Source organism: Rhinatrema bivittatum, chromosome 5, assembly GCF_901001135.1.
Source record: "Rhinatrema bivittatum chromosome 5, aRhiBiv1.1, whole genome shotgun sequence".
Classification (NCBI taxonomy): domain Eukaryota; kingdom Metazoa; phylum Chordata; class Amphibia; order Gymnophiona; family Rhinatrematidae; genus Rhinatrema; species Rhinatrema bivittatum.
The window spans coordinates 146290830-146362918 of NC_042619.1; positions in this window are offsets into that span (position 1 = coordinate 146290830).

Below are 72089 nucleotides of genomic sequence, written 5' to 3' on the forward strand. Positions count from 1 at the left end.
GACCCCGAACATGGAGGAGGCGGTCGGAACCGCAACACTTCCTTTGTTCTACTAGTTACATCTGTCCTTATGCACCATAGCATTCATCCATTTCTCACCATTAACTTATTGCCTTGTTTCACTACTTTGAGATCATCATATATAATCACCCTGAGGTCTCTTTCCTGCTCCATGTACATCAGTTTCTCACCCCTTATTGTGTACTACTCCCTTGGATATCTGCATTAATTTGTATTGGAAACTTAGCTGCAAAGGAATAGACCACTTTTCAAAGTTTCTTAAATCATTTCTTATGCTATCTATCATCCCTCAGGCAAGTCTACTATGTTGCAGTTCTTCGCATTACCCGCAAAAAAACAAATGTTTCCTCCCTTCCCTCTGCAATATCCCTCACAAAGATATTGAACAGTGCTGGCCCCAGAACTGATCCCTGAGGCACTCAGCTCATCTCTTTCCTTTCCTCAGTGTAAACTCCATTTACTGCCATGCTACATTTACTACACATAAAACAAGTATAGAAGTACATGGCAAGTGCATTTAGTCCCTTAGAAATAACTGCTGGAGGTGAAGAATACCTTTAGAAATGTGTTTTCCATGGTATTGCCATGTATTCTTGCACTTATTTTCTTTACTGATCTCTTTGCATGTATATGGAATTGAGATTTAATGGTAATTTCTTGGTGTTATAACTTGGATATCTGTTTTTATTGTGGACATTAAAGGGGTGTTTAGGGATGTGCAGAAGGAAAAGATACGTTGCTATTTGGTATTCGTTGTGCCGGGACCCAAATCCATTGCATCCGTTTTCATAGGGGGAAACCCAATACGTCCATTAGTTACATTCAGTATTCGTTTTCCATTAAAGTTGGAAAAACAAAAAAAAAAAACCAGCCAAAACCTTTAAATTTAATTAACTACAACCCCCACCCTTCTGACCCCCCCCCCCCCCCAATACTTGCCAAAAGTCCCTGGTGGTCCAGCAGGGGTCCGGGAGTGATCTCCTGCACTCGGGCCGTCGGCTGCCAGTATTCAAAATGGCGCCAATAGCCTTTGCCCTTACTATATCACAGGGGCTACCAGTGCCATTGGTCGGCCCCTATCACATGGTAGGAGTACAAGATGGGGGGGTCGGGAGGGTGGGGGATTATAATTAATGAAATCTGAAGGGTTGAAGTGGGGGGTTTTTTTCAGTTCAGTACAGCCGAAAAAAAATCGGCCTGAATCATGGGAAACGAAATTTCCCGCGGCGGGCCAATAATGAAGGTCAAATCGAAAGGTTCGGCCGAATCACATCTCTAGTGATCATGAAATCAGTATCTACTGCACATACAAAAAATGAATAAATACATATTTAGACATATCATTCATAGCCTATTCCTACGCAATAGCACAGTGGTTCCCAACCCTGTCTTGGGGACCCCCCAGCCAGTCGGGTTTTCAGGATATCCACAATGAATATGCATGAGAGAAAATTTGCAAGCATACAAATTCTTGCACATTTATTGTAGATATCCTGAAAACCCGACTGGCTGGGGGGTCCCCAGGATAGGGTTGGGAACCACTGCAATCGTAAATTCTCATCCTTATGGAACAGGGAATACATATTTCTGTAAAGTAAGAATGGGCACCTATGGATCAATAAAAATCTGCAGAGCATATTTAAATCACTTTGAATTTTAATTTATAACAGCATGGGGTAAATCCATGGGGTTTTAAATCTGGTCCATCTGCCTGACTAAAGGGGGTCATTTATCAAAATGTGCTAAGACATTTTCGCATGTGAAAATGCTTTTAATGCATGCGATAGCACCATATCGTATGGTGTGATGCAAATCTGTAAAAGAGGAGGAGTGGCCTGGGTTTACCAGAGAGCAAAGTCCTATTGCACGGACCTAATGCTGAGTTTAGCTATGCCTTTTTCAGTAGTGTTACCTCATTTTGCAATGTCTCCTAAAAGGCCTGTTTTAGTAGGTCTGAAGCTTGAGAGAGAGAGAGAGAGAGAGAGAGAGAAAGAGAGAACCTAGCCATAATGCCCTCTTCCTAGATAGGGATTTGTATCTCTATGGGAGGCCCACCTAGTAACTCAAGGTGAGGTTTAGGTATTAGTGTAGGGGGTTAGGGGCCACTTTGACATTCAACGATTCAACGTGAGACGTACGAACAAAACAGTGGTCTCTTGTTAAGATTTGATGACCTACGGAGAGAGGAAACTCACCCAAAGATGAGATTGGTGCAATGTTCTCTCCAACTAGCTTGATGGAATCTCTACCTGGGTAACATCAAGCTAGGTGGAGAGAACATTGCACCAATCTCATCTTTGGGTGAGTTTCCTCATTACGTAGGTCATCAAATCTTCACAAGAGACCTCTGTTCTGTTTGTACATCTCACGTTGAATGTCAAAGTGGCCCCTAAACCCCTACACTAATATCCAAACCTCATCTCGAGTTACTAGGTGGGCCTCCCATAGGGATACAAATACCTATCTAGAGAGAGGACATTATGGCTAGGTTCTCTCTCTCTCTCTCTCTCTCTCTCAAACATGGTCCCCCAATGGTTGCATGTAGGAAATACAACAGGTCTGGCATGTATCACAAACTGTGAAAACATTATCACAATTTGCACCAACTTAGCTCTTTGCATAGGTATTATTGCAATAAACTGTCTATTTGCATAAAACATACCCCTTTTGCTATCATATGTGATACGTATGCGCATTTTGATAAATCCAGGCCTAAATTTGTGGAGCCAAATTTACTGGCTGGAAAAATTTAATCAGGGAAAGAGGGGATGACCAGATGCCATCCTGGGGCAGGTTTTTAGTTAGTGTAAGATTCAGCATCAACCTACTAAATTTAGCCTGACAATCTGGCTGCCCAATTAGTGGGTCTAAATTTAGCTGGACAAAATTAGTTTGGTTAGATTTAACTGCATATTCAGTGGCACTTTTAATGGGAAAAGTGCCACTGAATATGCCACTGAATCCGGCTAAAGATAACAAACAACATTTATCTGATTAGCTTTTGCTGGGCTGCCACATCTAAAATACAGCCTTCCTTGTGTCGAAACGTCTATACATCTCCAAACAAATGCTTCTTATTATAATAAAGTTCATCATATGATGCAGGCTACTATATAATTGAAATGGGAATGTATTGGAAGTGTTCTGACTTCCAATGTATTAAACGTTTTTTGATTGTCACTGTTTTACACAATTGTTTTAGTTAATTCACATTTTTGTACAAATAAAAATTTTATATGGGTCAGAAATTATATAACTTCTTTTAAGCAATTTTTCTTGCAAATTTGTTAAGCTTTTTTTATGTAATGACTCATGTTTTTCTAAATATCTCTGTCTTACAAACCATAAATATAAAATGAAGAATATGGATTAAAATTGATTTAAAATGATTCCATTATATCGAAAACACTTTTATTTATCTTTCAAACCTTTTTTTTTTTACTACTTCTGGCTAGTGATTTAAATATGTTTTGTAGTTTGTGTGTATGTGTGTGTATAAATGTTATGGTACCTCTGTCTCAGACACCTATAGCTGAATCAGTCTCTTCTTCTTTCAATATCGCCCAGAAAATAAACATAGCAGTCAAAGCTTCACTCTGCTGTCTCTCCACAGTGCAACTATTATACATTCTCTTAAATGCAATTAAACATGCACAGCAGCAGAGGGTCTGCTCTTCAGCCTTTCCTCAGTGTAGCTGCTACATAGTCATTTACCCTGACAGAATTCTGTCTGGTTCTGCCAGACTGTCACAACAATCTATGGCTTGGGTTTTTCTATATAAAAACTCTACTCAAGTTTTCTAGACCCTGCAAACCACCTGCATTGGCAAGTTGTTTTTACCTTCCAAGCTTGGTTTCAGTTAACGCTCTAGGTGTTGTTCTGCTCCTACTTTCTCCTGCACACTTCCTGGGTGTAATCTTCCTCCTTTTCTTTCACCTGGTGCTGGATACTGGATTATTAAGAGACTGGTCACCAGGATCTGATTGGGAAATCTTCACCCTGCTTATTCTCAGAGAATCCTCCTCAGGACCCTTTGCATTTTGGAATTTGTCATTTTCCTTCTCTTTTGCTGATGGTTGATAGATTCCATCACTATATGGATAGATAGATATACTTGTGTGTGTGAGCTAACTAGTAGGCATGATGTAACATCTGCTTATATTTGTGTTACTTCCATAGAAATCCACAAATTTTGCTGAAGCACAACAGAAATCTATTAGTGGTTTTCCTGCACAATGCAACCAATCAGTAGAAATCGACAGGAGGAAATAATACTAATAAGCCATGCCACTATCACCTTCCTAGCCTCTACTCCTTTATTAATACTTTCCTGTTTTCAGACATTAAGTCTCCAGACCCCTGCTCCAATAAAGAGCTGATACCTTTCTTTTTATTTTGACATTCCAAATTATTATGATTAAAGCACCAAAACATATCAAATTAATAATCAATTTATTCAGCAAATAATTGAAACCTCATCAACTTAATATCCATTATTTTGTATTTATTTATATATACTGACATTCAATCTGAAATATCACATTGGTTTATTAAAGTGTCACACATTAAAGTGTCACACAAAACAATCATTGGTCAATATTTTAACAAATGGAAAATTGATAACTTAATTATCTAAAGTTAGCTGTATAAGTTATCAGGGATATTCAACAGGATAAAATTCCTGCTGAATATCCTTGAAAAAAGTTATCTAGGAATATGTAGCCGGATAACTGTGACATCTAATTAGCTATGTTTGAATATGGCTGGTTTAGTTTCAAAGTTAACTGGCTACATGCACCTGGATAACTTTAACCTTAACCAGCCATATTCAAAAGAATAGAGCTGTTTAAATAGAAACACCATTTTTTTTTTAAAGCAAAGCAGTACTCTGACAGCAATGCTGTACATACTAGGACCTGAATGTTTGTATTGAGCTTCCAGCGGCAATAAGGAGTTTGATGGGTTGAAGGTGAAGCGGGAGAGTTGAGTGGGGAGGGTGGCCATTACTAAAATTTTATTTTGCGAATTTGGGGAAAGGAAGACTTTTCTGGCCCACAGGCCGCTATGATTATGGTTTTCTTTTTCAGGAGCTTGGGGGGGGGGGGGGGGGTAGAAGCATGTCCATTTCATTCACTGGGATGGGGGAGTACGGCAGCAGGATGGTGGGCTCACTGTGTTGTTGTTTTTTTTTTTAATTATTTTGGCAATGCTACTTAACCTGCTACATTCTTTTAAATATAGTCGGTTAAGGTTAAGGATATCCAGGAACATGTTCCTGGATAGCTTTAACCCTGCTATTGGCCATATCTCTACTTTGCCAAATAATTTATTCAGCTAACTGTAAATATCACAGTTAACCAGATAATTATTCGGTTGAGTAAATGCCTACAAGTTATCTGATACATTTTATTTGAATAATGATTTGTCTAGATAAGTGTTGAAGACATATGTCTGAATAACTCAAAAGTTATCTGGATGAATGCCTTTGAATGTTGACCTCACAACAAATCCATAGTCATTCCATGCATGAAATGGAGTATGACATGGCCGATTGCTGTTCCATGCTTGTTGGCCTGACACTGGATTTGGTGCTTCATGAATTATTCAGGCCCATCCTCACCTTGACAGACTAAGTGAACCTTGAAATTACACTGTTTTGCTAGACATTCCCTGCTTACAGGAGTCAGAATTGATTTTCAAAATTTTCATTCCAACTTGCCCAGATACCCCTATCTAATAAAGCCTAAGTACCTACATACTAATGTTGTCCTTTGCCTTACTACTATTTATCATTTCTACAGTGCTACTAGATGTGAGGCACCAATGTGGCATTCTTACCTATTCCTCATTTAAAGACTGATTTACTAAGGCTTTTTTCTCATTCTATCTGTGGGGGAAAAATGTAGCAAATTGGGTCCTTATTCTGATGTTCCTTTCCTTTGATTTTATCTATAAATTTATGAAAACTCAAGTTTTGTTTTAAAGAGCACTTGAACTTCTGTCTGTCTTTTTTTTTTTTTTTTTTTTTAAATCTTTAGTGCTGTCGGTCAGAGTCCAAGGCCAAACTCATTGCACTTTTTTCACTGTGCTAGGCCTCTCCCCAACAATTGTTCTCCTAATTATCAGACTTAGTTGAAGTTTTAAAATCTTTTTCCCCTCTGTCAATACATTAAACTTAACCCTTCTTCTTCATTTAGCACTGCCTGTACTGACAACTATTGGAATCTAAAAAAAATTTCAGTGAAGCAAGGGTTAACAGTGATGTTAGGAAGCCATTTTAGTTGCTTGCTAAGTGAAGCCCACAAAATCTGTGGCTAAGTTTATGAGTTTTTGTTGTTGATTTTGTCACAGCAAGACACATTTTTAAAACAAATTTGCAATGAATCTAAGATTTTCAGTTTTGATGGAAAAATCTAGAAATGTGATCAGGAACTTCTTTACTAAGGTTTGTATGGCCTGGCCCATGAATATCTGGTTCAATTCCATTTTACATTAAAGCAGGTACCTTTCAAGAGGTCTCCAATCATTCACAGAAATGTGTAAATTTGATATTGAATATTTTTTTTTATTTTTTATTTTATACACTGTTTTTAATGTTGCACTGTTTTAGTATTCATTTTGACCCATTTTTATTTGTTATATTCATGAGGTATATTTGCATGTTATGCCTCAATTGTATGCAAATATATTTCATGCATATTTATTGTGGATGTCTTGAACTCAGACTTGTTTGTGATAGTGCAGGACTGGAGCTGCCTACTTTTATTAAGATGTATGTAATGAAAATTGTTGTCTTCAAAGGTTATAATGAATGTTTATGCAAACCTAGGTCTTTGGTGAATCCTTTTTTTGTCATTTCTAAAGAGTCTCAGTAAAGACCAAGGTTTTCTATCATATTATGAGCCATAAAATTATACTGCCCATCATCTTCTGATTATGCATCAAACCCCCTCTCTCTCACCCCTTCCCCCAGCCCTCCTTCTTCTCCCTATCATTAGAATTGCTTTTATGATTCACTTATGACATTCTTAGAAAAACAAGAACCCAGTAATGGCGGTAATAACTTATAAACCCAAAAGATAACCACCAATAGCTAATAAACAGGGTCAGTCAACAATTTGTGATAGGCTGTTATCGCACGCATATGCAAATTTAACATAAATGTAAAAGTGGGTGGAGTGTGAGTGGGATAAATGAAAACTAGGGGGTGGCAGCACCACGTGTGATATCTATCGCACGTTATCATGTTATCATGGGAAATAACTGCACCCTTTTTTTTGGCATTATGGCCCGAAAAAAAATTATCGCACCTGGTGTCACACAGTGCGGTATTCTCACGGCATATATCGTGCACAAAAAACTGCAAACATAACACACACGACTACCACGTCTTCCTGGACCAATAAAAATGCTTGTTTTTACCAGGTCAACTCTATTAAAACCATTTTGTTTGTGTCAAGTGTACTTGTAGAGGCATACATGATGTCTCACCAGGCTCTTCACAGACGAGAAAATGTGGAAGAAGAACAATGTGAACAAAAGCCAAAGCCACTTCCAAGACATTTTATGGAAGTACCAGCACCGGAGGCAGAGGCTGAGATACCGCCAGCTCAGGGCCTGCTCGATCATCTGGCATGCAGGCAGCCACAGCGCTGGAGAGACAGGGAGCAAATATATTTCCACCATGCACCTCCTTGCTGGGCATACCAGAGGACTTTGTGGTTAACAGGTATTACCTCAGCTCTCAAGCAAACCAGGAATTATATGAAGACCTCTGAGGGGATCTGGATCCAGTCACCCAAAGGTCCCATGCTGTCTCGGGCCTCACCAAACTCTTGGCCGCCCTTCATTACATGGCAAGCAGCTCCTTCTAAACAACAGTAGGGGTCATGGGGGGGGATGTCCTAAACCACTTTCTCACACTGTATCGACCAGGTCATAGAAGCAGTCACTGACCACATAAATCGCTACATCAAACTTCTTTGTGACCTTCAGGAGTTGATGCACTTGAAGAGAGGTTTCTATGCCTTCGTACACTTTTCAAATGTTGTTGGAGCTATCGACTGCACTCACGTGACCATCATTCCACACCATCAGAGGGAGGAGTTCTTCCACTTCATCAATGACCAAGTGGTCTGTGATGGTCTGTGATGCTGGAATGCACATCCTGGACATGGTGGCCAGGTACCCGGGAGCCGCACACGATTCCTTTATACTTAGGCATTCAAGCCTGTTTGATAATTTTGAGGCTGGCCTGATGTAATGGTTGGCTTGGAGGTAAGACACACTTTTTTTTGTAGATTGCCTGTCTTCATATAATGGCACCAAAATGGGGGGTACATGTGGGGAAGGACACAATCGGTGGCTTGTCAAGTGCCTTGTATTCACGTATGGTGGCCTTTTACCCAAGCCATGCCTTTTTGTCCCCATGTTTCACAGGCTGACAAAATGAGACAGGACAAACAATGCATGTGATGTAAAGGTGGCTGAGTGAGGAAGCAGTATACACTTAGCATGTCTACATTATCCAAAAGGACTCATTCTTATCCTACCCTTGGAAGGTTTTACAATGCCACTGGTTAATCTCTAGCTTCACCCATCCACACTGCTGCCACAGCACCATCACATCTGGGCCCTTACAGATGCATCTGGGAGATTGTTGCACATTGTTTCTGTAAAGCCTGAGACACCGATTCCACACCCATTATCTTGCGCATGTTGGTGGGTTGCCATATTACCTGTGTGTGGGCTTACTAATGGGTTTCCATATAGGACAGAATGCACAGCTGCCACATTCACAAGCACAAAAAAATCAAAATCCACCTTTGAAGGTCCCTTTAAAAAGAGGACACCGTGAATGGGAACTTAGGTTCACCAATTTGGAAGAAGACAAAGGCAGCACTTTGAGAGTGAGCTACTAAAGAATGAAAATACTATAGAGAAAGGAATTATGACACAGATAAAATTGAGACATAAGATTGGGAGCTGAGATGGGTCGTGCGTGAGTGGTAACCCCTGAAGAAGAATTTGTTTTCGAAATTTGGCCACTTCGGGTTAAAGTGCTACCGTGGAGTTCCTGTTTAGCGTTGAATTCCTTGGTGTTCATACAGCTAAAAACTCTTTTCATATTGGGATATGTTCAAGTAACATTCAAACAAGCAACTTTTAAATATAAAAGAATAAAATAAAAAAATATTTTTCTCAGGTATCACAGTGGCGAACTGTTCCCATTTTACAATTGATAATAAGTGAATTTTTTCAATTTTTGAAAAAGTGTATGAATGGTGGTTTGTTCATGATTAAAATAAAGAACAGGAGTAACCTGGATGGTACCTTTGATTCATGTTTATGAAACGACCACTATACACTTTAATATATATGTATATATATTTTTTTAATTTGTGAAAAAAAATTGTGAAGAAAAGCTAAATAAAAAGAAACATATTGGTTGAGGTTTGTTTAAGGTGGATGTGGGTTCTTGATTACATGACATTCACATGCACAGCATGAGATATGACTTTTGCTGCTAACACAGCAAAATATCTTATATATCTGTGCGATGTTAGCAGCCAGCTACACACCAGTAGTCTTTGCTGGGTGAGGCACATCAGATTTACTACTCATGAACAGATGAACTCCTTTAGCCTACTGCAAGCAAGCACATAGAGTGGGCAACAACATTATGAATGGCATTTAGGCCATGCCAAACATCCTTTAAGGCTCAGCAAAGGTATAGGCTACCTTATACAGTCTTACTGAATGCTGTGGTTTGGCAGTCACATCTGCAAGAGACAATGCTATGATTAATGTGTTTGTTCTGACATTGGTGCAGGAGATTCAGGGTATGGTTGCAGGCTCTGGCTTCTCACCCCCATTGCCATTCCCAACACGCCAGCAGAGACAAGGTACAATGAAGCCTTATGTGCTAACTGCTGTGTCATAGAATGCAACTTTGGACTTCTGAAAAGTTGGTTTTGCTGTTTGGACAAGACGGGTGGAGATTTTATGTATGCCCCACCCAAAGTTGCAAGGATTGTGTTGCTCTGCTGTGTATTTCATAATGTGGCTATACACCATGGAATACCAATGGTCATAAGTCCCAATCTCCCTCCGGATCCCCCATGTCTCCCTGCAGGAGCCCACTGAGTGATAGCCAGATTTGGCAAAAACTTATACAAAGACACTTAACCTGATAGGCCTCACCTACCACTTCCCCTTCCAGGGAAGGTGCACCACAGTCTGGCATCAATTCCATTATCTGGGATAGGTTGAGGGACATGTTTAGTTGGCTTGGAGAACCCAGGGGTTCAAGCATAACAAAGACCCCAGCTGCCTGTGGCTGCTCCTCCTCCTCCTTCTCCTCAATGCTGACCTGCATCTGAGCATCCATGAGAAAAGCGTTTTGAAAAGCAGGTGGGGGCTGGCTGGTCCATGACCCTTGCTGGCTGGTCCCTGGGGCATCCTGGCTGGCTCCTGGAGCCTCCTGGACTTTGTTGAACAAGAACTGTGAAACAAAACACAAAAAAACCCCAAAAAGTAGCCAGAAGCTAGAAATAAGCTAGGAGCAGTGTATACCTAAGAGAAAAAGATGAATAGTTCAGCTCAGTTACTCACCTTGGAAAGGTGTTGAGGTAGTGTGATTGGGTTTGAATAGGGACCAACATTTGTTAATCAAGAGAGCAGTGGGTCACTCTGGCTGACTAACAGAAGTTAGACTGTTTGTATTCCCCAACCCTCCCACCCCTCACACACCCACCCCTAGCTCATCCCTTAATTTATAGGCAGGTGCCACTTTCACAAAAAAAAAAAATCAACAAAAACTTTATTGAGAATTCAATCAGACCCCGGTAGGCCACTACCAGACACATAGTGAACTCACTAATACATTTAAAGGACGTTAGACACATTCCTACTCCCATAGCAACCTAAAACTTAACTAGGAACTGAACAACATTGAGATGAAGGCAGCAGTCCAGCAGCAAGAGGGGGGCTTCCCAGTCTTCTGCATAGAGTGTCACATGTATGATTGTTTACCCACCGGTGAGAAGTTGTACATGTGCATGAGATGCAAAGAGCTCCTGGCTCTCAGAGAATGAGTTCGATCTCTGGAGACTAGAGTGGCAGACCTGGAGGAGCTGAGGCAGACAGAGAGGTATATAGATAAGACCTTCAGGGACATAGTAGTCAAGTCCCAACTTCAGACTGGTAGCCCTGGTGCTGGCTTGGAGGAAGAAGGTCTCATGATGGGAGAGAGCACCAACCAGGTGCAGCAGGAAAGGATCCTGTAGCAAGGACCTGCTATCCAGGTGATGCATTGTCCTTTCGCACTGAGGATAACTCCCCAAGTCCTACTGCCCAGGAGGGAAGGATTAGGTCGGCCGTCATAGTTGGTGATTGGATTATTAGGAATGTAGATAGCTGGGTGGCTGGTGGGCAAGAAGATCGCCTGGTAACATGAGAAGAATCACTATAAGAAAATGCCATACTGGGTCAGACCAAGGGTCCATCAAGCCCAGCATCCTGTTTCCAACAGTGGAAAATCCAGGCCATAAGAACCTGGCAAGTACCCAAAAACTAAGTCTATTCCATGTTACCATTGTTAATGGCAGTGGCTATTCTCTAAGTGAATTTAATAGCAGGTAATGGACTTCTCCTCCAAGAACGTATCCAATCCTTTTTTAAACACAGCTATACTAACTGCACTAACCACATCCTCTGGCAACAAATTCCAGAGTTTAATTGTGTGTTGAGTAAAAAAGAACTTTCTCCGATTAGTTTTAAATGTGCCCCATGCTAACTTCATGGAGTGCCCCCTAGTCTTTCTACTATCCGAAAGAGTAAATAACCGATTCACATCTACCCGTTCTAGACCTCTCATGATCTTAAACATCTCTATCATATCCCCCCTCTGCCATCTCTTCTCCAAGCTGAAAAGTCCTAACCTCTTTAGTCTTTCCTCATAGGGGAGCTGTTCCATTCCCCTTCATTTTGGTAGCCCTTCTCTGTACCTTCTCCATCGCAATTATATCTTTTTTGAGATGCGGTGACCAGAATTGTACACAGTATTCAAGGTGCGGTCTCACCATGAAGCAAGACAGAGGCATTATGACATTTTCACTTTTATTCACCATTCCCTTTCTAATAATTCCCAACATTCTGTTTGCTTTTTTGACTGCAGCAGCACACTGAACCGACGATTTCAATGTGTTATCCACTATGACACCTAGATCTCTTTCTTGGGTTGTAGCACCTAATATGGAACCCAACATTGTGTAATTATAGCATGGGTTATTTTTACCTATATGCATCACCTTGCACTTATCCACATTAAATTTCATCTGCCATTTGGATGCCCAATTTTCCAGTCTCACAAGGTCTTCCTGCAATTTATCACAATCTGCTTGTGATTTAACTACTCTGAACAATTTTGTGTCATCTGCAAATTTGATTATCTCACTCGTCGTATTTCTCTCCAGATCATTTATAAATATATTGAAAAGTAAGGGTCCCAATACAGATCCCTGAGGCACTCCACTGTCCACTCCCTGTCCCTTCCACTGAGAAAATTGTCCATTTAATCCTACTGTCTGTTTCCTGTCTTTTAGCCAGTTTGCAATCCACGAAAGGACATCGCCACCTATCCCATGACTTTTTACTTTTCATAGAAGCCTCTGATGAGGAACTTTGTCAAACGCCTTCTGAAAATCCAAGTATACTATATCTACCGGTTCACCTTTATCCACATGTTTATTAACTCCTTCAAAAAAGTGAAGCAGATTTCTGAGGCAAGACTTGCCCTGGGTAAAGCCATGCTGACTTTGTTCCATTAAACCATGTCTTTCTATATGTTCTGTGATTTTGATGATTAGAACACTTTCCACTATTTTTCCTGGCACTGAAGTCAGGCTAACTGGTCTGTAGTTTCCCGGATCACCCCTGGAGCCCTTTTTAAATATTGGGGTTACATTTGCTATCCTCCAGTCTTCAGGTACAATGGATGATTTTAATGATAGGTTACAGATTTTTACTAATAGGTCTGAAATTTCATTTTTTAGTTCCTTCAGAACTCTGGGGTGTATACCATCCTGTCCTGGTGATTTACTACTCTTCAGTTTGTCAATCAGGCCTACCACATCTTCTAGGTTCACCGTGATTTGATTCAGTCCTTCTGAATCATTACCCATGAAAACCTTCTCCATTACAGGTACCTCCCCAACATCCTCTTCAGTAAACACAGAAGCAAAGAAATCATTTAATCTGTCTGCGATGGCCTTATCTTCTCTAAGTGCCCCTTTAACCCCTCGATCATCTAACGGTCCAACTGACTCCCTCACAGGCTTTCTGCTTTGGATATATTTTAAAAAGTTTTTACTGTGAGTTTTTGCCTCTACAGCCAACTTCTTTTCAAATTCTCTCTTAGCCGGTCTTATCAATGTCTTACATTTAACTTGCCAACGTTTATGCTTTATCCTATTTTCTTCTGTTGGATCCTTCTTCCAATTTTTGAATGAAGATCTTTTGGCTAAAATAGCTTCTTTCACCTCCCCTTTTAACCATGCCGGTAATCGTTTTGCCTTCTTTCCACTTTTCTTAATATGTGGAATACATCTGGACAGTGCTTCTATAATGGTATTTTTTAACAATGACCACGCCTCTTGGACATTTTTTACTTTTGTAGCTGCTCCTTTCAGTTTTTTTCTAACAAGTTTTCTCATTTTATCAAAGTTTCCCTTTTGAAAGTTTAGCACGAGAGCCTTGGATTTGCACACTGTTCCTCTTCCAGACATTAAATCAAATTTGATCATATTATGATCACTATTGCCAAGCGGCCCCACTACCGTTACCTCTCTCACCAAGTCCTGTGCTCCACTGAGAATTAGATCTAAAATTGCTCCCTCTCTCGTCGGTTCCCTAACCAATTGCTCCATAAAGCTATCATTTATTCCATCCAGGAACGTTGTCTCTCTAGCGTGTCCCGATGATACATTTACCCAGTCAATATTGGGGTAATTGAAGTCTCCCATTATTACCACACTACCAATTTGGTTAGCTTCCCTAATTTCTCTTAGCATTTCACTGTCCATCTCAACATCTTGACCAGGTGGACGGTAGTATACCCCTATCACTATAGTCTTCCCCGACACACAAGGGATTTCTACCCATAAAGATTTAATTTTGTGTTTAGTCTCATGCAGGATGTTTATCCTGTTGGACTCTATGCCATCCTGGACATAAAGCACCACACCTCCTCCCGAGTATTCCTCTCTGTCATTGCGATATAATTTGTACCCCGGTATAGCACTGTCCCTTTGTATTTCCAACATTCAAAACTAGGAAAAGATGGGAAAAATCCCCCAAATCCAATAGCTAGTCTCTCAGAAATCAAGAGCACTCCAGCCACTCTTTCTGTAATATTCAAAATCTCAGCTCTCTTCACTCTTGCTCTACTTCTTCACCAGATGCAAGAGAAAATACCCATCCAGTCCATCCAGATACCAAGGGGTATCCCTTCTGTAGGACCTGATGCCCTTAGAAATCTCTGAATAGTACAAATCCTGCAAAAAATCCAAAGCTTCTCCTTTAATTTTCACTAGTACCAAGCAGAGAAACCTTCTCTCCACCTGGTCAGTCATCTTGGGGTATGGCAAAGACCCAAATCACATGCTTGGAAAAAAATTATAGTCCTCTTAAACCTTCCCACAAAAAGATGGAGATAAATGCAAAGGAAGCTCCCCAAAATGTGCCCACCACCTCCTATACTAAAAGAAAAGAGCAATAGCTTAGAGGCAGGCAAGGTTGGTTCCCACTAGCCCTATGACTATACCAGCATTTCTGAAATGCAGTTGAGGAAGTAAAAAGCTTCATTGCATCTCTCTGTTCAATGTAATACAATGTAGTGCAATACAGTTCAATTTAACTAATACATTTCTTTCCTGATTTTTATTATGCGTGCTATGAACAAAAGATATAAGCTGCTATTTGGATTATAATAATAATGAAACATATGTAAATAAAACATAGTAACATAGTAATGACGGCATGAAAGAACCAAATGGTCTATCCAGTCTTCCCAACAAGCTTCTCATGGTAATATCTACGACACCAAATAGGTCACCCCAAGTTTCTCTTAAGGGTAGTTCATGCAGTTACCCCCAGTCCTTATGATAAGGGTAGAAATATTTACAATCAAAAAACAAACAACTGTCAAACCCTTTAAAAAATTACTGCTAGCAACATTTTTACTGGGTGAGGAGCCTTCCAGAAATTTCTGGAAATACTGACTTGCTTTGCTTTTAGAATTGGCCATAGAAGCAGTCCTATGCTTTTTCCATTATGTCTACATATTAGTATCCCCAGTGGTTGCCGTCTGAATCCAATTCCCCTTCCCCCCGCCATCAAAGTGGAGAGTGATGTTGCAGTTGCGTCAAAAGTGTCAAGGCTTATTGTTTGAAGGCAGTAACCCCATGCTTCTGATAAGGATAGTAATTGTCACACCGAGCAGATTACCACCACGCACTCTACTTCTTTCTGTCCTCTAGCCTTTAAGGATCCACAGTGTTTATCCCATGCCTCTTTGAATTCTTTGTTTTTGTTTTCACCACCTCTTCCAGAAGAGCATTGTAGGCATTTACCAACTTCTCCATGAAGAAATATTTCCTGACATTGGTTCTGAAACATCTCCCCTGAAGTTTCAATTCATGACCCTTTAGTTCTACTGTTTCCTTTCCAAAGGAAAAAGTTTGAACTTTGTGCATCATTAAATCTTTTCAGGGATCTGAAGATCTGTATCAGAACCAATGTCAGGAAATATTTCTTCACGGAGAGGATGGTGAATGCTTGGAATGCCCTTCCAGAACAGGTAGTAAAGGCAAAATCAGTAAAGGAATTCAAAGGGGCATGGGATAAACACTGTGAATCCCCAAAGGCTAGAGGTTGGAAATAAGGAATGGAGGGTATGGGGGCAACTGGTGTGGCAGTTGCTTCCCTTAACAAATAAGCCTTGATACTGTTAAGGCAACTCCATCATTGCTCTCTGCTTCAATGGCAGTTGGAAAAGAGGAATTGAATTCAGACAGCAACCAATAAGGGCCACAAATTTTACAGTTTGGGAAACAAATAAACATGGGGGTAACTTGCTGATGTGGCACTTGCTACCCTTAATCACTAAGCCTGATACTTTTGATGCAACTCCAACATTGCTCTCTGCTTCCATGGCACTGGTTAAGGGAAATTGGATTCAAACAGCATCTGAGGGCCCTCACTTTTACGGTATGGGAAACTGATAAGCATGGGGGTAACCTGCACAGTACAGTAGATACTGGCATAGGTTTGCTGGGCAGACTGAGTGGATCATTTGATTTTTTTATGCCATCATTTATATGTTTCCATCTCCCCTGTACCTCCTCTCTTCCAGAGTAAACATATTTAGATCCTTCAGCCTCTCCTCATAAGCCATTTGATGGAGACCCGACACTATTTTGGTCGCCCTTCTTTTAATCAACTCCATCCTGTCTCTATACTTTTTGAGATATGGTCTCCAAAACTGAACACAGTACTCCAGGTGAGGCCTCACCAAGGACCTATACAAGGGGATTATCTCCTCCTTTTTCTTACTGGTTATTCCTCTCTCTATGCAGCCCATCATTCTTCTGGCTTTAGCTATTACCTTGTCACATTGTTTTACCATCTTCAGATTGCCATACACTGTCACCCCAAGGTCCCTCTCTTGGTCCTTGCCCAACAGTCTTTCACCCACCATCACATATAGCTCTTTTGGATTGCCGCACCCTAGATGCATGACTCTGCACTTCTTGTCATTGAATCCCAGCTGCCATATTTTTGACCACTGTTCAAGTTTTCTTAAATCACATTTCATTCTCTCTAATCCTTACAGCATGTCCACTCTGTTGCAGATCTTAATATCATCCACAAATAGGCAAAATTTATCTTGTATTCCTTCCACAATGTTTCTCATAAAGCTATTGAACAGAAACAGTGCCATCACCTATCCTTGTGGCATTCCAGTTAACACGATTCTCTCTTCACTGAAGGTTCCATTTACCATTTGTTATGGTTTGTGGGTATGTGGACCCTTGGCCCAAGATGAGAGTTGTTACCACCTGTGGGGAGGAGTCCCACAGGTCCACACCATCAGGAGGCGAGGTCAGGCACAGCAGGGAGCTCTGGGTGAGACTGTGGAGAGGTCCCGAGGAGCCAGGAGAGATTCCCACAGTAGGTAGTATTAAGCACCAAGCTATGCTTTATGACGCTTACCCAAAGATACAAGAACACTTAGATTTTGTAGAAAGTATAATTTTTTATTGATCAATATAAATATTCTTGGAAGATGCTGATGCAACTTCTCTGACAAACTGACCACCAGCATCTCATTGTATACATGAACTGATCCTTCTTTTATAGGTAAAATACAATTAGAAATTCTAAAAGTGTGTGATTATCCAGAGAATCATTTACATAGATTGTTATGTCACAGCATGATAGATTATCCCAAACTACTCTGATTATTTCTCCAAGCTGGAGCCCATTTACCATCACTCTTTAGATAGTCCTTTGTTATTTTAGAATCTTGCTGCTCAGGGCAATTATCACATCTTAGGCTGTGTTTGCAGATGCCCCTGTTAATGGTGCCCCTGTAGTGACAGTCTAGCCTGAAGTTCCAACCATTGCCTTCTGCTTTTATGACCATATAATTAGGCATCACAAAGTGTTGCCAGCTTCAACTGTTGTCCAGGTGTCCTTGGAATTCCTCCAGGTCAGGCTCAGTAAGGCATATAAAGTTCACATATCCAGGAAGGCTAAGATAGCAGAGGATTCTGGGTCAGTAGCTGTCTCCATGTTGGTCTTAAGCTCAGGCACACATATCATTTCCCTCTTGTGCCACTCACAAATGGCAAGAGTGGCACACCCAAGTACCAGAGTGGAGGACAGAACCGTAAGAAGTGATTATAGCAAATGAGCTAAAATGTTTGATAACAACTAACCTTTGGTGTGCATTGTGATCTCTCTAGATCCCTGCTAAAGTAAATGAGACTCATAGATAGACACACATTCTCTAGTTAACAAATGATAGCATTGTGACTAAGTTTCATTAGATGTCCATTAGCTCTATAGTTGAGCTGCAAGGATAGCAACATTATAAAGAAGAAAAAACTTATAATATCAAGACCACATATGTTATCTTTCAGAGTCAAGTAATTACATAATAATGTTGTAACAAGTATAAAGATAAGAAAAACAAAGAGAGACCAGTGTGAAAGTAGTACTTTTCTCATATAATATAATTTATACTGGGCAAATCTCTGCAAGGAATGCAGTCTCATAATGAGAGGCAGAGACAGGAGTGGAAAGGTATAATACAGAAAAGAAAGAAGAGCGAATATATGATAAGAGAAAAAGAGCATTGAAAACAACAACTCAGGATAATATTCACTAAAATGGCAAACAGGGATATAAGCAATGTACATAACCAGGAGAGTGAAGGAAGCCAGGAAAATAAAGAGAAAAACCAAGAATCAGCAGAAGGACTCACACTGTATTGTGCATACATAATGAAGGACAAGTTACAAAAGTGTTGCAAAGCATAAGACATGTTCTGGTCATTAGGGATATGAATCGTTTTTTGACGATTTAAAATACCATCCGTTATATTTTAAATTGTCAAAAATCGTTAGAGGCGCGATACAATAGGAATTCCCCCAATTTATCGTCAAAAATCGTAAATCGGGGGAGGGGGGAGGGGAAGGGGGAGGGCGGGAAAACCGGCACACTAAAACAACCCTAAAACAAACCCCAACCCTTTAAAATAAATCCCCCACCCTCCCGAACCCCCCCAAAATGTTTTAAATTACCTGGGGTCCAGTGGGGGGGTCCCGGTGTGATCTTCCACTCTCATATGACAGGGCAAAGGTAGCGCCGGCGCCATTTCTATTAACGCAGCCGTGGCCCGAGAGTAAACCCTACATATACTATTACTAATCTGCATAATGTTCCCACTTTATTATTAGGTAACATGCAATAGTCAGAACCACAAATAACTTAGGTGCTCAGACATTACATAGAAACATATATTTCACTGAACTGACACATAAATTCATTCATTGCTTTCTTCAGGTGTCAAGAAACAAATAACACATAAAGACAAACAACAATTAACATATGTTTGAGCTAAAAAATTAGACAAAAAAGTGTTTGGATCGATCCAAAATAAAACAAAAGTCAAAATTAAAATAGATCTGTTTAAAAATGAAAAAATAAAACTGGGAGAAAATGTAATCTTCAAGTGTTACAGCTCACATGGCAGAGAAGGCTTTATGCTGTCAACCTGGAAAAATATAAAATCTGGCATACAACAAAATTAAAGTAATGGTTAAAGTGAAATTACAGCTTCATTGAAACTAAACATTCTGATATGCCTTAATTCATCAAATAGCAGTCATGAAGCTACTTTCTTGTCTCTATTGTTATGCCTCTAGGAGGCACTACCACAAGTTGTGGTGTGAGAGCTGTTCTCCATCTGCAGATCTAAAACCCCTTTTGTTCAATTTCCTAAGGTGATAATGTATAAGAGAGAAAACATAATCTAAATCAGCATATTTGGTTGAATTATGCTGCAAGTTACTGCTATACAGTAAACCATAGCATGGAATCCTGTATTTCTGAATTTGAGACATTTCTGTTATCATTAGAATATGACAAAATGTTTCAATTAACAAACACTTTAGCATTGATTATATGTATATAATTCATTTCTATGTTTTCTCAGGTATCTGTTTAATTAAATAACTCATATTCTTAGTCTATTTTCTTCTCTTACATATTACCATACCATAACTCACTCCATCCACTCTTCCAAAAGGAGAGCTCCTTCAGCTCATTTTTAAAATCCTTAAACCTTGTATGAGTCTATTAAGATGTCTGAGGACTGGTTTATATTAGTGATTTGTAAGATGAAATTGATCAAATCAAATTGGTGCTGGATAGGGTAACAATTAAAGGCTCTACTCCCTTCTTCAGAATGATTTTTGAGTAGCTCTTCATACTTAAAAGAACCAAATAGAATCATTTTAACTCTCACCAAAATTAAGCAACTTTCTTACTCTGGTTTTGTTTTCTGCTACAAAAAGAGGAGTGAATTCCTGAGGGTGGGGCTACTGCTACCACTTATGGTAAACCAACCAGTCTTACTACAGAAGCAATATTAAAGCTGATCAAATATTTTACTTTATGCTTCAATTAATAGTTTATTTATTGACAAAACACTTTACACACCCAATTCTAGCAGAACAGATATCTTGTTAACCTGTAGAAATAAAATTGTACATACAAAGAAAAATGCGATTCATCTTTTAAATCTAATCACATGGGAAGACAAAGACAGCTACCGGATACCTTTTCATTTCTAACTAAAGTAGGAAACTACTGTGAATATTTTACCTAACAAAAAAAAAGAAATCCTATTCTGTTCTAACCCCATGATTTTTTAATCCATTAAACAAAGAAAGCAAAAAGCAGAAAAGTAAAAAAGTAAAAAAGGAAGCTTCTCTCTCTATCAGATCTCTGTTTAAACAATTACAAGTATCTGCTTTGTTCAAAGAGCAAGGCACTCAGAAACTAACTACATGGGTCAGCTCATTCCGCCATATAGGTTCTTTCCCTAAATAACCAGTATCTATAGTATTTCATTACATACAGATATCTAACAGGCATTCCAGTCTGATTCAGGACTCAAACATGTATTATATGCTGAGAAAAGGGACAAGAGAGCCTCAAAGCTGTTTACCTTCCTTATTTATCTCAAATACAAGTATTTATCATTAAAATCGTTTAAAGAAACCATATCTTATTAGTTTCTGCCCAAATTCAATGCTAGCCATCCTGAGAAAGATGATGAAACCAAACTTTCTTAAAGAATCTACTAAATTAAATTCACTTTCTGTAACATTTCTCCACAACTTTAATTCCTCATCAGTCTGTTTATAACTTTCAATCAAAAAAGCAATTCATTTAAACCAGTTCTCCCCACTGTTTCCACCTGCACATAAGAATCACCTTGAGCTTTACATATCTCCCACTTTCTCTTACCTTCCAACACAATTAACTCTCCAGCTCCCAGCACCCTTTCAAGTTCTGAAACTTCCGTGACAATTGAAATTTAGACCCCATTCATTGCAATGCGTTACAACATGGCAGCAATCAGATATAAACAGAAAACCAGATTTCAAACTATACTTTTCCAAATTGCATGGGGGAGGGGCACATTTTATTTTTTTAAATAAAAAACACCCCAAGCATTAAAATTTACTAACATCCCTGGTGGTCCAGCGGGGTCCTGCGAGTGATTTCTCTCTCCATGCCGTTGGGCTGTCGGGCCTGCCTTGCATCAAAATGGCGCCAATAGCCTTTGACCTACTATGTCACAGGGGCTACCAGTGCCATTGGTCAGCCCCTGTCACATGGTAGGAGCACAAGATGGCGCCGGCCATCCATTGCTCCTTTTTTATGTCCCTCTAATAATCCCACAGCCCTGCAAGCATGGCAAGGACTTAAAACAAAGGACTGTTGCTGTTCTTTGTGACCAGTCTCAGTACAGCATGGGAGCACTGCCCCGAGGAGCAGGGAAGTGCTGACAGTCTCTTGTATAGCATGTAGGCGCAGCCACTAGGAGCGGGAAAGCACTGACAGTCTTTGTTCAGCACCTAGGCACAACCCCGAGGAGCAGGGAAGCTCTGAGGTAGAACTCCTGAGTGGTAAAGATGTTCCAAGGGGCAGATCCGAGGAGCGAGGAGCCTTGTAGAGTAGGAGTCAGTAGGCACAGGGCAGCCCAAGGAGCAGGGGAGGCAAGGAGATCAAGTCCCCGTGGAGTGTGCACACTGGCCCCGAGGAGCAGGTACCAGACAGAGTCCAAAGTCCAAGGAGTCCAATAGTGTAGCCACAGGAACACGGAGACAGGAGCTTGTAGAGATGTATGGAGCTCATTGCCAAGTCAGCTAGCTGGGGGCAAAGGTGGAGCTTAAGTACCTATATCCGATGACATCATTAATCAGGGACGCCCCTGAGATTTCCGCCAAAGAGCCTTCAAAGGAGGGCCCGGTGGCGTGCACGCCCCTAGGAAGGCCCAGAGTCAATGTGGGTGGCAATGGCATCTCGGCCGCCAATCAAAAAATGCAAACAGATTTGTCTGATAGGACCTTCCCCTGGTGAATACATGCTTCTTTAGGTCCAGCAATCCTCATGATTGTAAATAGTTCCTTATCCTTTCCTTCAGCAGTGTCTCCATTAACTTTCCACCATCGATGTGAGGCTAACCAGCCTGTAGTTTCCAGCCTCCTCTCTGCTACCACTCTTGTGAAGCAAGACCACCACCACTCTTCTTTAATCATGTGGCATCACTCCCATTTCCAGGGATCTATTGAACAAATTGTTCAGTGGACCTGTCAGCAGATCTCTGCACTCCCTCAGTATCCTGGGATAAACCTCATCTGGCACCATGGCCTTGTCCACTTTCAGTTTTCCTTGCTCTTCCCATGCATTCCCTTCTATAAACGGAGTTTCATCTTCCCCATCCCCCTCTATGGTTTTCATTAGTGAACACCAAACTGAAATATTTGTTTAATATTTCTGCCATTTCTTCATCTCTCTCAATTCCACTATACTACTTTGGGCCTCCCTTCTTTCTCTGATTTATTTTATTTATTTATTTAACGAGTTTTATATATAAAATATATCTGAAAAGTGTTTTGCACCTCTCTTTACCTCTATGGCAATCCTTTCTTCTACTTGACCTTTTGCTTTCCTGATTTCTTTCTTCGTCTCCCTCAGTTTTAACAGATATTCTTCCTTGTGTTCCTTTTTTTGGGATCCTTTATACTTCTTGAACGCTGTTCTTTTGCCTTAATTTTTTCAGCCACCTCTTTTTAGAACCAGATCAGTTTCTTTTTCCTCTTACTCTTGCTTACTTTCCTAGATTTGTTGCCTTTGTAATAGCTCCTTTTAATTTGGCCCACTTTTATTCCACCTCTCCCAGTTCATCCTCCAGGTACATCCCTATTTTGACAAAGTCCATATTTGTGAAATTCAAAACTTGGGTCTTCGTGTGACTTCTATGTATCCTATTTGCGATATCAACCATACCATCTGATGATCATTGGTGCTCAAGTGAACTCTAACCCAAACATCAGAGACATTATTCCCATTAGTGAGCACAAGATCAAGGATAACACTCTGCATCATGCGTTCCATTACCATTTGTTAGAACAGAGCCCCTTGCAGTGCATTCACTTTCTCTCTGCTTCTGTTAGATTCTGCAGAAGGGATTCTCCAGTCTGCCTGGCAGATTAAAATCTCCAACGAGCAACACTTCTCCCTTCCTTCCCATCTTTTGGATATCCTCGATCAGATGTCTGTCCTGTTCTTCCATTTGAGTTGGGGGCCTGTAAATCACACAAGTAAAAACAGAAGCACCATCTTTTTTTTTTAGGATGCTCCATAATGCCGCTTCTTTACCCCACGTCCCTTACAATTCAGTTGCTTTGATATTGTTTTTGATATAAAAGCTATTCCTATTCCTCCCACTTTTCTGTCCTCTTTGTCCTTCCTTAGCAAGTTGTAGCCTGGGATGGCATTATTCCAACTATGAAACTCATTGAACCATGTCTCCATAATAGCAGCAATGTCCATTCCGCTTCTACCATTAGGGCCTGCAGGTCTGGGATTTTATTGCTCAGACTACTAGCATTTGTGGTCATAGCTTTTGCAGCTGCTCTTCCTAGTCGCCTTTTATGTTTTTTTTAACTGATTGAGTTTATTACTTCCTCTTTCCACTTCCTGTATTGTTTGGGGGTCACATGCCAATTTCACTGGCCACCTCCTACCACCACCACTTCCTAGTTTAAATGTCTGATAATGAATTATTCACATTTTTCATTTATCATCCTCTTCCTGCCATAGATAAATGTTAGGGATGTGCAGACAAAAAGTTTATGTTCATAAGTCCATAAGTCGAAAGGGGGGGTCAATTTCGGTCAATATGGACATATGTAGAATTCCATAAGTTGAGTCTATGTCCATACGTGCACCGATTCCCTAAATAAAAATTTAAACCCCTCACCCTCCTTAATCCCCCCCAAGACTTACCAAAACTCCCTGGTGGTCCAGCGGAAAGTCAGGACGCCATTCCTGTATTCCTTTGCGAGGAGCACGTGACGTCGGCGTCACGTCGGAGTGACGCGGACGTCACGTGATTCCCCGCGCGTTCGCTCCGGGACCCTCGTTGAACCCAACCGGAACTTTTGGCCAGCTTGGGGGGGTCAGGAGGCCCCCCCAAGCTGGCCAAAAGTTCCGGTTGGGTTCAACGAGGGTCCCGGAGCGAACGCGCGGGGAATCACGTGACATCGGCGTCACGTGCTCCTCGCAAAGGAATACAGAAATGGCGACCTGACTCCCCGCTGGACCACCAGGGAGTTTTGGTAGGTCTTGGGGGGGGGGGATTAAGGAGGGTGAGGGGTTTAAATTTTTATTTAGGATCAACAATCGCGATTTCCAACGTATTCAACATAGCTATGTTGAATATGTTGGAAATCCGATCGTTTTCGCCTCATCACTTTTTTAAGTTAAAAAAAAAAAAAAGTTGCGTTTTACATATGCGGTCAAAACGAATGCACACCCCTAATAAATGTAGTCAGGTAAATACAACATGCATACCTTCTGAAAATACACAATATGATCTACTAAAAATCAGAGGTCAGAAGTAAAAAAAAAGTGTTTCTATTTGTATATGCTATATAAAATAAATGAACAGATAAATGTAGGCCTATCTTACCATAAAATATTTTATTGCTCCAGGAATTAAAATTATCTGTACGGCATAGCCTTTTTTTTTCTGTTTCCATGAACAAGTAATACTTCATAAAAGGCAATAGTCTTTGCCATGTGTCTAATCCTTTTTCCCTAGATTTTGGAAATATTTCTGTACCTTGAGGATACCATTTCTAGTAAGGTCATTGGTCTCTAGATGGATGATAACATTGATATCTGAGTATCTGTTGTCTTCTGCAATTGCATTAACTATCTGGTTGGTAGCTCTACCTGCTGAGGATCCTGGAAGCCATTTGACTATTATGTCCCCATCAAAATGATTTCCCAAATTGGTTCCTCTGATAACCAAGTCCACCACAAGAAGGAACTTCCTCTTATGACATTTAATAATGTTTAAGGGTTTCTGGGTGACTACATCCCTTTCAGACATTGCTTTATTTTCTATTGCTGGATTTTCTTTGTTATCCAATGCAGAAAATGTATTATGTAAGAGTAAATGAGGGGAGCATGAGTGTTTCTTTATCACAGTCCTTTTTCTACCAGAGCCCACAGTAATCCATTTATTCCTGGGTTTCTGAATCCTGGACATCTGACTTCTCTGAGTGAGTGGGGGTGGGTATTCAGGATGCTCTCTAGTTGGGGAAATTAGGTGTCACATGGTCACATGTCTTGTTCTACCAGATCCCACTGTAAACCATTTATTCTTGGAATTCTGAATCTTCTGTGGAAACTGGGGAGGATATTCTGATTGCATGAAGATAGGAGAGGTTTTTTGAAATTTGAACAATTCCCCTTTCAAATGAATCAACTGCTTTTTCATTGCAAACAGCTGGAAACAAATTTGACAACCCTTAAATCTCCAAATGGTACAAATTTGTACAAGGTTGCGCAAGGTTGTACATTGGTATATTTTTTGGCTCCATGGACAAGATAAAAGATAATTATAATTGGTAGAAAATAGATACAATGATGTGTGATCTTTTCCTATCAGTAATAAAATATTTTGTGCTTGTAGATAATTGCAATTGGAACTTAGGTCATGCTGACCTATTGATTAATCAGGACCTAAACCTATGGTATTTGAATAAAATGCAGAGATATAACTGTGATTGGTCAAGTTAAGATAAAATTATTTTAATGTTTTGTTTTATCATGCTGACCATGTGTTTAGACACATTATATAAGATTGATTGTAATTACTGGATTTCAAGACTGCCCACTGAGAGCCTGTTTGAAATGTAAATATTACATGTCATTTAAACTTGGTAGATTTGTACTGCTACCGATTCATTTTTGTCTATGTTAAAATTGTAGAAAGAATTGCCAGGGCCTTTAGTAAATTAGAAAATCTTTAAATTTCCATACAGTCACTGTAGCTGCATGCAGCAAACTAACAAATTATTGTGTGGCCACTGAGGATCACTGAATTGGCTGATAACTTAGCATTTTTAGAAAAATTGTCAATGTGGCCACCAACAACATTTGTTGTGAGAATCCCGGATCTATATATTCTCATTTAGGTGATGTCAAAATCCTGTATTTGGAAGGAAAATGCCTTCTATAAATCAGATTTATTAATTTATAATTTGCATTTTTTAATCACTGTTACCAATAGGCCCATAGTGATTTACAATCATATAGTACAAATCAAACACAATAAAATAATCAGATAAAACCCACCCACCCCCATAAAAATGACCCCACTGACTGAGTTTCTAAAAATGGTAATATTATAGATGTTTACCTACTTATAGACAAGCCAGTTTAATCCCATTAGATCTTCTATAAAGGATTGACTCACTATCAGGTAGATTTTAAAAGTGCAATTCAGTGCATATTTAAAAGTGCACTGTGTTTATGGGCACAAGCATGCTCCTTTTGAAATTTACCAGGTTTTTCTCCCAGTCTGTATCTCTGGACATAGTATTGTTGGATGCCTTATTAATCCATTTGAATATGTAGAAAAAAGAGTCAACAAACAAATTGTGGGTGGCATTTTTTTATTGGACTAACTTGATGTATCTAGTTAGTCCAATAAAAGCATCACCTACAACCTGTGTGTATGGGAAAAGACTTTGTTGATAACCCCTACAATAAAACTTGCAATAACAATACTTTTACCCCGTGAGTAGTAAAAATTTAACAAGCACATGGTAAATCACCATTTAATGTGGTCTGAAATAAGTTTTACCATGTGCATGTTAAATTTTTACTGTACTACCATGTCCTCAGTACATGCTCATTCCCTCATGATTACTGGAAACCCCTCTCCCAGGATCATCATCACACCCCTTTCCTAATCACCAATGCATCCTCTGCCAATCAGCAGCACCCCCTACCCCCAGATCACCAAATCAGCACACAATACCCCCGAAACCAACACTCTTTCCCTGAGCTAGCAAACAACCCCTGATGCAACCTCCCCCTCCATGCTTCCCTCCAGTGACAGCACCCTAAGTCATAATGATCCATGAGTCACAGCCCCCACAGTGACAGCCCTTATGGGAATGGAGCCATCCCCCTCAGCAGAAGTCCCCTGGAATGTATGCTTACCTTTCTAGAGGGTTCTCTCTATCCACAGGCAGAAGGGGCATCAAAGCACTATATCCACTATTCTGGGTGGTGCATACATTAAAGCTTCACCCATTTTGTCCAAACAGTGAAATCTACTTTTGAGATCTCTGAAGGTGTGTTCTATGACACTTTGAGTTGAACATAAGGCCTCATTGTACCTCTTCTCACGGGGGTGAGAAGCCAGGTCCGGCAACCATATCCAGAATTTCCTGCAGCAAACACATAATGGCTGTGTCACTCACCCCACTGTTAGCTAGACATATGAATGGCAAGCCACAGCATGTTATAAGACAGTGTAACATTACCTCTAGGTTATCTGGTCTCTTCTATTACTGTTTCCCTACCCTAAGGCCATGCCACTGTATTTTTTGACAGTATATGAACAGTATAGGACTTACGCATTCTGTGTCAGCTATTCCTGAACGGCTAACTGCATATGGGGTTCCTACCAACTGTGTGCCTGTCACTCATAAAGAAGCAAACGGTACCACTTTGTAGCAGTCATCAAACCATGGAGCTGTACCTCACAGCTGCCATAAATGTCCTAGCAGAAAAGCTTTAGGCCCCTGGGATGAAAGTGCGAGTCCCCACATGCTCACTGTATATCCTCCCGAGATACACATTGCTCTGTCATCACACAGTTCTTATGCTAGTCCAAATAATGCACGTGCCACAGCTTTTGTTTGTGAGGGTTGGAAAGAAGCTTTTGTTTGTGAGGCTTGGAAAGAAGAAATTTTTAAGAGAAGCCTGTAAAACTATGTAGTGTCTGCCCACTCACAAAGCTTGAGTGCAAGTACATTGTGTGACCACACAACATTGCAGGCCTCTCCAGCATGTGGAGAGAAAGGCACGCCCTGCTGCTCTGGCATCTACACCTAAAAGTACAAGCCATTTGGCAAGTAACTAAGGTTGTTACCTCCTCCACAACCTCCCCCTTGTCTCAGTGGGTTGATGCAAACACAGAGAAAGAGAGGAATTAGAAAAGAAGCATGTGTCTTACCTACAAGCCAACTGTCACTGTAGAGGCTGTCCTCAAAATCTTCAAAGAGGCCCAATTGCTTAAGTATAAAGGAATCGTGTATGGATTCCAAGTGCCTGGCCATGATGTCGAGGATGCGCAGTCGTGCATCACAGACCACTTGCGCGTTGATGGAGTGGAAGAGCTATCTGTTGCGGTAGATCTCCTCCCTGATGTAGTGAGATGATGACTATGTGAATGCAGTTGATAGCTCCCACAAAATCTGGAAAATGTGCAATGGCTTTCTTGATATCTATCAAGTGCTTCCTGTCTCAAAGGAATACTATGTAGCGATCAAGGTGATCGGATACAGCTTTACCCATTTTGTCCAAACAGCGAAATCTACTTTTGAGATCTCCGAAGGTGTGTTCTATGACAATGGCCCAGACCTGGTCCAGATGGGAAAAAGTGCTTTGGGACATCCCTCCAAATATCTCTACTGTTGATTGGAAGGATTCAGATGCCAGGAAATGCAGGGTGGCAGATAGTTTGGTGAGCCCAGGAATAGCATAAGACCATGACCAGATCCAGATCCAGATCCCCTCTGATTTCATCATTTAATTCCATGATAACCCAAGAGGTGAAGTGATGCCTGCTTACCACATAATTTTCTGGCATGCGCAGAAAAGAGGCTCTTGGAGGGAAGATGCTCTCCCTGTATCTCCTGTGTCGTGGACACCTGCCTGGCAAACCCTATCGTGGGTCTAATGCTCTCCTTGCGAGGCCACTAGCTCACGCTCAGTTGCTGGGACTTCCCGAGGAGGGGCTGGATATTCCATTTCATGTTCAGCATTGTGGTTGATCTTCTTCTTCTTCCTCTTCTTGTTATTTTCTGAGGCAATCCCCTTCAAGCATCCAGGATTCCCTCACAAGTACAATTGCCACAAACATAATGGATGTAGGAAGGCAGGCTAGGTGGGAACAGCTGTTTTTATTAGCCCAGAAGGGGCTGGTAGGTGTGTTTGCAATAAGGCCCAAAATTATTGCATGTGGTAATAGCTGTGAATTGCAGTAATGGCCAAATGTGAGCGATAAAAACATTTTTTCCCGTACCACCCAAAAAATAGGTGTAGTTATATTTTACATTAATTCCTACATTACTGTGCATTAATCGGATACAGGAAGCAGTAGAATACCCTCTCTTGCATTTACTCTTCCACTCTCCTCTCACTTGCATACTCATGTGTATATTTTCATAAGAACATAAGAACATAAGAAAATGCCATACTGGGTCAGACCAAGGGTCCATCAAGCCCAGCATCCTGTTTCCAACAGTGGCCAATCCAGGCCATAAGAACCTGGCAAGTACCCAAAAAACTAAGTCTATTCCATGTAGCCATTGCTAATGGCAGTGGCTATTCTCTAAGTGAACTTAATAGCAGGTAATGGACTTCTCCTCCAAGAACTTATCCAATCCTTTTTTAAACACAGCTATACTAACTGCACTAACCACATTCTCTGGCAACAAATTCCAGAGTTTAATTCTGCGTTGAGTAAAAAAGAACTTTCTCCGATTAGTTTTAAATGTGCCCCATGCTAACTTCATGGAGTGCCCCCTAGTCTTTCTACTATCCGAAAGAGTAAATAACCGATTCACATCTACCCGTTCTAGACCTCTCATTATTTTAAACACCTCTATCATATCCCCCCTCAGTCGTCTCTTCTCCAAGCTGAAAAGTCCTAACCTCTTTAGTCTTTCCTCATAGGGGAGTTGTTCCATTCCCCTTATCATTTTGGTAGCCCTTCTCTGTACCTTCTCCATCGCAATTATATCTTTTTTGAGATGCGGCGACCAGAAATGTACACAGTATTCAAGGTGCGGTCTCACCATGGAGCGATACAGAGGCATTATGACATTTTCCGTTTTATTCATCATTCCTTTTCTAATAATTCCCAACATTCTGTTTGCTTTTTTGACTGCCGCAGCACACTGCACCAACGATTTCAATGTGTTATCCACTATGACACCTAGATCTCTTTCTTGGGTTGTAGCACCTAATATGGAACCCAACATTGTGTAATTATAGCATGGGTTATTTTTTCCCCATATGCATCACCTTGCACTTATCCACATTAAATTTCATCTGCCATTTGGATGCCCAATTTTCCAGTCTCACAAGGTCTTCCTGCAATTTATCACAATCTGCTTGTGATTTAACTACTCTGAACAATTTTGTGTCATCTGCAAATTTGATTATCTCACTCGTCGTATTTCTTTCCAGATCATTTATAAATATATTGAACAGTAAGGGTCCCAATACAGATCCCTGAGGCACTCCACTGTCCACTCCCTTCCACTGAGAAAATTGCCCATTTAATCCTACTCTCTGTTTCCTGTCTTTTAGCCAGTTTGCAATTGCATTGCGGTATTTATTGCACGCATTAGGACTTTATGACACATGTTAGGCCATTATCGCACACATTAAGTCCCTATCGTGAAATGATAAATGACCTGGAAGTGCTATAAAATATTGAAAAATTAAGGAAGTTAAAGAGAAAATAATAACTTTTGGAACAAAACCACTATTTAAAATTATACACAGAACCATATGTAAATAGATATGGATAAAATCATTGGGTAGAAATAGATTCAAAATAATTGTGATTTTGTGCATAATATTTTAGACTTGACACATTATGAAGTGAAAAAAAGATCTGAAACCATAAGTGCACCAGTATATTTATAAAGAGATTATTTCTTCATATCTCACAGTGTGAATGTTAGTGGACCATAGATGCATACCTAATTTGACACATTAAATGAGCACCTTGTGTTGCTGGTGTTTAATTTGCATGGAGGTGGAAATGTTTACAATCTTTCTCTGAATGGATTCCAGCCCATTTGCTTCATTGCTACTGTAAATGCTGACTTTAAGAATGCAGCATTATGAAATCATAATTAAAAGAATATTACAAAGGTGACAGTGGCCCCAGACAGCACATCCCTAACATCTGCATTTTGGATATATCCAGCAATTGGATGCTGGTGGGGATCAGATAACATCTGTTTCAAAAGAGCAATGAACAGTAATTTGGGATTCTGGGTACTGGCAAAGGTTATTTACAAAAAGAATTACTGTAGCTAATGAAATGTATACTGGAGCCAGACAGGTGGCATCTGCTTTCTCTAAATGTAAATGCAATAATTCTTAGGTAAACATTTTCACCTGTGGCATGCTATCTATGGGTAATTTCAAAAGAGAAGCATTTTCCAACAATCCAATCATTTGTAGGACTAGTTTCAGTCACTTTGAGGGTAATAATGAAAGCCATTTTCCTGGGTAAAATTCCATTTTTTTTATTGTCTACCCATTAGGGATGTGCATTCATGGGTGTGTGAAACAAATAGCAATCCCCCACAAATGAAACATATCATAGGAGGGAGAGAAAGAGAGAGAGAGAAAGAGAGAGCACCTAGCACTAATGCGCCTCACCCTAGATAGGTATTTATATCTCTATGGGAGGCCCACCTAGTAACTCGAGGTGAGGTTTAGGTAGTAGTGTAGGGGTTAGGGGCCACTTTGACATTCAAAGTGAGACATACAAATAGAACAGTGCTCTCTTGTGATGGTTCGATTTCCCTTGGTGTGAGGAAACTCACTCAAAGATGATATTTGTGCAATGTTCTCTCAACCTAGCTTGATGGACTCTCTCCCTGGGTAACATCAAGCTAGGTTGAGAGAACATTGCACAAATATCATCTTTTGGGTGAGTTTTCTCACTCCAACAGTCATCAAATCTTCACAAGAGAGCACTGTTCTGTTTGTATGTTTCACTTTGAATGTCAAAGTGGCCCCTAACCCCCTACACTCTTACCTAAACCTCACCTCGTGTTACTAGGTAGGCCTCCCATAGAGATATAAATAGCTATCTAGGGTAAGCATACTATAGCTATGTTCTCTCTCTGTCTCTCCCCTGAAACATGCAGCTAACATCAGCATTAAAGCTGTATAATAGGGCTTCACAAAATGATAAACCCACCCCTAATTCCTCCTCTTTTTCAAATTTGCATCACACCATATGATATGGTGCTAACGCATGCAAAAATACCTTATAGCATTTTGATAAATGACCCTATTAGATTGTAAGCCCTCTGGGGATTGGGAAATACCTACAGAACTTGAATGTAATCCACTTTGAAGCGCTGTGAAAAGTGGAATATAAATCTAAATTTTAAAAAAAATCATAAAAGGAACTGGTGGAGGAGGTGAAATTGTTGTTTCTGGTAGGCTAGGCACATTTTATAACTTTTTGGTGAGTACACTAGGAAATTATTGGTGTTTCTGGTAATTACAGACATTATACAACCATTTTTTATTATAGAAACAAGCCGTTAAGCCCGTTAAAACGCCGAGGTTTGCCGGCCAGAGCTGTCTATTCCGCTCAGTCACAGCTGCTCATGGGCCCGTTAAAACAGGTGAGATGTTCGCGGCACATTGGTCAGAGCTCTCTTCTGCGCAGTCAGAGTTTCTCCCTTCTGTGCATTCGCAGCGCAGGCATGGCACGTCGGTGAGAGCTGTCTCATCCGCGAAAGCGCAGCACGTCGGTGAGAGCTGCTTTTTACTGCGCATTCGTGGCACGTCGGTCACCGGTCAGTTATATAGCTGATGGTTAGGTAAGGGGTGCTTTTGGGAGGTTTGAAACGCATTATGAGTATTTACATTATTTCCTATGCAAAAAATAGTCTTGACTTACAACCAACTTGAGTTACAACCAGCCCTCTGGAATCAATTGAGTTTGTAAGTCAAGAGTCCACTGTATTTCTACCTTAAGCAAGCATAGCACGCAGTGTACTTTCTTCTTGGGTTCTATCTGAGAAGGTTGTTTGCTAGACTACCTCAGCTCTGCCAGCCTGTCTTGCCCCTATCAAAACCACAGGGACCAGACTACCTCCACTCTGCCAGCCTGTCTTGCACCTATCAACTTTCTTCCACTCTGCCTTGCTGCCATACACCAGATGATTCTACTCCTTGTGGTGTTCTTGCCACTATCATGGTTCCTCAGTGTGTTGTTGCTAGTCTTTCTGCTGCTTTGTCCCTTTATCGGCACCTTATGGTTTTTTCTGCTACCCTTTCTGCTTGCTATGTTCCCCCTTCATTGTGCTGTAGGATGTTGATGCCACTTGCTTGCCACTTTGCTTGTCATGCTGCCTTTGAGGGGTCATGCAACTGTTATCTGTGCTCTCTTTTGAAGCTGTGGTGTGTTTTTGATACTCTCACTGCTGCTTTGCACCTCTGTTAAAGCACTCTTGCCACTCCTGGTACCCCTTTGCCCCTTTACAGTGCCTTAGGCTATTCATGCCACTTTGGTGCCACTTTGCCACAGTCTAAGTACCTTGGAGCTCTTTTCTCATTCTGATGATTGCTCCCCAGAAGTTTCATCAGAATTGATAAGAAACCCCCAATTCTGCAGCCAAAAATAGGCTGCAAATACTTCCCCCATTGACTTTAATGGCAAAACGAAAAATGAATGAAACTAATAAACGAATTGGTTTTCCCCCTATGAAACGAATTTGGTTCCCAGCGAAATGAAAAATGAAATGAAACAAATGTTTTCCTTCTGCACATCCCTACGAGTACCCACCATGCAAGGAAAAGAATGCATATATGTCAACAATGAGTGTACTTTTACCTGAGTATCTATGCAGGCATTCCTGGGGTGGGATTAGGTTGAGAAAGGAAACTAAGCAAGTAGTTTTGGATATTCAAAACTACACACATTGTTTTGCCTAAAAATGTACCCAAACAAAAGGTAGGTATAAATTTGTGTGGATACTTTTGAGGGGGTAATATTCAAAGCAACAATGCCTGCAATATTTTACATTGATTATTGCAGCAAATCTTGTGGGTAAAAACAACCCATGGGGTTTGCCAGACTGCAGGTAGTTTGTTCTATCCCTTTTTATTCTAAAGTCAATATAAGAAACATATATCATCCACTTGCTTAAAGTAATTTTTTATAGTCTATTTATTGGATCTAGAAGTCAGATCTTATTTCTGTACTCTTTTTCTTTTTTTTTATTCTAATATTTTGTATTTCTCCCATTTTTATGTTCTTAATTTTAAAATATCTGCCCTTTATTTGGCCACACCTCCTGTTTTAAAAGTCTACTTCACAGTCCAGCTGTTTATGCTATCAGGCCTAGCAATAGCTGGAGGTCAAAAGGGTTGGGTCCTCCTTCAACCATTATAAGATAGGTTTATGGAAATCTACTTTCCTAAAAACCTACCTCATCTTGTAATTATAGCATAGACTCTGCTGCACCCCTACAGTTCCATGCAATCAGGAGTATGTCCAGAAGGAGGAAGGGGCAGGCTAAAGAAGAAAGCATGATGTGGCGGCACCCACAGAGCCAAGCAGGAGGCATCCCAGTGGGAGAAGAAGGCACATCTGCTGCCCCATATAGAGCTGGATATAGAGCACCTTCCAGGCAACCCCATACAGGGCCATGCAATCAGCAGTGATTTGGCCACCAGCAGGACCAAGAAATGGTTCAGGAACCAATGAGAGAGGGAGCTATATTAGATTTAATTCTTAGTGGAATGCAAGATTTGGTGAGAGACGTAATGGTGGTGGGGCCTCTTGGCAATAGTGATCACAACATGATCAAATTTGAACTAATAACTTGAAGGGGGACAATAAGTAAATCTACAGCTCTAACACTAAATTTTCAAAAGTGAAACTTTGATAAAATGAGGAAAATAGTTAGAAAAAACTGAAAGATGCAGCTGCAAAGGTTAAAAGTATTCAACAGGCATGGACATTGTTTAAAAATATAATCTTAGACATGCAGTCCAGATGTATTCTATGCATTAAGAAAGGTGGAAAGAAGGCAAAACAATTACCAGCATGGTTAAAAGGTGAGGTGAAAGAGGCAATTTTAGCTAGGGATGTGCATTCGTTTGCGATGAAATAGGAAATAAAGATGATATTTCCTATTTCATCGTGTTTTGAGAGGGTACCAAAATGATAAGAGAACCCACAAAATTTCGTGTGGTTTTCTTATTGTATTTCGGAAGGGGGGAGAAAGGGCACATTAAAAAAAAAAACACTCAAACCCTCCCCAACCCTTCAAATTTAATTAATTGCAAACCCCCCACCCTCCTGACCCCCCCAAGACTTGCCCAAACCCCCCCAAAACATACCAAAAGTCCCTGGTAGTCCAGCGGGGTCTCGGGAGTGATCTCTCCCTCTCGGGCAGTGAGTTGCTACTAATCAAAATGGCGCCGATGGCTCTTTGCCCTTACTGTGTGACAGGGGCTATCGGTGCCATTGGTTGGCCCCTGTCACATGGTAGGAGCAATGGATGGCCTACGCCATTTTTTAAGATACTGCTGGCCGTCCATTGCTCCTATCCTGTGACAGAGGCCAGCCAATGACATGGATAGCCCCTGTTACATAGTAAGGGCAATGGACCATCGGCGCCATTTTGATTATTGGCAGCCGACAGCCCTAGAGTGGGAGATCGCTCCCGGGACCCCTGCTGGACCACCAGGAACTTTTGGTAAGTCTTGGGGGGGGAGGCAGTCGGGCAAGTCATTTGGGGTTTTTTTTTACAACCTCTGATCTGCCCCCCCCCCAGGTTTCGGGATTCGTTTCGGGGGGAGGGGGGGCAGATGAAATAAAATCGGCCCGAACTGTGGGAAAACAAAATTTACCACAGCAGGCCAATAACGAAGGCCGAACCAAAAGGTTCGGCTGAATCGCATCTCTAATTTTAGCGAAAAAAAAATCCTTCAAAAATTGGAAGAAGGATCCATCTGAAGAAAATAGGAAAAAGCATAAGCATTGTCAAGTTAAGTGTAAATCATTGATAAGACAGGCAAAGAGAAAATTTGAAATGAAGCTAGCCATATAGGCAAAAACTCATAATAAAAACTTTTTAAAATATATCAGAAGCAAGAAACCTGTGTGGGAGTCGGTTGGACCTTTAGATGACCAAGGGATTAAAAGATGCTCTTAGGGAAGATAAGGCCATTTCAGAAAGACTAAATGAATTCTTTGCTTCTGTGTTTACTGATAAGGATGTTGGGGAGATACCAGTTCCGGAGATGGTTTTCAAGGTTGATGAGTCAGATGAACTGAACCAAATCACTGTGAACCTGGAAGATGTAGTAGGCTAAATTGACAAACTAAAGAATAGCAAATCACATGGACCGGATTGTATGCATCTTAGGAATCTAAAGAAATTCAAAAATGAAATTTCAGATCTATTAGTTAAAATTTGTAACCTATCATTAAAATCATCCATTGTACCTGAAGACTGGAGGGTGGCCAACGTAACCCCAATTTTTAAAAAGGGCTCCAGGGGCGATCCAGGAAACTACAGAATAGTGAGCCTGACTTCAGTGCCGTGAAAAATAGTGGAAACAATTCTAAAGATCAAAATCACAGAACATATAGAAAGACATGGTTTAATGGAGCACAGTCAACATGGATTTAACCCAAAGGAAGTCTTGCCTCACAAATCTTCATTTTTTTGAAGGGGTAAATAAACATGTGGATAAAGGTGAACTAGTAGATGTGGTGTATTTGGATTTTCAGAAGGCATTTGACAAAGTCCCTCATGAGCGGCTTCTAAGACAACTAAAAAGTCATGGGATAGGAGACAATGTCCTTTCATGGATTACAAACTGGTTGAAAGACAGTAAACAGACAGTAGGATTAAACAGTCAATTTTCTCAGTGGAAAAGGGTAAACAGTGGATGGAGTGCCTCAGGGATCTGTACTTGGACCAGTGCTTTTCAATATATTTATAATTGATCTGGAAAGGAATACGATGAGTGAGGTTATCAAATTTGCAGATGATACAAAATTATTAATAGTAGTTAAATCACAAGCGGATTGTGATAAATTGCAGGAGGGCCTTGTGAGACTGTAAGATTAGGCATCCAAACGGCAGATGAAATTTAATGTGGATAAGTGCAAGGTGATGCATATGGGGAAAAATAACCCATGCTATAATTACACAATGTTGGGTTCCATATTAGGTGCTACAACCCAAGAAAGAGATCTAGGTGTCATAGTGGATAACACATTGAAATCGTCAGTGCAGTGTGCTGCGGCAGTCAAAAAAGCAAACAGAATGTTGGGAATTATTAGAAAAGGAATGATGAATAAAACGGAAAATGTCATAATGCCTCTGTACCGCTCCATGGTGAGACCGCACCTTGAATACTGTGTACAATTCTGGTCGCCGCATCTCAAAAAAGATATAATTGCGATGGAGAAGGTACTGAGAAAGGTGACCAAAATGACAAAGGGGATGGAACAGCTCCCCTATGAGGAAAGGCTAAAGAGGTTAGGGCTGTTCTGCTTGGAGAAGAGATGGCTGAGGGGGGATATGATAGAGGACTTTAAAATCATGAGTGGTCTAGAACAGGTAGATGTAAATTGGTTATTTACACTTTCAGATAATAGAAGGACTCAGGGGCAGTCCATGATGGACCCCCGCTGAACGACCTCCTGCAGTCGATCTCCTGCCGGCACCATTTTCCGTACGGAAAACGATTCGCAGCAGGAGATCGCTCCCGGACCCCCGCTGGACCCCCAGGAACTTTTGGCCAGCTTGGGGGGGCCTCCTGACCCCCACAAGACTTGCCAAAAGTCCAGCGGGGGTCCGGAACGACCTCCTGCGTTGAATCGTTTTGGTCTATGGCCGCCGCCATTTTGCGGTGGCCATTTTGCAAAATGGCACCGGCTGAAGACTACACGATTTAGCTACGGACCGCCGCTACGGAGGTAATTTAAGGCTACGGAGGTAATTTAAGCTACGGACCGCCGCTATGGACCCCCAGGTAATTTAAGGCATTTGGGGGGGGGGTTCGGGAGGGTGGGGGATTTAATTTAAAGGGTCGGGGTGGGTTTTAGGGGGTTTTAGTGTGCCGTGTTTTAGTGTGCCGCTGGACCCCCAGGTAATTTAAGGCATTTGGGGGGGTTCGGGAGGGTGGGGGATTTAATTTAAAGGGTCGGGGGTGGGTTTTAGGGGGTTTTAGTGTGCCGGTTTTCCTGCCCTCTCCCTTCCCCCGATTTACGATTTTTTGACGATAAATCGGGGGAATTGGTATTGTATCGTGGCCCTAACGATTTTTGACGATTTAAAATATATCGGACAATATTTTAAATCGTCAAAAAACGATTCACATCCCTAATTAGTTATTCTCCCCAGATCCCCAAAAAATGTACGCCCAACCCACACATTTTTATGCTCAGAAAAAGCAGGCATTAATTTCTCAGAAGCCCAAAAAATTGTACAAGAAAGCAGAAAAAACTGCTTTTTTGTAAATTCTCTGACTTAATATTGTGACGATATTAAGTTGGAGGAACCAAAAAGTAAAAAAAAAAAAAGTAACTTTTTTTTTTTTTTAAATTGAGCATCTGTTTTCATAACCCGCTGACAGCCATCTGACAGCCACCTCTATTGCACATTTGTCACTAGTGCCCCCTTGGCAGTGTGACCCCTTATTTAAATATTCAATCTCAGGCCCAGGAGAGGTTCTACGCACTGAGGGGGTAATTTTCAAAGGAGTTACGCATGTAAATGTGACATACTATCGTAGCAATTTTCAAAAGCTATTTACTCGAGTAAAGTGCACTTACTTGAGTAAATCCTATGGACAATTCAATGGCATATATTGTAGCAATTTTCAAAAGCCCACTTACTTGAGTAAAGTGTATTTACTCGAGCAAAAACCAGTTTTGCTCGAGTAAATGCTTTTGAAAATCTGGCCCTGAGTTTTTGCTTTGGCCTTACTGTTTATTACCCAGCAATTATGTAATGCAGGTATTCTCAGCCCAATCCTTGGACGCACCTAGCCAGTCAGGTTTTCAGGACTTCTATGATGAATATGCATGAGAAAGATTTGCACACAGTGCCACCTGTGTAAGTAAATCTATTTTATGCATATTCATTGTGGATTCCTGAAAATCTGACAGACTTGGGGGTGGATTTTCAAAGGGTTACGCGCGTATATTACGCGTGTAACTCCGAAAACCCGCTCCTGCGAGTGCCAAGCCTATTTTGCATAGGCTCGGTGCCACGCACTAGCCCACGCAAATGTCCCAGGGCTTTGAAAAAGGGGGCGGTCTGAGAGTGGGGTGGAGGCAGGGCCGGAGCCTCCAGGCACAGTGGCCATTTGCCGCTGTGCCTGGGATTGCGGGCCGGCCGGCGCGCGCAATCTACGCCTGCCCAGAGGCAGGCGCAACTTAAAGGACAAAGGTAAGGGGGGGCTTTAGGTAGGGCTAGGGGGCAGGTTAGTTAGGGGAAGGGAGGGGAAGGTGGGGGCGGCGGAAGGAAAGTTCCCTCCGAGGCCGTTCCAATTTCGGAGCGGCCTCGGAGGGAACGGAGGAAGGCTGCGCAGCTCGGCACGCGCAAGTTGCACAATTGTGCATCCCCTTGCGTGTGCCGACCCTGGATTTTATAACATGCATGCGGCTGCGTGCGCATGTTATAAAATCAGGCATAGATTGGATTGTGAATTACTGATGTAGTGAACATTAGAACATAAGAACATAAGAAATTGCCATGCTGGGTCAGACCAAGGGTCCATCAAGCCCAGCATCCTGTTTCCAACAGTGGCGAAACCAGGCCACAAGAACCTGGCAAGTACCCAAACACAAAGAAGATCCCATGCTACTGATGCAATTAATAGCAGTGTCTATTCCCTAAGTAAACTTGATTGATAGCCGTTAATGGACTTCTCCTCCAAGAACTTATCCAAACCTTTTTTGAACCCAGCTACACTAACTGCACTAACCACATCCTCTGGCAACAAATTCCAGAGCTTTATTGTGCATTGAGTGAAAAAGAATTTTCTCTGATTAGTCTTAAATGTGCAACATGCTAACTTCATGGAATGCCCCCTAGTCCTTCTATTATTCGAAAGTGTAAATAACAGATTCACATCTACCCGTTCAAGACTTCTCATGATCTTAAAGACCTCTGTCATATCCCCCCTCAGCCGTCTCTTCTCCAAGCTGAACAGCCCTAACCTCTTCAGCCTTTCCTCATAGGGGAGCTGTTCCATCCCCTTTATCATTTTGGTTTCCCTTCTCTGTACCTTCTCCATCACAACTATATCTTTTTTGAGATGCGGCGACCAGAATTGTACACAGTATTCAAAGTGCGGTCTCACCATGGAACGATATACCCAAATATATCTTAAATATATACTGCTTTTTTCCTTTTTTTGTATTATGATAGTTACATTTTAGTAAAATTAGAATAATTTGTTTTGTTTTATTATTATTTGCTTGCTATTGAATGATTTTTTAATTGTGTGTATAGTTACCTTATAATTACATTGATTTGCATTATTATATTTTACAGGTTTTGTTTCTTTGATTGAATTATTTTTATGTAAACACAATGGTGTTTTTAATGATACTGCAGTTAATCAAGAAATAAAATAAAGTAAAAGATGTAAGTATGGAAGGGAATACAAAGAAGGGAACCTCATGAATGCTACAGTAAAGAGGCAATAAGAAAGGCCATGCTGTGGTGGTTTTACAGTGGAGAGAGGAGGATACAGGGTAGCAGAATGTAAGCTCCAGAGGTAAGATGAGGAAAGCAAGAAGGTATAGAAGTGGTAGAACGCATGAAACAAAAGAGGCTGAGAACAGTGAGGCCTGAGTGACACAGGGAGGGGAGAGAATATATGGAAGAATGAAAAGTGCTGGGCTGGTGATCTGCAAGTCCTTGAAGGAGAGTGCAAGGAACATGACATTTCCTAAGGCAGAACTGAGGAACCAATGGAAGAACAAAAGGGGGAGAAACCTGGTCAAAAGCATCAAAACTGGGTGGAAGGGTAGCTCTAACAGTGTCTTTCTGTATTGACTGCAGTGTAGAGATATGGGCATAACGGACATTCGTAAAGAGGAGGTTATGGTTAGTTATGGAGGATGAGAACATAGATTAGGGTTTTACCAGTAGGGAGGGAAAGGGATGGATGGATTGAAGCAATGTGATGAATGTCGAAGAGGCAAGATTTAACCAGATCCCAACCATGAAGACACAATGCAATGCACATATAAACTAATCTATATATATATAAAAGGCTTGTGTCATGTCACCTTGTTGTGTCTGTGTTTGGCCACTAAGTGGTGCCCAGAACAATGAGAGGTGCATGATGCAAAAACAATCTGCTCCATCAGCAAAACCGTTTTGCACACACACAAACACACAGGCACACACACACAGACCCACACATGCACATAGGCAGACACACACAAGTGCACGTATACACAGGCAGACATATATAGACACACACACACAAGCAGACATACATTAAAACAGGTATAGACACCAAAACACACACAGGCAGACACACACAGAGGAAAAACACAGGCACACATACACAGGCGCACATACACATTCTTCTTCTTTTTATTTACAACTATGTTTTTCCTTCTACCTGATTATTTTGTATTTTTAATATCTAATGTACTTTTGAATGTACTTTTTATCTTTATTGTAATTTTAGATTAATATACCATTTTACTTTTTGTATTATTTTGTTTATAATAATAATAATATAATTATTATTATTCAGCTTACCCATAGTAATATATCTCTCATATTAAATATATGAGCCTAATAATATAATCATGCGTTTTTTCCTCTTCTATGTTCCTGTTTTTTCCCCATGTACTCTGATCCTAGTTTTATGCCCTGTTCTATGTAATTTGCATTCTCACATGCCTGTTTTTCAGTTACATTGTAAACCGAGATGATATGTAAAATTTTACATGAATCCCGGTATAAAAAAAATGTTAAATAAATAAATAAATAAAATTTCTGTAATTCACCTAGCACATTTTTTATATAGACGGAATAGAACCATATTTCAAGAAAATTAATAAATATGTTCTTTCTGTCATTTGAGCGATACTTGGTGTTAAGCAATTAAGTTTAGGGGCCTATTTACTGAAGTGCAATATTTGTACCATGGGGAAACCTACCACAGCATTTACTAAACTGTTACTGAGTACCACAGTTTAGTGAATCCTGAGCTACTTTGCTGCATGATGCCATGGGCAAGCACTTCATGTATTCCAAAATACACTACAGTACCTTCCATCTTAGGGCTGCCATGGTTTAAATGAGCCACATGGTTCAGAAACGCACTCTGCCCCCCCCTCCCCCATCAGAGAATCTAAAAAATCCCTAATCCCTGGGAATCTAATAATACTCTATCTCTTAGCCCCCTCCCATACATTGATTCATTAAAAGAATCCCCTTAGGTTCTGTATCCCAGTTAAGAAACTCTGTCCCCTTGAGAAAATGTCCTCCACCCCCAGGCCCCTTCCCCCAAAAGCATATTTAAAATTCTGGTGGCCAAGTGGGGGCATGAGCATCCACCATACACTTCTGCCCTATTGGCACTATTTTTCTAAATGGCATCTGCTGACCCCTTTGGGAGGGGTCAGCTGGAATCATTTAGACTGGATTTATTTGGATTTTTAAAAGTATGAACCTAAATGATCTTGAAAAATTTGTGGAGATGTTTTAGCAAGTATAACTTGTACAGGTAGATTTGGTGAGATAATTTCCCAAGTAGATTTATGAGCGTAATTCTCCTTTGAAAACTGGTATAACTTATGCATTATTTGCCAGTAAACGTTTGCAGTGTGTTACAAAATTACCCCCATAAAGAAGAGCCCCTACTCCTTGGAGCTTACACTTCACTCAAGACAGGCCACATACACAACAACAAAAAAAACCTCATAAGAGAATCTGAGTTAAGATGGCAAAGGCCATGACTGAGCTATAGGTATGAGTAATTGAGGAAGAGGCAACATTTCATTGAGAAAAGCTGTACGGGATCTTTTAACTCAGGTAAAGCTGTAAGAAATGAGGTATCTTGAATAAAGTTAAAAGGAACGAGTTAATTGAAAAAACAGCCAGATTCCAGCTGGGTGTCCTTTCATAGCCAGTTATGCATTTTGTCCTGCCTCTAAGTGAGTCGAAGGAGGGGAATGATTATGTGCGAGCAGAAAGCAATTTCAACTTCTATAGAAAGAAAGGTTAATAGGAGAGTTCAAATTGTTGGAGGCTATGGTTCAACCTTTGTGTTCAAAGTAAGTAGTCGAGCAGAAAAAATGCACATGCCACTTCATTTTTTTTTTTCCAAAAAAAGAAACAGTTAAGAATGTATTTGAGAAACAAAACATGTATGCAAATCGATAATGCCTACTCTCTTTAGAAACTGCAGCACAGATGCTGAGCAGATCAAAAGTAGACACTGGAACCAGCAAACAGGGAGAGAGGGAGAAACAAGGTGTATCTTATGACATCAGCTCAACCCCCTTGTCCAATCACAAGCACTAAGTGCTAAACAGAGAAAAAGGGAAAACTTGTTAATGTTATCTTATTAAAGAACTGTGCATTAGTTGAATACACACAAACATGCATAAGAACCTTCCCTCCCTTTTACACTTTTAGGCGTTGATGTTCCTAACACATCTGAAGACAGGAGCCACTTTAATTAGATAAATACACTTGCATTCAGGTGTAGGGAAAAATGGTGCCCGTAATGGTGCAGTGATCCTTGAGTATGCAGGCTTAAAAAAAAAAAATCTTTCTGCCAGCCTACCTTAAAAATTATTCCAACTCCCTTGGTAAGGCTTGGCCAGTTTTACTACCACAACAGTGATTCTCATTTGATAATCCCAATACTCTTGTATGTTATGACTTTGGAAATGCTTGTAGTTATGGTAAATGATTCTGGAGGTAAGGAACACGCATGCAAATCAAATGAACTAGCTCATGAAATTTCTTTTGCACTTCTCTCATTTCTAAATCAGTGGAAGGGAATTGGATATAAATGGGGTGGGGTGTGGTGGGGGCAGGGGGTTTATGGGCTAGTATGGTACCCAGAAAGAAATAGTTTGAAAGAGAGAGGACTGGTTAATGCCTATTATGTCCTTAAATCAGGGATGGCAAACTCCAGTCCTCGAGGGCCACAAACAGGCCAGGTTTTCAGGATAGCCACAATGAATATGCATGAGATAGATCTGCATGCACTGCCTCCAATGTATGCAAACCTCTCTCATGCACATTCATTGTGGTTATCCTGAAAACCTGGCCTGGTTGTGGCCCTCGAGAACCGGAGTTTGCCACCCCTGCCTTTAATGAATATGGATGCTGCCAATCTGATGGACCACAGATACTGTGCAAGAGAAGCACTGAAAAAAATTAAAAGGGAGGAGAAAATAAGGGGGCAGCAGGTAAGAGAAAGAATAAAGACGGTAAGAAGAGGAGGAACCAAATATGATTATGTATAGGAGAAAATCTGGGGTTAGTGAGAGGGAAGGAAACTCCTATTAATTTGTATGGAGCTGTGTGATTCCAGATGTCTGTTCTTGCCAGACCAGATGTAATTTTATTTGTAACTGAGGCCCTTGCAGTATAGCTAGAGACCTTCATTGTATCTTATTTTTCTTAGGAATGTCTATGCTCTAACAAAAATAATTAGTGAAAAACGATTTTGTTATAACACTCTGGAGAAAAGTTAGTTAAAATGTCTTTTTTCCACTGATTATTTTTCGCTATAACATTGAAATTCCAAGGAAAATTAAAAAAAAAAAACTGAAAACGAAGGTCCCTAATTATAACTCACATGCAGGCCCACAGATCTGGGTAGAATAGTTTTCAAGCTGTGGTCAGGAATGAATGTAGGGTTGCTGACAGAGTGCCTAGGGGGAACCTTCCCACTAACACAAACTACAAAATTTGTGCAGTCTCAAATAAATTACAGAGGGAAAAGAGCCTAATATCTTTTTCGATATATAACAAAAATTGCCAACTGGTGAATACCACTTATTTCTCTGCTTACATAGCATCATAAGTTTGTGTAGTGGATCCCTCCTAGAATGGTCTTTCTAGAACAGGGCTGACACATGGTGAGAAGCAATGTAGAAAGCTTGCATTGCCATCCCTTGGCTTATAAATGTTTGTTGATAAAATAAAGGACTTTGCTTTGCTATGCTAGTCATCTGTTTCCTTTTGAGAAGTACTAAATACACAAAAAAAATGTAGTCATTAATCTTGTCAAAGCTTGATTATTGTAATTCTGTGTATCTTGGTCTTTCTAAGCCAGCTTTAAGAAGAATATTACAGATAATCCAGAATTATACTGACAGGTATAGCTCACAATGGATATACTATACTGTTTTGCAGTCCCTCCAGTACTTCCCTAACCCGTAGAGAATACAATTCAAAGTCTTAACTTTCATTCATAAAGCACTCACTAATGACACTCATCCTTGCACCCACTCTTGAAGATCTATAGAAGGATTACAGATCTGAGGTCAGTGGCCGTCATCTGCTGGACATTCTTTCCAAGTGTTTAGTCAGATTTTGAGTATCATGAGAAAATCTCTGCAGTAACAAACCCCTAGCTCTGGAATGCTCTACCTGAGCCACTTTGGAAAGAGCCTAGCTTTGGCACTTTCAAGAAACAGTTGAAGTCACACCTTTCTAAAGAGGCTTTTGAGACAAATCAAGAGACTTTATATTTTCTGAGAGGAGAGGAGGGAAAGGGGAGGAAGGAGAGGAAAACGGAGGGGATCACCGGTGCTATGTACAGCTCCAGCAGATCTGTCTGAATTGGTTTTAAATTGTGTTATTACGCTAGCAGGTTTGTTATTATATGTCTTTGATGTGCATATTTTATTCTTTATAACACTGTTTACTTTTTGTTGGTTCCTGAATCCTTGATACTGAGCCCTGCACAGAAGCGTATGGTATTTTTAAAATTTTGCAGGCTTGTTTGTATACTGTTGAATATTTATTATGTATATTCTGATGTTATCCCCCTACAAAAAGACATAGTGCAGCCTACAAATATTTTAAATAAATAAAAAATATAAAACAGAATATTAGGAATGTACTATACCTATTACATTTTGCAAGATACATTACAATCAAAGATGTAATATTTCATGCCACAGTAGTCTGTAATATCTTTGTTTTGGTTTAATATTAAAAGGCAGTGCAAGCTGAGAGACGTCCAGTAGCGGCTGAAGCAAAGGAAAGAGGATCTGAACTCATGGATTCTTTTCCCACTTTCTACACTAACATCCTAGCCCATTCAGCATGAATTTCAGCAAATCATTTACATTATGCCTCAGCTAGCAGATCATTAATTGAGCAACAATTATAATTGCTCTTTTCTTTTCTCAATTTACATGCTCCCCCTGCTGCATGTCTCCAGCAAGCATACTGCATGCTCTTCAAGACTGTAGTACAAAGACATTTAGGTAGGGAATGCCATAAAAAAAATACAATAATTCTAAATAATATAGCCCCCTACATTTGGGATCATATAGCATATCCAGCATATTGATATCTGTACTTCAACTTGGCCTATTCAAAAGACTGGGAAGGGTTAATTTTGTCTGCCAACAAAACTGTGAAAAAGAAGCTGCCTCCCTGATGGCACGGTAGGAGTAATTAATTCTGGAACCTAGCATCTGGAGCCAACAACTGCCAGGCCTACCCCAGTAATCAGTTTCATTGCTGGGCTAGATAAAGGGGAATGATGAGCAGGAGAATGTTTTCCTCCGCTAGCAACAAGAAAGCTTGATGCCAAATGAGTATGAGTATTGCAACTGCATGTTTGCGTTAATATGCATTGAAACCACTTTGCCCTCAAATTGATTTAAGGACTTTTTTTTTTTTTGTGCCATTCCATGCAAATATGAACAATCTGTTTAGTGGCATAAAGATGGTAGTTTCAAACTACGAAATTTTAAATTTCAGACTACCAAATCTCACTTCACACCAGGTTGCCAGTGTATGTGCTGAGAGCTTTTGCAACTTGTTCAAAATTTGGCTGCGCTGATTCTTACTGGTACTGGGCGACATGGCCATCTCATCCCTGCACGGTATTCTCTTCACTGGCTGCCAGTTCCGGGGCAGGTTAAATAGAAAGTGGCTGGATTGAGCTATAAATTACTAAGCAATTCTTCGTCTCCCTGGATTTGAGCTATATTGTGTACATATAGTCCTCTACGTGCACTCAGGTCTGCCCATCATTGCTTTGCTTCTCCATGACTGTCTCATCTATCTGAGACCAGGGATAGCACATTTTCAATATCAGGACCTATACTCTGGAAATCTTTTGTTATGGTTGCGGACCCTTGAGCCGGGACGGGTGTTAGCACCACCACAGAGGGAAGGCCCTAAGTGGTTCCTGTCGCCGGTAGGTGGTGAAGGTGAGGTCAACCCAGCTGGAGCTTCACCTATATCAGACTTCGTTCCCCGCAGGTTGAGCCCTTGGGTACCAGGGCCAGCAGGACTTAGGTGCGGGTTGCCTCGGCGAAGCAGGAGCAGAGAGATGAAGATGTGGTCAGGAGCCGGGTCTGGGCAGGCAGCAGAGAAGCAGAGAAGCAGAATGAGAGTCTGATCCGAGAATCCAGGGCAGGCGGCAGGCGGGTAGAGATCAGGAAACCAGGCCAGGGGTCGAGACAAGCAGCAGACAAGCAAAGACGAGGAGCAAGCCACGGGTCGATACCAGGAGATCAAGCCGAAGAGGAACTCAGGAACTGGAGTACGAAGGAAGGAGCAAGGTCAGGAACTGGATCTGGAGCAGGATCAGGAGCTGGATCAGGAAGCGAAGGAACACAGCAACTAGTATTCCGAGGAGACGACCTGTTGCTAAGGCGAAGAACTGGGGACTGAGGCAGGGTTTAAATACCCCTCACTCCTGATGTCATTGGTCGGGGCCGGGCCGAAGTTTCCTGCCACGGCCCCTTTAAGAGGCGGAGCCTCCCAGGACAGCTCTGCAGGAAGCAGGGCATTGGCGGCATTCGAACCACATGGGAGGCCGCAGTCGGTCGGCCCCGTAGTGGGGAGCATCGCGCCAAACAGGGGGGGGGGGGAGTGCCGGCTCGCCGCAGAAAGCTAGGGGGGGCTGGCCGTGCACTGCCGCAGCTGGGACCCACAACATCTTTACCAGAACCATTGCACCTACTGACATGTACTTGAAATTTGAAAAACAGCTGAACATGTTTTCTTTATAAGCAAGCATTTGAGATTGATTGCTATTTGTGGGTCATTCCAGATTTTGTACTGCTTCTGAGCTGGTGTAATTTAGACAAGCATGTTCTACTCTCCAGTTAATTTTAGAGATACGCTGCTGTCATCAGCCGTGCCTGTTTTTGTGGCATGTTAAGGTGAGGTCAATGTCTTACTGGTTTTACGCTACATTTTTAAGGTATTCTGAATGTTGATTTGTACCTACTTGAACCATGGGTATGAGTGAGTTACAAGTATTTTAAATAAATAAAATAGAAAACAGTAGTCATCATAACCAGTCTGAGATCTGAATCCTAAGGAGTTTGTAGCCCTATTATGCCTGAAACCCTTTAATAATTATGTCTAATTCTTGCATCTACATAGGGGAACCACAAAATTTTGCCAGTGAAATTAGTGGCAATGTTTGCTAGGGATGTGAATCGTTTTTGAACGATTAAAATTATCGTCAGATAATTTTAAAATCGTCCAAAATCGTTAGAGTGCACGATACAATACAAATGCCCACGATTTATTGTCAGGGGCATTTGTATTGTATCGTTAAATAGGGCACACAAAAAAAGCCCCTAAACCCACCCTGACCCTTTAAATCAACCCGACCCATCGCTATTTTTTTTTTACGGAGGCCCACGCCGCAAAAAAAAAAAAAAACCCATCTGACCCTTTAAATCGACACCCCCCGACCCGACCCATCGCTAATTATTTTTTTATGGAGGCCCGCGCCGCAAAAAACCCCCCAAAAAACCCATCCGACCCCTTAAATCAACCCACCCCCCTCCCGACCCGACCGATCGCTATTTTTTTTTTTACGGAGGCCCGTGCCGCAAGAAAAAAAACCCCATCCGACCCTTTAAATCGCCCCCCCCCCTCCCGACCCCCCCAAAACCTTTTAAAGTTACCTGGTGGTCCAGGGGGTCCTCGGGGGTCCTCGGGGAGAGAGCCAGGGGTGCCTCGGGGAGAGGAGAGATCCAGGGGGGCCTCGGGGAAAGAGGCCCCCCTGGATCTCTCCCCGAGGTCTCCCGAGGCCCCCCTGGACCACCAGGTAACTTTAAAAGGTTTTGGGGGGGTCGGGGGGGTTGATTTAAATGGTCGGATGGGTTTTTTTGTTTTTTTGCGGCGCGGGCCTCCGTAAAAAAATAATTAGCGATGGGTCGGGTCGGGTCGGGAGGGGGGGGGGGTCAATTTAAAGGGTCGGATGTGTTTTTGGTTTTTTTTTGCGGCGCGGGCCTCCGTAAAAAAATAATTAGCGATGGGTCGGTTTGGGAGGGGGGGGGTCGATTTAAAGGGTCAGATAGGTTTTTTTTTTTTTTTTTTTTGCGGCGCGGGCCTCCGTAAAAAAAAAATAGCGATGGGTCGGGTCGATTTAAAGGGTCAGGGTGGGGGTCGATTTAAAGGGTCGGATGTGGTTTTTTTTGTTTTTTTTTTTTGCGGTGCGGGCCTCCTAAAAAAATGTGAATTGGAATCGGAAACGATTCCAATTCACATATCTTAACGATCAGATTCGAGCCCCCCAGCAGCCGAATCTGATCGTTAAGACGATCTGGCACACGATTCACATCTCTAATGTTTGCATATATAAACACATAGCTGAAAATACCCACAGGGAGGGTAATTTTCAAAAGCATTCCACAGGTAAAACAGAATTTTATTGCAGAAATGTTTTGGCTTGTTTAATTGTTCACTTGATAAACTCACAGATGTATGTCCTGTTTTCACAGAGCATTCCTTGGAGAGGAGTTGGAGAGGGATTTGCACATATGTTTGAGAATTTTGATTATTTTCCGTGGTCATAACATCAAGTGTGGATATATTTGGTTGAGTATTTATCAAAGTGCTTAGGAAAATTGGTTTAATTTATGCACATATTTTCCAGCTAACTTATGCACAATCGGCTGGATTTTAAAAGGGTTTCGTGCATAAGGTACGCGCTAACCCTTTTAAAACCCCCCTGCGCGCGCTGAGCCTATTTTGCATAGGCTCGGCGGTGCGCGCAAGCCCCAGGATGTGCATAAGTCCCAGGGCTTCGCAATAGGGGGCGTGTTGGGTGGACGGCGCAATTTTTGGGGCGATCCGGGGGCGTGTCGGGGTCGTGGCGCCGGCCAGGGGGCATGGTCGAGGCCTCCGGACCAGACCCCGGGTCGGGTGATGGCGCGCCAGCAGCCCGCTGGTGCGCGCAGAGTTACGCCTGCCTCTGGCTGGCGTAACTTTAGCAACAAAGATAGGGGGAAGGTTTAGATAGGGCCGGGGGGGTGGGTTAGGTAGGGGAAGGGAGGGGAAGGTGTGGGGGGGTAGAAGGAAAGTTCCCTCTGAGGCCGCTCCGATTTCGGAGCGGCCTCAGAGGGAACGGGCAGCGCGTGCAGGGCTCAGCTCGCGCAAGTTGCACAAATGTGCACCCCCTTGCGCGCGCCGACCCCAGATTTTTGTTTGCACCTGGTGCATGACCAAAAGTACGCGCGCACGTAGATTTCTAAAATCTACCCCAGAGTTACAAAATTGCCTCCTTAATGAGTGTGGATGGTGGCTCTTTCTTAGGGCCTGTTCTCTGGATTTTTCCCCAACCTTAATCTTGCCCTTACAGCAGAAAGGCTGGCTATGGGCCCTTTATAGTATATAAAATCAATCAGATGGTGCAGGAGGCTGTGCTTTAGGTATATGAAATAAAGATATACAAGCACTCTAAGGAATCCCCAGACATAATTTTGAAATCAGTCCAAAAATACCTATCAGGTAGTATAAAAATAGCAAGCATAAGGCCTTAATCAAGAAGGACTTTTACACATGCTGTATCTAGGGAAAAAATATGTGTTGAATAATGCATATGGTAGGCTAATGAAAAGCAGCCAGTCACACAATTCATAATGTCTATAAGCAATAAAGTATACATGGGCAGTTGATTATTGGTGAGTGGGGGGTTTCTAGAGAAAAGGTGCTAGAACTCACATGCACAGCCATCTTTGGAGGGGGCACTCTCCCTCATAGTCTCCCCACCCCCTACCACCATCCCCAGAGCCTATGAAAAGGTATTATTACAAATATTACTCCAGTCCCTAGAATGCCGGATAGTGGCTGAATATTGGCCTCATTAAAAAGATTTATGATACAGTCTTCACTGCAGTTTCACGTACAGAGCAAAGTGAAATTGAAAATACCCAGCTTGTTCATAGGTCATCAAAATTAACGCCCAAATTTTAAAAGCCCGGCACGTGTAAAATCCAGAAGATATGCGTGTGGCCGGGCAGAAGTGCCAGGCCATCCAAATGGGGCCAGGGGCAGGCTGGGGGTGGGGAGGGGCGGGCCTGGGGGTCGGCCAGGACAGCGCCATTAGATGCTGTTTCAGGGAAGCTTGCGCTGGTAGCTTGCCAGCATGTGAACTTTATCTGTTCAGATGAAATAAGTTCTGAATAAAAAGCTAGGGAAAGGGGTTACAGGGGTCAGGGAGGAGAAGGGAAAAGGAAGGCAGAGTAGGAAGGGGTATAGGGAAATTCCCTCTCAGTCCACTCCTTAACTGGAGTGGACTGGGAGGGAACTGGGAATGGGCCAATTACATCGCCATGCATATTTTTCAAAAATTCCCCCCTCCCATGCATGACTGGTCACCTGTCTGCACATGCGCACGCAGATATTAAAATGTGCACATGTATGTGTGGGAATTGTATTTTATAACATGCACGTGGTGATGCACACATGTCATAAAATAGCTGCATCCATGTGCAAGCACTGGGAATTGCATGCAAATGGATGCACATACGCAGGTATGAAAATTGACCTCTAAGCCTTTAAGGGGCCCCAAATGATTCTCTTGCCCAGGGCCTTTTCGACCCCAAGGAAATCAATGCAAGGTATTCCTGCTCTGCCAATTTGCCAGTAATATAATATAATATTTTTCAATAAAATATTTTCAAACCTTTTATTTTTCTTGCTCTTTTATTCCCCTTTTTTTCCTCTTTCCACTGATTCCAGCTCAGTTTCTTTGATATGTTTTCTTTATTATTTTATTTGTACTGTTTTCATGTTTAATTATTTTCCTTATTTAATCATACTCTCTCTTTTACCCATTCTGTTCTTTTAGACTTTATTTTAGATATTTCTGCCCTACTGCCCCTTTCTTCTCTTGCTGATCTCATTCCCAAGTCTCATTTCTTTTCTGTTATTTATTTTGTATTCTTTTAACTTTTGTTTCTCTTTAATCTATCTCATGGTGCTTACCACACTCTTTCTTTCTTCCCTTCTCTTTCTTCTGTCACACATACACACCCACAAACACCCCCACACACACACACACGCACACACTTCCCTCCTCACACACTCGCCTTACACCCCAGCTCTCTCACATATATATACATCACTCTACTGCTACTTCTCACACACCCCCCTCCCAACTCTCTCACACACATACACCTCACTCTACTCCTAACCCAATTTTCACCAACTCTCTTATGAATATATATACCTCCCTCCAGTCCTCCTTCTCACACACATATCTCCCCAGCTCTCTCAAAGATATACACCTCACTCCATTCCTCCTTCTCACACACAATCTTTTCCATTCCCCTCCTAACACACACGCATCCTTCTCAAACTCTCTTTTACACACCTCACTCTGCTCCTCCACACAAATATTACTCCCCAACTCCAACTCTCTCTTACATACATACCTCAATACCTCTATATCACTTCCTGAGCATCTACAGTTTTGTTTGCGACCAGTGGGGCAATGTGAGCAGACAGGTAAAAAGGTGCTGGTACTTAGTACCAGAAGATACTGCCTATTGATTATTAATACAAATCCTCCTATTCTTCTCCAAGAATTTAGTCACTTCAAGAATACACCTTCTATATCACAAGGGCACAGGAACAGTTTACCCTAACAATTCCTGGCCCATGCCAGGAATCTCCTAGAAAGCACAGGTAAGCTTAGGTAAAATACCATAACTGTTCAGGATTCTGATAAGGGTCAGGAGAGCAACACTCAAAATTACTTTGATTCATAATGCTACATGTGGACTTGGATGAGAGTATCTTCTCAAATATAAATTAAAGTGAGAAAAAAAGTGGTATATTATTATTAATTGTTTTAACAACTAACTAATGCCTTTACTAGTATAGTTGCTTTAAGTTCTCCATCTAAGAGGTTTTTATTTCTAGATATTGAAAACCATGTATATGTCTTCTCTGATGGCAATAAAATGATTCATGTTTTACTGCTTTTCATTAAAATCATTCTTACTCATGCAAATCTATATAAATCATTCATATTGTAGCATTTTCTGCCAGCCGCGGGATGTCCTGCAACTGGCCACATTCACATTCACAACCCGATGCCATGACCAGCTCATGGCAAGAACATTACTTTGCTATCTTCCTCTTGGCTTCTTAGGCACTCGTGCATGCACTGCATGCCTGAACTTATTGACCCCACGGAGGGAACTTTCTTCGCCGGGGTCTTCGGATGATGATTTTTTTCCCTTCCCCCCGGCGAGCCTGAGCTCCGATCCCACAGGCAGCGGCAAAAAGACCCGCCCACCAGCCCAAGCAACCAATCAGCGAGGGAGAGGGACATTTAAACTAACCTGAGCTCAGGCGCCGCGCGTCTGCGCCGCGCGTCTAAGGGGCACGACAAAGGGGCCTGCCCCTTTGTGAGCCCCTTAGTGCAGCCCCTGAGCAGCCCCCCCCCTTTCAACTCCACACGCCCGCGGCTCAAATAACCCTTTTCAACTTTCTTATTGAAAAGCAAGGCCTGAAAACGACATTTGCCCAGGACCCTTAATCAAGTCTCATCTTTGCACTCACAACAATTCCAGAGTAACACAAATATGATGACCCAACATATTCCCATCAGATATCACCGTCACCCCTTCAACATTCTTCCAGCTCAATCCTCTCCAGCAAGAATTCCCAGATCTCTCATCCCTATCCTGATCACTCCCCTGACTCAGCTCCTAGGTCTAACTCTTCTCTCAGTGACCCTATTCAATTCTCAATCCCTGACAAAAAAGACTCATATCCTCAACGACTATCTCTTAGACTGTAATCCTGACATCTGCGCCATCACAGAAACCTGGCTAAAAAACTCGGACATAGCGTTAATCAATCAATTGCCTACCCACAAATACGACTTTTTCTCTATCCACAGACACAAAAAACGAGGGGGCGGCCTGTTACTAGCCACCAAGAAAGAACTCAGACTAACATCTCATACAATCAAGACAGAATCCAAACTAGAACTAGGTTTATTCAAATCTAATCATCTGCAAGTCTTACTAGTTTATGCCCCCCCAGGAGTATTGGAAGCAGACGCCTCCCCCCTTATTGAATCCATCGTTAAACATATCAACACTGACTCTCCTACCATAATCCTGGGAGACTTTAACATACACTTTGAAGCCACTCACCATGCACCAAACTGTGAAGCCCTCCTCACCGCCCTCAATGCTATGGGATTCACCCAGATCGTCAACGGACCCACACATAAAGCAGGACACACCTTGGACCTTATCTTTATCAACTCTAACTTCTCCATCACCAAGGATCCGGTTTGTACCCCCATCCCCTGGTCAGACCACTATCTGATAACAACCACCTTCACCTCAAATAAACAGACACCTACCACCCAACACCTCTCCTCCATTCACTTCAGGAAATCATGTGCTTCTGACACACTCAACGAACAGCTCACTAACGATCTAAAAAATATAGATCTATCCAATCCCAACACAGCGGTGCTCTCCTGGCACAATATCACAGAAGCTGTAGCAAATAAACACTGCCCATCTATCTCGAAAAGAATTAATCCTTTAAAAAAAGGAAATCAACCTTGGTACTCCAATGAACTCAAACAGATAAAACAAGAACTACGTCACAAGGAAAACAAATGGCGTAAAGCCCCTTCCTCCTCCACGCTTTCTTCTTATAAAGGAACCTTACATCATTACAGGTCTTTAATTTTAAAATAAAAAAAAGTTTTTTACGCCTATAAAATCCATGATCTCCAATATGACGCGAAGGCTCTCTTCTCATATGTGTCTCAAATCACAAAGTCACTACCACCACCGATCCCAGACGAACAAGCTCAATCCAAGGCAAACGAGCTAGCCATTTTCTTTCAGCAGAAGATATCAAACACGCTCTCACTCCTCCCACCCAATAACAACACCCTCGCTTCATTTACCAATACCCATATGCTTAAGGGAGCCAAATTAGACAACTTCGAATTAACTTCATCTAAAGAGATTGAATCCATTCTCAAGAAGCAGAAACCATCCAGCCACCCCTCAGACAACCTACCAACCAAGTTACTCCTACTCATACCAAACACAATTTCTGGACCTCTGGCCAACATCATAAACTGCTGCTTAACCCAAGGTTTGTACCCAAACATCCTAAAAAACGCCTCTCTCAAACCCCTCCTTAAGAAACACAACTTAGACCCTAGTGAACTAGCTAATTTTCGCCCTATATCGAATCTTCCATTCTTAGCCAAAATCACAGAAAAGGTGGTTAACACCCAGCTCTCAGAGTATTTAGAAGATTACAATATACTATATCCTTCACAGTATGGTTTCCGCAAATCACGCAGTACAGAAACCCTGCTCATCTCCCTAACTGACCATATTATTATGGGACTTGACAAAGGACACTCTTTTCTGCTAATCCTCTTAGACATATCAGCGGCGTTCGATACTGTCAACCACGCCATTCTCCTGAATCGTCTATTAGACATAGGCATCTCAGGACAAGTCTACAACTGGTTCAAGTCTTTCCTTAGTGATAGAAGCTTCAAGGTCAGAATAAATAATAAAGAATCACCACCAACAAATTCATCACTAGGAGTACCTCAAGGATCCTCCCTGTCCCCCACACTTTTCAATATCTACCTCCTCCCCTTGTGCCAATTGTTAACAAGTCTCAACCTTATTCACTACATTTACGCAGATGATGTGCAGATCCTGATCCCCATAACGGAATCCATTACCAAATCACTCTCGATCTGGAACAACTGTCTACAATCTATCACTAGTCTCCTCAACAGTTTAAATTTGGTCCTCAATGCTAACAAGACTGAACTCCTTCTCATTTCCGCCAACCAAGACAACATCCAATCACAGACCCATCATAACCATGCCCTCACTCATACTCAGGTTAGAGACCTGGGGGTAATACTCGATAACCGTCTTAACCTAAAGAGTATGATTAACACTATCACCAAAGACTGCTTCTTCAGACTACAGGTATTAAAAAGACTCAAACCTCTCTTATATTTCCATGACTTTAGGACAGTTCTTCAATCCTTGATATTTGCCAAAATAGACTACTGCAGCACTCTCCTCACAGGTCTACCCAGCTCAACCATTAAGCCACTTCAGATGATACAAAATGCTGCTGCCAGAATCCTAACAAGCACCAAGCGGAGTGATCATATTACACCCATCCTCCGAAATCTACACTGGTTACCAATCAACCACAGAGTCCTTCACAAATCTTTATCATTAATACATAAATCCATCTACGATCTCCTTTATCTCGACCTTGAAATTCCATTAAAACTCCATACTTCTAATAGGCCAATGAGAGAAATATCCAAAGGAACACTACAAGCCCCTCCAACCAAAGCCACGCGACTCATTGCATCCAGGGACCGAGCATTTTCAACAGCAGCCCCAGCTATCTGGAACAACCTCCCTGCTGAACTCAGGTTGGAACCTTGCCTGCTAACTTTTAAAAAAAAACTCAAAACGTGGTTGTTCCGCCTAGCCTTCCCAGAACCCTGGGATACACATTAGACTTTATCTACTCACGAACAATTATACGAACAATTATACCTCCCCTCATCTGATTCCTGGACAGCATGGATACCAACTCTAACATGTGGACTAATTCTATTCTGAACTATCTCTAGTCCGGAATTTGTTATTTCTCTTTTCTTTACTTAACTTTATCTCTTTTCTTCCAGCTACCTAAGCTTCCAAGTTCACGGTCCTCGTTTAATGTAACTTTGTCTCTTCCTTTACCTAATTATTTTTATCCCTGTTCGATGTAAACCGTCCTGATATGGTATTTAACCATGAAGGTCGGTATAGAAAAATGTTAAATAAATTAAATAAATGTCTTGCGGCTGGGTAATTAATTCCTCCGTGCCTTGATCCAGCCTGCCTTGTTCCTGATTCCTCCATGCCTTGCTCTAGCCTGCCTCGCTCCAATTCAAGCCTTGCCCCATTCCTTCTCCTTCCTTGCCCTGTCCCAGTCTTCTGCCTGCCTGACACCTGATACTAACCTTTGCTATAGAGCCTGACAACATCTTGCTCGCTACCTTCCCTGATCCTCATCCTGTACCTGGTAACTGTCTGATCACTGCCTGCCCTGACCTCAGCCCGGCTATGGACATGCTCTCTCTGATTGCCCTTGGGAAATTTTGCCTAAGTCCTACCAGCCCCTGGAACCAAAGGGCTCAACATGAGGGAAATGGGGCTGTTATAGGTGAATGTCCAGCTCTGTCTAAGCAAATGGCATGTCTACCCAGCTGTCGGCGTGGGCCTAGTAGGTTCACCTACAAAACTGCATCAACCATGGCACAGCATGAAAGGTTCACAACCGTTACAAATTTATGTTCACTTATGCAGAAAAGTACTCAGAAAGTGCTTCTTCAGTTTTAACAGCATTCAATCAAAAGACATACTACTACAAATGGAAAATATATCAAAATGCCTTTAAAATATGTATTTCTTTAGAAAAATCTGATTTTATAGGTCCTACACACTAAAGTTTTGTGTGCATGTTAAAGTAATTTTGTATGTATGTGGAATACTGTGCTATGCACAATGTCCTAGCATGGGGGTCCAATGATGTTAACAGGAACAGGTGAAGTTCCCTTAGCAGCATCACTCATTGGCTGCAGCTGTGCCAGCAAGAGGCTTCTGACATCCCTACTTCCAGTAAACATGAGACCTTTCAGAATGGTAAGCACTCAATACAGAGGGATAATAGGGGAGGCTGGATGGTTTGGTCATTGAGGCTATATACCTTGAGTGAGAGAGGAAGTCCAGCTGCCTGATAATGTCTCAAGAACATGGTGGTAATGATCCTACATAGAGGGGAATAATTGCTCTTGTGGGGATGAGCAGCATTAGGTATGTCAATAGGCAGCATCCATGTATAAAACAACATCTGGTCCAAGGCAAGTATTACAATTTTGGGATTAACAAGATGATGGGAGGGGAGAACATACATAACATGTATAGAACATGCATGTGTTAAAGCCTTCTTTGCACATTATGCTTCCTCATTTACTTTTAGGTGCTCATTAATTTTAGGGATATATATCAAGGATAACAGCATGAGCCGGTCCACAATTTCTCCCTATAGTTTGCAATGTGACTAAGATCTGGACCAGACCTACCAGTTCCTGATGCCATGGACGCTGCTACTATTCCATATCCATAAGCTATATCTTGGATGTTTAGATAGCATGGAATGTATGGTTGATTACATCATCATCAGAGGTCTGGATAATTAATATATTAGGCTTGGCCTTATTCTCTGTGAACCTGTAATTCTCTCCAACTGGAAATGGACCATATTTTTGGCTATATGTATCTCAAATTCATTTATATGTGTCTTGTGTCTTAGAACATAAGAACATGCCATACTGGGTCAGACCAAGGGTCCATCAAGCCCAGCATCCTGTTTCCAACAGTGGCCAATCCAGACTCTAAGTATCTGGCAAGTACCCAAAAACTAAGTCTATTCCATGCTACTGATGCTAGTAATAGCAGTGGCTATTTTCTAAGTCAAATTGATTAGTAACAGGTAATGGACTTCTCCAAGAACTTATCCAAACCTTTTTTTAAACCTAGCTACACTAACTGCACTAACCACTAGGGATGTGAATCGTTTTTTGATGATTTAAAATATCGTCCGATATATTTTAAATCGTCAAAAACCGTTAGGGCCATGATACAATACCAATTCCCCCGATTTATCGTCAAAAAATCGTAAATCGGGGGAAGGGGGAGGGCAGGAAAACCGGCACATTAAAACCCCCTAAAACCCACCCCCGACCCTTTAAATTAAATCCCCCACCCTCCCGAACCCCCCCCCCCAAATGCCTTAAATTACCCTGGGGTCCAGCGGCAGTCCATAGCTAAAACGGGGGAAGGGGGAGGGCAGGAAAACCGGCACACTAAAACCCCCTAAAACCCACCCCGACCCTTTAAATTAAATCCCCCACCCTCCCGAAACCCCCCAAATGCCGGCGCCATTTTGCAAAATGGCGCCGGCTGAAGACGACGCGATTCAATAGCAGGAGGCCGTTTCGGACCGCCGCTCTACCCCAGGGTAATTTAAGGCATTTGGGGGGGGGGGGATTTAATTTAAAGGGTCGGGGGTGGGTTTTAGGGGGTTTTAGTGTGCCGGTTTTCCTGCCCCCCCCCCTTCCCCCAATTTAGCTACGGACCGCCGCTGGACCCCAGGGTAATTTAAAGCATTTGGGGGGGGTTCGGGAGGGTGGGGGATTTAATTTAAAGGGTCGGGGGTGGGTTTTAGGGGGTTTTAGTGTGCCGGCTCACGATTTTAACGATTTTCACGATACTTTACACACCCAAACGGCAACAATACGATTCCCTCCCCCTCGCAGCCGAAATCGATCGTTAAGACGATCGAGGACACGATTCACATCTCTACTAACCACATCCCCTGGCAACAAATTCCAGAGTTTAATTGTGCGATAAGTGAAAAAGAACTTTCTTTGATTAGTTTTAAATGTGCTACATGCTAATTTCATGGAGTGCCCCGTAGTCCTTCTATTATCTGAAAGAATAAATAACCGATTCATATTTACTTGTTCTAGACCTCTCATGATTTTAAACACCTCTATCATATCCCCCCTCAGCCATCTCTTTTCCAAGCTGAACAGTCCTAACATCTTTAGTCTTTCCTCATAGGGGAGCTGTACCATCCCCTTTATCATTTTGGTCACCCTTCTCTGTACCATCTCCATCACAACTATATCTTTTTTGAGATGCGGCGACCAGAATTGTACATAGTATTCAAGATGCGGTCTCATCATGGAGCAATGCAGAGACATTATGACATTTTCCTTTTTATTTACCATTCCCTTCCTAATAATTCCTAACATTCTGTTTGCTTTTTTGACTGCCACAGCATACTGAGCTGACAATTTCATTGTATTATCTACTTTGACGCCTAGATCTCTTTCCTGGATAAGAACATACTTTCCTGGATAATTAGGCTCAGACTCTGTCATTTCTTCTACACTATCAGCCCTTTGTTCTGTTAATTCAGTATGAATGGAAATATCTGATGACAATTATACTTCAGACCCAGCTCCAAATGATAGACTAGCTCTGATGATTTCCTAAATTCAATTTAGGGTTATAGACTATACTGTTTATCTATAGTGGAAGTTGGTGAAGGCACCAGATCATTTAAACACCAAGGAGTGACTGATTTCTCTCATCTGGAAGCTTTGGTCTAAGAGTCCTCTAAAAGTACATGATCTGTATGTCATGTAGAATACAAGGGTAAACAGTCTTCTAACAGGCAGAAGTTCATTGAAAGATAGGCCTTTGAGAAATCAAAGTCGTTGAAGGGATTGGCAAATGGGAGCTGGGAGCCTTCAGAATATAAACAGGGCCTTACATGTAAGAAAAGCCAGTGTGAGCATGAAGAGGGGTAGGCTTGGTGCTGTACATTTATCAGATACCTGTATTAAAGCTGATAGGCATTCAGTCTCTGTAGTATAAGCAAGATAGCATTTCTTTTAAGTTACAGCTGAAGCCTATGGAACATCAAAATAACTTAGCAGACCTTTCAATAGCAGTCTGCTTCAGTGAATGATGCTCCTATCAGAACATCTATATGATACCTCTTCTCTGTTGTAAAGTGTACCAATTCAGAAAGGGCCACCTCATCTCTGCTCCTTTTCTCTCTATGCAGGAAATTTATTTAAGAGCTGGGACTATTGGTTTAAGATAATCCCTTGTTATGATGGCCTATGATTTCACTCTTAAATTATATTACTTTGGCAACACATGTACATTGCTCATGCTGTTGATACAATATACATCTGTTACTTTATTTATTTATTTATTTAAGGCTTTTATATACCGACTTTCTTGATACAAATCAAATCAACTCGGTTTACATCAAACAATGCAGTAACTATAACCAAACCAAACAACAAGAGACAAATTGAAGGAGTATAAAGTTACATTATAACAAGGATGCCTTAACTGGGAGTAGGAAACAAGAAAGGGGGAAACGAAGATAAAGTGCAATATACAAGAGAATATGTGAGGGGCAAGGAGCCAACCTCGTGGTAACTTGTAACATGATTTAGCATTTATGTTACTGTATCTATACAAAGCTATTGACTCTTGCCTTACTTGTAGACCACACTGTGGCCCCACCTAGTGACCCCCATGCACTCCGACCCCTATCCCCACATGCCTATAGACTCTCTAGTGACTCCCCACACACAACCTAGGCAGCTCCAACTTTATATACCCTCTAGTGACTCCCCATGCACACCCTAAGCATCCCCACCCCCATCCTCATGCCCCTATAACTCCCCTTAGTGACTCCTCATGCACATCCTAAGCAGGCTTCACTCTTACTATCCACATTCTACTCAACCCATGTTCCATGGTTAAATGCACGATGCACGCTTTTCCAAGCCTGCTTGTTCATATGGAGATTTCTCATCACTCCAGGGATGGGAAACAGCTCCCTCTCATGATCCACCACCAGGGATTCCAGTCGAGCAACATTCCTGGTAGTGAATTTCGACTGGTGCACTGGTGGTGGCATCCTGGAATGAGCCCACCCCAGAAGAACCGGAATTTGCGCATGGCGGATGCATGCATATGATTGATTCATGCACAAATTTGCATATAGGCATAAAACCATGCATAAATGTATGCACATATTCACACGCAAGGTATACGGTAAAATTACATATATTTTTATATTGTACATACACTTGCGTGCATTCAATGTAAAATTCACATACATGAATGTGCAAGCTCATATGTGCATGTTTATGAGCTCATGAGCAATTCTGTTTAAGTTGTCCTTCTGTCTCTGATCCCATAGATATGAATCTGTGAAAACACATATCCTAATACTTAAAGGCACTTTTTGAAATACCCTTTATGTACTGTATCTTTATATATCTCCCACCTTCAAAACAGAATTCAGATCAGTTCACAACATAATAATCAAAACACAATAAAATAAAACATAAAAGATTAGAAAATAGCAAAAATCCAAAAAATCCCAGACATATCCTCCAACTCTATTCCCCTCTTTTTCTAAGGGCAGATATAGATGTAAACATCAACTATTAGTTCCTACTCCAAACTAAAAAAAGGAAAGAACACTCCTGAAGGAGCTCCCAAATGGACAACCCCCTTTGGAATGCCTCTTCGGTGATGCCCTGCCACATTCAGCAGACATCTACTTATTCTAAGCCCCTGATAACTTCAGCAGAAGAAGGCTGGACTGGGCTAAAATTAAATAATGGAGCCCGGGCTGCAGCAGCTGGAACAGAAACCAGAAACAACTGGATAGATTAAACTTTCCCCCTCTAACAGGTCTGGCAACTGTCTCCTTTCACCTGGAGTGGATTTCATTGCATAGGGTCCTATATCTCTTACCTGTCTCTCTATTTCCTTTTCACCATCTCCATGTGTGTTCATATCATAATACTCCCGGAGTTTCTCTAAAAATGAATCATAAAGTGTTCTGAGAATTGTTTGACTTCATGACAACTGATTACTAAATTGTTGCTGTACTCTTCTAACTGGACCTGCACATAGAATGAAAGAACAAGAATATGATGTTACAGCAATATTCAGGGTTCCCTAATAACATTGTACACTGCTATAAAATGTTAAAGAGAAAAAAAGATGTATGTATATTCATATATGTATGTATAGAGAGAGAGAGATGCTGTCTCTATTTATGTATTTATTTTCTGCATTGGCTTCCAACTCAGAATTGAATGTAGTTTTAGATATTATGCCTAATTTTTAAAGCTCTGGAAGGGAGAACCCCAGGGTATTTGCAGGAATGACTACTCCTTATATACTAAATCATATTTTGCAATCCCAAGAGAACCACTTTACTGGTGATTCCTCTGGCTCAGTTTTTTCTAGGAATTTCAATATTATAACAAAAAAAGCCAGTGGAAATATGGCTTTGTTATAACAAACATGAGATAATTCAGTGGAAAAGTAAAGTTTCTTCTGATTTTCTTTATTATAACATTGAAATTCACAGGAAATATAAAATAAAAACTGAAAATGAAGGTCCCTAGGCATTAGTCAGTATATCGGAGAGTGTTCTCCTGTGCAGCTCCATATCAATGGAATAAGCTCCCTTTTCCCATCTAGAGGCAGCACTGGAAACATAAACATAACGTAAGCTTATGCTTCCAGTGTTGTCTCTTTTACAGCAGCTCTGGAAGTGCTGGGAGTGGGATGGAGGGTCCTTGTTCCCGGCAATGGCCAGAAAGGTAATGAGCGGGGATGGGGAAAAGGAGACGTGGGAGTTTGCTGCGGTGTTTTCAATCCTTGAGGATGGCTTAGAGGGTAGGGGGAAGAAGGCTGCTATAGAATTTTCCAATTCATCAGGACAGGGGTATTTCTAAATTTGACGGGTTTTAGAGGTGATCTGCGCAAGACTCGATAGGGTCTTTTAAAGCTATCCGGCTATGTAGCACGTTATCCGGTCACATTAGGCAGGATAACCTTAGACCTGCTCAATAGCAGGTCTAAGGTTATCCTGCTAACCTAGACGGATATACCTAATATTCAGCCAGGTTAGCCGGAGAACTCAACCCCTCCCAGGATTTCCCCTGAAATGACCCTTTTTTATATTGTTTAATTTAGCCGGATAAGTGGCTGAATATGCCACATTGACCATTTTAGACGGATCATTTGTGAGCAATCTGTCCCCTAGTGAACACAGATGCCACTGCAGGCTTCTTGCAAATAAAAAATTAAAACATATTAGTAATGCTAAGTAAGACATTATCTTTACTGCTTAGCATAAAGTATTGCTACTTGAAGCATTAGTAAATTATAGACTTTTCTTATTCATAGTATTAACACGGTGCCCCTCTGGCATGGTTTAAAAATTTCTAATTTACTCTACAAACATTAAAACATTGGCAGCACATAAATGTAAAAAAAAAAAAAAAAAAAAAAGCAAATTAACATTGTTTAACAAGTAAAGAGAAACAGGCTAATTTTAAAATGATTTTCAGGAAGTTACTCTCATTTAACACAATTAACAAGGTTAAAGGATAAAGCGATCTGAAATTTACAGAATTATTAACAATGCTTCTGGCACTGAGAATATTAGGATGGATTCACCCTAGGGTTTAGCTTTCTGTGATTGGTATTACTAAATCAAAAGCACTAAGCTCAACAGAATTAAATTAACTATTTGATACATACCATTTGATAATGATCATGTCTGTTTCGCTTTTATTGCTTAGCAGAAAGGAAACTCAACAGTAACAAATTCTTATTTATTTATTTTTCGATATTGTAGTATAGCAATGACCTTTGATTTTTAAGAAATAGGGCCTGATTTAACCCCAGGTATTTGAGCTTCTACTAGAAAAACAGTGACTAAACAATAGGTATTCCAGAATATCTACTGGCATAAAAGGGGATAGTCAGCTGTTTGTGCTTTCTTCTAACCCTACCCCCAAATGCTTATTCACTCATCTAGATACAGAGCTTTTATTTATCTTCCTGAGGCCTCTACTTTGAATAGATCTGCTTCTGTTCAGAACAGGAGTAAGTTCAGGCCCTGAAGTTTTGCCTATATAACTCCCATTTTATTCTGATGGGAGAAGAAATCTGTTTTGTTTTATTTTTGTTCATCTGCTTCCATGGGAAATCATGAGAAATGACCAGTGCATCCTCTGTCTTTTATTCCCTCACTTTCCTTCTCTATTTCATTCCAGTACTCTCATGTGTGCCGCAGCCATTACCACACCGTAAATATAAAAGTGGTGAGAAAAGATTCTGAAATGTCATTATTTTTCCAGATTTTTCCTGAGTTTTCTTCCAAGTTCAGAGAAAAGTTGGAAAAAAATTCCATTACAGAACCTTTTCTCACCACTTCTATAACTACAGTTTGACAATGGCCTCAGCACATATGCCAATATTGATCTGGGAGTTTCACCAGGAGGAAAGGACTTGATAATTTTGCAAAGCTGAAAGATATCCTATGATTATTTCTCTCAATTAACAGCAACTTGTAGAAAAGGATTGCAAATCTAATTAAAACAGATATGCATTTGAGACAGACAATTGAATCTAAGAGGGCATCCACTCTTTTATGCACATTGCAGGAGATGCTGAACCTTCCACAGAAGAATATTTTACCGCAGGTCAGATTTTCAGGCGCTAGCTGAGAAAGAGTGCCTGAGTAGATTCAGGAATACTAGAGCTCTCATCTCCCTGATCTGCGGGAAACTGCACGGACATATGGTCTCCCATATAGCCTGGCTTTGCAGCTTGTCTATTACAGTGAAAGTGACAATTACTCTGCATTGTCTCTCTATTGGTTCCTTCAAGAGGTTGGCAGAAGTCATGACTAGCATCACTCAGTCTTCTTTCTCCAGACTTATAAACTTTTTTCTGGAAACCACACTTGCCTATATCCTTGACTATAGTTCAGTATCCGTGTACTGAGCAGCAGAAGAGGGAGGAACAAAGGACCTCCTTTGATATAGCTCCCCTTCCGTGATGGTAGGTGCTTAGAAAAATATGTGCACATATATTGGCCATAGGGTAACAAGCACAACAAAAGGAGGTGAATCAGCACAAATTTGAAACTTGTGAGCAGTAGAGCAAATCATCAAAGCTGCAGCTATAGGTGATAGCAGTAAACCTATTTGCCTAGCTACTAACGTCTTTCCTTCATCACTTCCCTGCCTCTGAAAGGTGGTGCTGCAGCACCCATCATTCTACAAGATCCCTGATTATGTTCAGTAGAGAAAGCCAGCAAGTTATTCAAGGTTTAACATCATGATTTTTATTTAGTAATATACATTAGTTCGTTTTGTTTCTTTTTTTTTAGTGCACATTAATTTTTTTTTAGTGTGCTAATTTTTTAGTGCACATTAAACAAGTAAATAAGTTTGCACTAAATCCAATTCTAAAAAATGTGGATGCACTAAAATTAAAAGAAATGACAAAAACAAATGAAATGGAAAAAGCAAACAAAAACAAAACACCCCTATTTTTTCAATATTTATTTTATATATTTTTCAGGGAAGCAATTGTTCTTAATTTAGTTTATTATGTTGTCAATTTTTCAAAATTTGTATATATACTTTTTTGGCATTTTTATTGTTTAAAAGAAGAGTAATTAAATAAATAAATTCAAATACAAACTTTGTTCCATAATATATTTCACTTGTGTCCATTAGGTGCAGTAGCCCAGAAAATTCATAATACTTTAGATAAGGACTCTCTGAAAGATAAGTAACGTGCATATATTATTATGACACTGCTATCTCATTCACCAGTTCATCTTGAAAGTAAGACATTTAAGGATTGCTAGGGGGGAGAGCACATGGCATTTCACAACAATTCAAAATTCACAACAAGTTCAATGGCCCCTATTCTCTAGCTCCACCCCGCATAGTGAAAACACACACACAGACACACACATACACGTATAGATGTACACCCGTCTACTTGACAGATTTTCAAATGCCAGGGGTGTGGGGACATGGGAAGGAAAAGTGGTTATGCCAGGTATAGCAAAAGCTTTTTCACTCAATCACTTGAACTTGGGTATCTACAACTGTATTTGTTCTTACAGTATTCTGGATTTTGGTGAGTGTGATATCAAGGACTCTCAGAATATGTTACCTCAGTTTAGCACATATACAACCTTGGATGATTTGCCTTCTTAGTTCCTGATCTGTATTGGAAAAAATACAGGAGGATGCCAGTGGTGCAAGTGGAAATTAAATGTATCCAAGTCTTCATTTTCTTGTTGATAGGCTTGGAAAAACATTTTTAGCTCAAAATCTATATTCTGAAGAAGCTTGAAGTACTTTCTCACAGATGCTTTAGCTTTGTTATAATCAACAATGTCCTCTGCATCTGGTAAGTTCTTCAAATGAAGAAGCACGGCCTATTTTTTTGTATTATTAACTTACAAAAATCAGAAGTTTCCTGCTCAGGGTCTGTACTTCCATTTGACAAACTAGACAGTTACCTAGAGTGTCAAAGTTTTGGTGCAGCAAAGTCCAGGCAGCACGAGGCCCAAAGAAGTGCTATACCAGTGCTAATACTGCCAAAAATAGGAGAATTGTTCTAGAGCCACTCTCGTCAGTAGGTGGGTGTGCTATGCAAGAGGTAAGTTGGGGAGGGAAGCCAACTACTCTTGCACTGGCCCTGGTTCTCCTATTGAGATTACACCTGTGGAAATGTCATTTTGGTACACCAAATTCTGTCTCACCATGCCATCATAACTTCTACCTCCTATCTGCCATCTGTCATACCTCCTCTTACCTTTCACTGACAGGTGTCTCCTACTCTCAGTCCATTACCTTGGCATCTTTTTGCCCTGTTGTCCCAGTGGCAGAGTTATAGAGTCCCTGCCACTCTGGCATTGCTATTGTCTCTTCCTGTCCCCCATGCAGTCCTAGCACTGCTGTTTTTGATTTGCCACAAAGGGTATTTTAATTGGCTCTGTCTGTTTTATGATCCACCACCAAGACCTCTGTAACTCAAGATGTGGGACTACCAGGACATTTCTTTTTAATCCTCCATATGGCAAGTCCATGTGTACTGTCATTTGGCCTCCAATACAAGATAATAGACAGACAAATGGACAGACACAATCTTGCTCTACTTGCTCTACTTCATTCAAGAATGCTTAAAGATTTTCTGGACATTACACCCAGGCTCCCCAATGAGTTCTGATTAGAAAGAATCATGAACTGGGAAGGATGGAAAATTTGGCACCAGGTACAAGGTGAATGTTAGGGAACTGTAAAGGAAGAAACCATCAAGGAGACAAAACCGAGTCTGTGAAACCCAAATTAGCCTTTGACTTCTGGAGCAAGAAATGCATCAGTAAGTTAGCAAAATAACAGTACTTACATAAGAACATAATAATTGCCATAATGGGTCAAACTGAGGGTCCATCAAGCCCAATACACTGTTTCCAACAGTGGCCAATCCTGGTCACAAGTACTTGGCAAGATCCCAAAGTGTAAATAAATCCCATGCTGCTAACTCCCAGGGATAAGTAGTGGCATTCCCCAAGTCTACCTGTTTAATAACAGTTTATGGACTTCTCCAGGAACTTGTCCAAACCTTTTTTAAACCCAGTTACATTAATTATTTTTACCCCATCCTCTGGCAATTAATTCCTGAAGTTGTGCTTTGAGTAAAAAAATAATTTTCTCTGATTTGTTATAAATGTGCTACTTACTAACTTCATGGAGTATCCCCTGGTCTTGATTTACTGATTTAATTGATTTACATTTACCTGTTCTATTCCACTCATGATTTTATAGACCTGTATTATATCCCCATTCATCCATCTCTTCTCCTACATGAACAGCCCTTTTCTCTTTAGCCTTTTTTCCCTAGGGGAGCTGTTCCATTCCCTTTATTATTTTGGTCACCCTTCTCTGTACATTTTCCAGTTCAACTATTTTTTGAGATGTGGTAACCAGAATTGCATACAGTACTCTAGGTATGGTCTCACTATGGAGCGGTATAGAGGTATTATTACATTCTCTATTTTATTCTCCATTCCTTCCCTAATAATTGCTAACATGTTGTATGTTTTTTAAATTACAACTGCACACTGAGCTGAGGATTTCAAAGGATTGTCCACAATGATTCCCAGATCATTTTCCTGGATAGTAACTCTTAATCTGGAACCTAACATCGTGTTATTAACTGTGGGCTACTTTTACCTATGTGCGTTACATTACACTTGTCCACATTAAGTTTCGTCTGCCATTTGGATGCCCAGTCTCCCAGTCTACTTGCCTTTCTCTTCTTTCAATGCAGCTGGCCTTGCCTGTAGAATGCAGAAGCAGTTTACTGGTTTATTTGCAGGGAGAGCAAGGTCTGAATTTCCTTTGCTGGAGAGCAGCTGTCATGGAAATTAGATGCAGGTTATGTGCAATTAGATGCAATGTAGAGCTTCAGTGTGTTTTAGAAATCAGAATCAAAGCTCATGACTGAGCTGAGTAGTAGGACAAATCTTGGTCAGGATTACTGGGACATGTCTCACCAGAACATTCCTCCAGGAGTAAGGGAGGTTCCTGAGAATTGTCTCCAAAAGTGGTCTGGAGGTGAATGCATCCTCTTGCATGAGAAGTGCAATAAACAATCTGACTAGCCCAGTCCAGTACAATGAGGTGAGGAATCCTCCTTGCAGGTCTGCAGATCTTGAGGGAAGAAAGTGAAGGTCTCTAGCCATTGGGATCTTCAGAGGAGCATAGTAGGGAGAAAACAGATAAAGGTAACTACCATATATAGGCCATAAATCCTTTGCTAAAGCCAGTTACGTTGACAATCCCTGGAGAGAAAGTTTCAGCAGTAACTGTCCAGTGCTGCCTGTTACCAGTAGTGACAGAGAAGTAAGGGAAAAGTATATTCAGGTCCCTTTCTTTCATTTGGTTCTCTTTTTTTCAGTAACTTTTTTTTAAATGTAATTTGTTACATTCATAAAGTAATAAAACAAATTTAATGCACATCCCTACACTGAAGTAGAGAGCCACTGTTGCATTGGCTATCTCAGCTGAACTGCATATTTCCTTTACTATGTATGAGGAGAAAGGGCTTTGAAAATTATTTTTCATTATGTGAAGCACAGATACCACAAAAGCTAAGTGAATGTGTTGCTAGATTATTCCTATTAAATTGTTTCAACTATTCATTGGAATAAACACTGTTCTGGGAGCAACAAAACTCCTGGAGGGGCTCATTAATTTCAATGCTTGCACCCAAGTTCAGAAAGTCTACAGCAGAAGACTTTGGAGCAAGGTTCTCCCCTATGGTAACAAATCCTGGTTCCCCTGAAAGTCAGAGGATATATATACAGTAGATGGAGAGAGTGAGAGAGATGATAACTTGGATTTTATATTGCTTTATGAGTAGGAAATGAACTCAAGAAGAAATAAACTCTAATGCCAGATACAGAGAGGTTTTTTTTAGCACAGGATGCAGTTATTAGTATTACTAACGTAAGGTAGATCCAAATCAAAGCTACAACCAGCAGCCTTTGGTCCTAAAGACAGCAGAAGTCTTTTTAATGATGAGGTAGTAGAAGTACTTTATCTTTTACTTGCAATTTCTTCCTCTTACTATATGAAAGCTTATTACACATTCCCTAATGGATAGAACAGAAGCACAGAACAATTTAAATATTTTGACAACATACTCTAGATACAATTTAATATAACATCTACATGCTCCAGGATTCAAATCCAGAATTGAGTGCCACTGTAAGGAAGAGTGCCCCTCAGAATAACTAATCCTTTAGGTAGAAGACCAATCCATTTTCTATATACAGTATTATACAGCATTAACAGCAAAATCACAGTTCTATCTCTGTCTCTCTCTCTTCTCTCTCTCCCTCTGAGGACTACTCTTTTCTGTAGCCACTACCAACTACATTATAACAGTATCAAACCAGAAGAGGAGTCCAAAACAGTGTCTTACGTTTTGGATAAACAGTTACAAATTAGGGTCTAATGTCCATGTTAATCAATATTCCCTCTCACAAGTTTAAATATGCTGATGATGTTTGCTCTATTACTCAAGCTTCATCTTTTCGTTCTTTGGAGCAGTCTCTGGATGAAGATGTGATAAAGCTGACAAGTATTGTACCACATGGACCATGAAGCAATAACCTCCTCCTTATGGGGCGGATTTTAAATGCCCTGAGTGCGTAAATCCGGCCGGATTTACGCGCACAGGGCCCTCGCGCACCGGAAGCGCCTATTTTGCACAGGCCGCCGGCACGCGCAGAGCCCCGGGACGCGCGTAAGTCCCGGGGCTTTCTAAAAGGGGAGGGGGCGTGTCGGGGGCGTTCCCGAAACGACGCAGTGTTTCAGGAACGCCCCTCGTTCAGCGGCGGTCCGGAACCCCCGCTGAACGACCTCCTGCAGTCGATCTCCTGCCGGCGCCATTTTCCGTACAAAAACGATTCGCGGCAAGAAATCGCTCCCGGAACCCCACTGGACTCCCAGGAAACTTTTGGCCAGCTTGGGGGGGCCTCCTGACCCACACAAGACTTGCCAAAAGTCCAGCGGGGGTCCGGAATGACCTCCTCCGTTGAATCGTTTTTGTCTATGGCCGCCGCCATTTTGCGGCGGCCATTTTGAAAAATGGCGCCGGCTGAAGACAACACGATTCTATTGAGGGGACCGTTCCGGACCGCCGCCGTTCTGGACCACCGCCGGATCCCCAGGTAATTTAAAGCATTGGGGGGATTTAATTTAAAGGGTCGGGGTGGGTTTTAGGGGGGTTTAGTGTGCCGGCTCACGATTTTAACGATTTTTCACGATAGTTTACACACCCA